Here is a 69,948-nt window from a genome sequence, read left to right as displayed (position 1 = left end):
CTATTGCTACAAATAAACCCCAGCGACTTAAGACTGGTTTTGTGATCCAGGGTCACATTTAATTAGTCATTAATTTCAAATATCTGCCAGTGCACATCTTATTGCACTGCTCTTTAGACTGTAATTGTCAGAAGCTGTGAGGCCAACTATAATATGTACATTTTAGAAAGTCAACTTCAGAAACTCAACTTACTGTGCATTCTTCCTGCAGTGTTATATTTACAACTGCAATGACAGAAAACAGCACAAAGGCAATATTAAAACAAAATAACAAATTATATATATGTAAAATATTTGTACAATATTATAAAAGCATAGATCAAAAATAAATGGGTAACACGTTAGAATACTGATTAATACTCATTAATGAATAACTACACAGGAAGAAATCTACATCATTAATGTGGCTGATGCAAAATGTATAATTAATTCTAAAGTGAAGGTCATGATAACCCACTAGTAACGACTCAAGAGTTACCAAATCCATCAGAAGTATGACCATACAGAACCTTACAAAAACCTCAAAATTATTCATTAATGACGAATAATGATGAATGTGACCATGAGAACAGAAGTCCTTTTTTGTCTTCTCCCATTTGTTTTCTCTCTCTCTTTCTCCAAAAAAAAAAAAAAAAAAAAAAACTTTGACTGTAACTATTAGGTGTAAAGGCACCCATTTCAACAAAAATAATAATAATGAATCAGTATATTAGAATGATTTCTGAAGCATCGTGTGCTACTAAAGACTGGAGTAATAGCTGATGAAAATTCAGCTTTTACAGAAATAAATTATATTTTAAAGTATATTAAAACAGAAAACCATTATTTTTAATTCTAATAATATTTCAAAATATTACTGTTTTTTTTCTGTATTGTTGGTCAAATAAATGCAGCCTTGATGAGCATAAGAGACTTCTTTAAAAACATTAAAAATCTTACTGATCCCAAACTTTCAAATGGCAGTGTACCTTGTAAATGACACTTTATATGAACTGTATTCAAATTGAAATATTATAGCTGGGCCTTTCAGTTAACAAAAGTAATAAAGAATAGAAAAGAAAAATGTTTTTGAAAACAGTTTTTGTTGTTTTTTGAAAAAGTTTTTTGTTGAGAAAAAAATCTAGAAAATTCTGGATCTGTGAATGTTTTTTTTTTTTCCAAATTGTGGTTCAAGACTTCCATGCATGAGCATGAATGAACAAAAATTAGTTTTGAAATTTTAAGTTAAATAAATAAATACATAAATAATGAACAAATGAATGAATGAATGAATGAATGAATGAATGAAAACCTTGAACATCAGACTACATTACCAGCTGTGCTTGTCTCTGGTGCGACTGTTGTAACAGTGCTGCTGATGTTAGTAACAGCTGAAAAACAAACAAACAAACAAACAAACAAACAAAAACATTGCCTGATGAACATTAATGAATCAGCAATAACACAAATAATACAAAGAGCTCATGTGAATATAATCACCTGCACAGTATGCTGAATTGCACAAATTTGGACTAACCAGCTCATAGACATAATAATTGTCTGTACAGGCTTTGACTTTAATGGGAAAAGACCCATAAAAGCAGCAGTAACTGTAAGCATTACTACAGACATCTCGAGTGACGACTCCATCCTGTACTGTTGGGTGTCCACCACGAATCCACAGTGAGAAATCAGTGCCACAGCTATACTGAGCAACACACGTGTCTGGGATCTGAGCGCTCACATTGTTAATGAAGAGACGATACCATCCACTCCAGGTGACTGACTGATCACACATTTTGACTGAAACGTGTGTATTATTGGTGGATCTCCATGGATTGTCCAGCACAGTGTAGTTGTAGCAGGGGTCAACAGAAGGATACACTTCAAAATAAATAAATAGTTCAATAAATAAAAGCATATTGAATTAAAAACATAGACAATCTCATTTTAAAAATGACCATGGAAACAGTAATTCAGCTGTAAATTGCCATAAAACACAAAGCAGAAAGTTAAACAACAACAACAACAAACATTTATGATGTGTTAATAATGTGATTACATTATCACTGCATGTGAACTTACTTCATTTAAGTCAAATAAACAAAGAATATTTCTTGACAAACTAAACACTGCTCTACTTTGTGTATCTGAAAATTCAAATAGTTAAACCTAAAAACACAAATTTAACTCAAACCTTTCTGAGTTCATCACAGCATCAGCAGTTACCGACTTATAAATAAAGCAACATGCAGCATTTTATTAATTATTTTCTCTCACAAGCAGAAAATGTGGCTTTTTAGGTCTGTCGTGTGAGAGGTTAAACTTAAGTGTTATAGGTTTGCATCCGAGGGTGATTGAGACGATTGTGAAAGTGGATTCAACACACTCTGCATATGATACAGTTGAGATCAAAAGTTTACATCCCCCTTTCAGAATCTGCAAAACGTCATTTTATCAAAATAAGAGGGATCACACAAAATGCATGTTATTGTTTACTTAGTACTGACCTGAATAAGATATTTAACATAAAATACATTTACATATAGCCCACAACAGAAAATAACAGTTGAATTTATAAAAATGACCCTGTTCAAAAGTTTACATTCCCTTGATTCTTAATACTGTGTTGTGACCTGAATGATCCACAGCTGTGTTTGTTTGTTTAGTGATAGTTGTTCATGAGTCCCTTGTTTGTACTGAACAGTTAAACTGTCTGCTGTTCTTCAGAAAAATCCTTCAGGTCCCACAAATTCTTTGATTTTTCAGCATTTTTGTGTATTTGAACCCTAACAATGACTGTATGATTTCCATCTGAGATCCATCTTTTCACACTGAGGACAACTGAGGGACTCATATGCAACTATTACAGAAGATTCAAACACTCACTGATGATCCAGAAGGAAAAATAATCCATTAAGAGTCAGGGGTGTAAATTTTGAACAGAATGAATGTGTACATTTCTCTTATTTTGCCTAAATATCTTTTTCTTTTTTTTTTCTTTTTTTTGCCCTTCAGAAGCTACAGAAGATACTTACATGTTTCCCAGAAGACAAAATAATTTAAATTTTCTCTGATCTTCACATTCAAAACGTTTTTAACCCTCCCTGGTGGAAAAAAACAGCATATGCTGATAGGTATGTTTTCATGCTGGGATGCTGGTTAGGTATGTTGGTCCTGGTTTATGCTGGTCATTCGTCCTTGACCAGCATAAACCAGCATCAAAATAATTTAGCATATGCTGTTTACCCTGATCTTCAAGGGCTGGCTCTTAATGCATCATCTTTCCTTCCAAAACATCAGTGAGTGTTTGAATCTTCTGTAATAGCTACATATGAGTCCCTCAGTTGTCCTCAGTGTGAAAAGATGGATCTCAAAATCATACAGTAATTGTTGGAAATGGTTCAAATACACAAAAATGCTGTAAAACCAAAGAATTTGTGGAACCTGAAGGATTTTTCTGAAGAACAGCAGGCAGTTTAACTATTTAGGACAAACAAGAGACTCATGAACAACTATCACATCATTCAGGTAACAACACAGTATTAAGAATCAAGGGGATGTAACTTTTATCTACATATATACAAAAAAAAAAAAAAAAAAGAATGAATCTGAACAGAGCTGAATTAATGTCACTATTGTCTAAGCTGCATCTCTATTGTATAAAGCGTGAGTTGACTACACAAGCACATTTCCTCACACATCTGTTCTATAGTACAGATCTGCACATAAATCAGACCAGAAAATAAGTCAATAGAGACACAGTGTGTTACATTACCAGTTGAGATGGTCGCTGGTGTGACGGCTGTAGAGCTGGTGTTAATGCTGCGAACAACTGAAAGTTTGGATGAACAGTGATTAATGAAAAGAGACACAAATATCATGAATGTGTAGAAAGAGCTCATGTGAATATCATCACCTGCACAGTATGCAAAATTGCACTGAATTGGTCTAACCAGCTCATAGACATAATAATTGTCTGGACAGGCTTTGACTTTAATGGGGTAGGACACAACACCACAGCAGTAACTATTATAGTTAGCACAGACATCTCGAGTGACGACTCCATCCTGTACTGTTGGGTGTCCACCACGAATCCACAGTGAGAAACTAGTGCCACAGTGACCATATGTAACTCACGTGTCTGGGATCAGAGCGCTCACATTGTTAATGAAGAGACGATACCAGCCGCTCCAGGTGACTGACTGATCACAATTAGTGTCTAAACCATAATTAGTGGATCTCCATGTATTGTCCAGCACATTGTAGTTGTAGCAGGGGTCAGCAGAGGCATACGCTGTAATTAAAATATTTATTTTTTATCATTAGACAAATAACTTGTGTTACAGAGTACAAAATGAACATTACTAGCAGCCATTCTCATACAGTCTCAAACAGAAAATAAATTCCCCAGATTTAAATTCTTATTCAGGTCCAAATGAACAGAAGCTCAACACAGCAATCTACAGATCTGATCATGTACAGTTAAAACACCACAGCACAATACATTACCAACTGACTCACTGATAGTTACACAGGCCAAGACATCTGATGAAAAAAAAAAATAATAATAATAATAATGAATACAACGTGTAATAGCAGACAACTGACCAAAATCAAAAAGCAGTAGCATGTTTTTACTTAAAGGGGAAGTTTAAAAAATATCTAAAAAGACTGAAATTTTTAAAACTGACAATACAAATGGCATTTCACCTGCATTTAAGACAAACAAACAAACAAACACACACACACACAGAAAAATTTTGGATAGCTTCAGTTTTCAACTACAGTCATTTCATAGAAAATAATGATCAAGATATTCTTCCATGAAAGAAAGACACTCTTACAAGTTTGGAACATCATGAGTATTGAAGCCCGTTTCCACCATTAATAATAATAAAAAAAAAGTTATTGCTATAAATTTAGCAAACACCCCAAGTACCCTAGCAACCACATAGCAACACAAGAGTACCCTAGCAACCATTCTGGGTACCCTAGCAACCACCCCAAGTACCCTAGCAACAGCCCTAGCAACCATCCTGGGTACCCTCACAACCACCCCGAGTACCCTAGCAACCGCATAACAACACCCTAGCAACCACCCCAGATACCCTAGAACCACCCTAGAAACCACCCTGAGTACCCTAGCAACAACCCTAATACCCTAATAACCACCATAGCAACCGCCCTAGCAACCACAGTGGGTGCCCTCGCAACCACCCCATGTACCCTAGCAACAACCCTAGGAACCACCACAAGTACCCTAGCAACCACACAGCTACACCCTATCAACTGCCTAATGGTGCCCTGGAAATCACCCATGCCAACCTAGCAACCGAGTGCCGAGTTTTGCCACAGCGAGCACCACTAACATATTTTTCAGCTATCTGATATAAACTCACAATAGCAAGTTATAAAGTCAGAATTGTGTGATATAAACTCGCAATTCTGTGAACATATCAGTCTTTTTGCTGCTTAGAACTGGACTTTATAAATCACAATTGTGCGTTTATATCTCAAAATTTCTTTATTTCTTTATTTTCTTTATTTATTTCTCGCAATTGTGAATTTATATCACACAGTTCTGACCTTTCTCAGAATTGTGTGATACAAACTTGCATTTGCGAGAAAAAAGTCAGAATTGCAAGTTTATATGACACAATTCTGAGATGTAAACTCGAAATTACGAGAAAAAAAAAAATCATAATTACTTAAAAAAAAAAAAAAATATTCAGTGGTGGAAACAGGCTTCCATACATGAGGGTGAGTAAATTAAAAATAATAATAATAATAATCATAATAATAATAATAAATAAATAAGGTGAACTCTCATCTACTCATCAACACATTATTGTCACACCCCAGGCATTTGAATGAAAGCAGTATTAAATGATTAAGACTGTCTGCGAGTTACAGTTAGCCTTTTTAAGGCATGAAAAAGAAGAGAAACCATTAATGAAAAAGAAACAATTAATCATTTGTTTTATCAAAGATGAGTTTAAGAGATTACATTACTCATTAATTTGAGTTATTCATTTTGTTTTAAGAGAATAAATAAATAAATTAATAAAAAAAAAATAATAATAAAAAAAAAAAAACTGAGAATTTAGACAAAACTGACCATAACTTACAAAAATGTTTTAGTAACTGCATGAATTTTGGGGTTTGGGTCCAGTCAAACAAATTAAATGATCAAACAGCTGAAAACAAACCCAATGACAAAGGAGAAAAAGAAAATCAGAAAGAATTTGAAAGGGTTGAGTCGACTGAAGATTCAAGAACAGTGAAGAACAGTTTTCTATGCTGAACAAATCGGAACAAATTTAACAGGAGTCATGAAACTCAAATAAAACAATTAAATAAGATCAACATTGTCACGAATCTGGTCTGTGTCCCATTGTCCACTAACCACCAGATGTCACTCTCGCATCACTTACACACTCTGACTGTCACTGACTGCATCTCCCATCCTCCACCGCTCTGATTGCGTCAGTCCCCGTGACCAATCAGGCGTCCTATAATAACCCCGCTCCTCCTCAGTGCACTTCACGGTTGGTTGAATTATCCTATTGTTGTAATTGTTAGCGTTTCCTAGTTTCCTCGTTCCTGGTTCCTGGTTTAGTTCTCTCGCCTGGTTATCTCGTTTGGACTGTCTAGCCGCCTGCCTTTTTGACTATCGCTCTCGTTTATTGGATTGCTCTCTCCGACTGCCTGTGATATTCCTGTCTGCTCCCGTCTCGACCCTGCCTGTACGACCATGTCTTTGTCTCGCAATTTCAATAAAAGCTCGCATATGGATCCGCTCGCCTCTCGTCAATCACTCCTCGTAACAGAACCAACCGTCACAACAGGATCCAGCAGCTTCACCCCCGGACAATCTTCCGATATGGACACCGACAGAACCCTATACAGAATCAAACAAGGACAGCGTACACTCGATCAACACATCCGTGAGTTTCTAGCCATAGCCAATTATTCCACCCTCCCGGACTGCAGTATTATGGAGATTTATTGCGACTGCATTAATGAGCCTCTAAAGGCCAAACTCAGACGCGAGGGTCCACGCTCATCTCTGGCCGCCTTTTTGAACTTTGCGTTATTGTGTGTGGGCTCGCCGTGTACTGTGGGGGTCGCGAAGGGGGAACGCGACAACGCGGACGCGGCAGCCCCGCACCCCGCTCGAAGATTGGTGGTTACGCCGGATCACGACGCCAAAACCACGTTTTCCGCCTGGATCGCTCGCGAGATGGCGGCCGTGTCGGAGCGCGCCCAAGCTACGATGGCGTCAGCTGAGCCCGTGCACAAGATGGCGGCCGCGCCGGTGTGCGCAGACAAAATGGCGGCGACTGCGGTGCCCGATCACAAGAAGGCGGCAGCGCCGGCGCACGCTCACAAAATGGCGGCGACTGCGGTGCCCGTTTGCAAGATGGCGGCGGCGCCGGTGTGCGCTCACAAGATGGCGGCGACGGCGGAGCCCGTTCACAAGATGGCGGTGAAAACAGAGCTTCGTCACGTCACAGCTGCCGTATCAGAGCCATATAAGGTTGCAGCTGCGTCTCTCGAGTCAAGCCAAGTTGCAGCTGTCTTTCCTGAGTCAAGTCAAGTTTTCAAGTCAGGTCAAGCTGCAGCTGTATTTCCTGAGTCAAGCAAGTTTACTGCTGCTGTTCCTGTGTCAAGTCAAGCTGGGGCTGTGTTTCCTGCATCAAGTCAGGTCAGAGCTGCTCTTCCTAAGGCAAGTCAAGCTAAAACAGTTTTTCCTGTTTCAAATCAAGCCAGAACTGTAGTTCTTGTGTCAGGTCAAATTACAGCTGTCGCTTCTGTCTCATGTCAAATTACAGCCACGCCAGAGCCACTGCACAAGATGGCTGCCACGCCAGAGCCACTGCACAAGATGGCTGCCACGCCAGAGCCACTGCACAAAATGGCCGCCGTCTCCAAGCCGCTCCACAATATGGCTGCCATTCCAGAACCTGTGGTCAGCGCCCGGACGCCACCTGTGGTCATGATGGCCCACGTGCTGGACACACCCCTAATGACAGTACGGGCAGCTAAAGTGGCGCTCCTTGTCGCGGCGGCTACCCCTGAGTCAAGTCAAGACACAGAGTCAAGTCAAGCCAAAGCAGTCGTTCTCCATGAGTCAAGCCAAGTCGCAGCTGTCCCCCACGAGTCAAGTCACGCTACAGCTGTTGTTCCCGAGTCAAGCCATGTTGTTCCTGAGTCAAGCCATGTTGTTCCTGAGTCAAGTCATGCTACAGCTGCTGTTCCTGAGTCAAGCCATGTTGTTCCTGAGTCAAGTCATGCTACAGCTGTTGTTCCTGAGTCAAGCCATGTTGTTCCTGAGTCAAATCCCGTTACAGCGGATCTCCATGAGCCAAGCCAGGTAATAGCAGATCCTCATGAGCCAAGTCAAGCCGCTGCTGTTATTCCTGAGCCAAGTCAAGCTTCAGCCACTGCTCCAGAGTCAGGTCAGGCTACAGCTGTAACTGCCAAGTCCAGTCAGGCTTCCAGGTCCAGTCAGGCTTCCAAGTCCAGTCAGGCTTCCAAGTCCAGTCAGGCTTCCAAGTCCAGTCAGGCTTCCAAGTCCAGCAATATCAAGGCGGTCATTCCTGAGTCAAGCAAGGTAACAGCCGTGGTTCCAGAGTCAAGTGAAGTCAATGATCTTCTCAAGCCAGTTCAAGTCACTGCTGGTCTTCACGTGTCAGGTCAAGTCACTGCTGATCTCCATGAGCCAAGTCAAGTCACTGCTGATCTCCATGAGCCAAGTCAAGTCACCGCTGGTCTCCATGAGTCAAAGCAGTTCACTACTGTTCTTCACGAATCGAGTCAAGTCACAGCCAATCTCCAAGAACCAAGTCAGACCACAGCTGATCTTCATGAGCCAAACAAAGTTGTTGCTGCTGCCCCAGGGTCCAGTCTCGTCCCGCCTGACGGCCCAGGGTCCAGTCTCGTCCCGCCTGACGGCCCAGAGTCAAGTCTCGTCCCGCCTGACGGCCCAGAGTCAAGTCTCGTCCCGCCTGACGGCCCAGAGTCAAGTCTCGTTCCGCCTAACGGCCCAGAGCCTCGCCTTGTTTCGTTTGACTGCGCAGAGCCGTGCCATGCCTCGTCTGATATCCCACGATCACGGCCTATCATGATGGCCGGTGTACTGGATCCACCACAACCTCCCGCTGCTGCTCTTCCTATAATGGCGGTTGCCATCTGGTGTGTGTGGGCTGCACACTGTACCCCTGAGGCCACGTCTGTTCACCAGTCTGCTCCAGAGCCCCTCTCTGATCTCAAGCCTGCTGCAGAGCTCTCGTCTGGTCTCCAGCCTGCTCCAGAGCTCCCCTCTGATCACAGGTCAATCCCTAAGGCCACGTCTGGTCACAAGTCGGCTCCAGAGCTCCCCTCACTTGGAGAAGCCATGCCAATGCCTCCTGAGGTGTCAGCCTTGGCTGTAGATCCTCCCATGGAGGCGGCATCCCCCTATAACCTCTCTGCTTCTCCCCTCGTTCTGTCAGCCTCCTCTGTCTCTGCTTTTCTCAGGTCCCAGGCCATAACGCGGTCTCCTGCTCCAGAGGTCCCACCTGGTCTCAAGGCAGCTCCAGAGGCCCCGTCTGGTCTCAAGTCTGCTCCATCCCAGCTCCCGCCTGGTCACAAGCCTGCTCCAGAGCTCCCGACTGATCTCAAGTCTGCTCCAGAGGTCCCGTCTGGTCTCGAGTCCGTCCCAGAGGCCTTCCCCGTCGGAGAAGCTGCGCCAATGCCTCCAGAGGTGTCAGCGTCGGCCGTAGAACCTCTTATGGAGGGGGCGTTAACTGCTAAACTCTCTGCTTCTCCCTTTTTCCTGTCTTCATCCTCTGTCACTGTTCTCCCCAGGTCCCCGTCTAAGACGCAGCCTCCTGTTCCGCCCCGGAGGGCTGCTCCGCCTCCTGTTCCGCCCCGGAGGGCTGCTCCGCCTCCTGTTCCGCCCCGGAGGGCTGCGGTACCTCCTGCTCCGCCTCCTGTTCCGCCCCGGAGGGCTGCTGCGCCTTCTCCCCCTACTCTGTCTGCCTCCTCTGTCCCTGCTTTCCCCAGGTCCCAGACCATGACGCAGACTCCTGTTCCGCCCTGGAGGACCGTCCCGCCTCCGGTTCCACCCTGGAGGGCTCCTGCGCCCCCTGCTCTGCCTCCGGCTCCGCCCTGGAGGGCTCCTGCGCCTCCTGCTCTGCCTCCGGCTCCGCCCTGGAGGGCTCCTGCGCCTCCTGCTCTGCCTCCTGCTCCGCCTCCAGTTTATCTTTATCTAAAAGGCATTTCAGGAGTGCGGGGTTAATTAGCTTTGCTGTTGCCTTCAGTTTGTTTAATTTTTTTTTGTCACACATTTACAATGGATTTATACATTTAAATGTTAAAAATTAGTTATAAATGAAGAGAGTATGAATCATTTATTGTCATAATTAAATAAAGAATGTAAGGAATCTTTAGTAGATATTACCAGTGTCAGGAGAAACACATTACAAGTAAAGCAGTTTACGTAATCAGATTACTTTTTCCAAATAAATTGTAAAGTAACACATGACAATATAAAATCTAATATACTCTTTTCAAGTAAGTTATGCAAGTTTTACAATTTTATTCACTTCATTCTGAGGCGTAAATGTGAAAAAGCCTTTATAGCTGCCAAGAGGATGTTTTTATTATTATTATTATTAAAAATAAATAAGCAAGCTCAGCCAATGTGATAAAAGTGATGCAAAAGTAATTACTTTCCTAAAAAAAAAAATCATTAAGTAACAGATTTTTAGTACTTTTAAAAGTAACTTTCCCCAACACTGAATAGTACTGGTGACAGAAGCGATCATTTGTGTATCATCAAATTTTTTTTGGAGTAATTCATAAACATTTATTATGTCAAAGGATATACAGTAAGTGCCCAAATTACTCAACTATAACTACAAACAAATTATAGTCTAGTATTGCAGTCATAGTCAAACACATTCTGCAGTCTAAGCAGAAAAGCTTACCTGATGTGAGCAGATGTACAGTGATCATCACTCGACACAACTGACTGCTTAACTATTAAAATATCTGTGCGTGTTGGGATAATTATACAAATATTATCAGTCCATCATTTCCGAAAAGGAAATATGAGCCACTGTTTCTATTTGTTTACGCACCCTCCAGGCATCCTAGATGTATATGACGTTCTTTCAGACGAATACAGTCAGAGTTATATTAAAAATTACCTTGGCACCTCCAGGCTTAAGAATGCCATTTGCAAGTGTTTCTATTCATCAGTCCAAAACAAGTCCATTAAAGTGCATCCATAAACCAACCTTTGTTTACAGGTGCAGAGGAAGCAAAGCTTCCTTACTTTAGCAAAGGAAAAACAGTTGAAATCCTCCAACATTCTTCTTTACAAATTCTTGTTTTGTGCTTTTAATTTGCAACCATTGTTTAGTTTCGGTCTCTCCCCTGCGTGTCCGCATTCATCACATCTGAGCGACACTTGCGCAATGCTGACATCCTACGAATGGTTTGCATTCTTCTCACAAATCAATCATTTTGCTTTGGAACCCTTAGAATATGAATACTTTCGGAATAAATTATGAATATAGTTGTCTCTGCCAGTTATATCTTGTGTTTTGTTGACAAACAGTTTAGGGGCAGGGGTTGGGTTAAATGTGTAAATAGTGTAAAATAAATGAAACTGTTGTGACTGTTTGCATTGAAAAAAAAAAAAAAAAAATCACACCCCAACATATATGCAATAATAGCAATATTATTACCCAACATATAATTTCATGATCATGACGATAAAATCATGACGATAAAATTCCCAGTGCCTTTCGCATCAGCACATTGACTCCAAGGGTTTCTTATGTAAAGTACTGGAGGACCCTACATGTCGAAAAATGACGCTAAAGGGGTACCCTGAGTGCCAAGAAGTGATGCCAAAAGGGGTCCTAACAATGCGTCAATATGTGACGAGTTAGGAGTGAACACCCCCCGGAGCAGTGTGAGGTGCTTTTTACTATGGATGGATGTGCTTTATTGGACTTGTTTTGGACTGATGAAGAGAAACAGCTCCGAACTTTGATTGTATTCATCTGATAGAAGGACGTCATATACACCTAGGATGCCTGAAGGGTGAATAAACAATGGCCTAATTTTCATTTTCTGGATGAACTGTCTAATTAAATTCAAATTCAAATACAATGGATGCCAGGAAAACGTACATATGCAGTTCCATTTGCATAAAAACATGACCTTTGCTTTCTAGCAGGAATATTATAGTTTAATATCTAATATCATCACCTTTATTTAATCATATGTAATTCCCTATCAGGTTTTATCAGTTGCTGCTGAATATTGATCATTAGGTTTTTTCTCAGCTCTCCATGACCTGTCATTACAATCCCAACACTGACTTCTTAAAATTTATGCAGTTATGTAACTAGGTTTCTAACTAGGTTTAGATTGTTATATTGTGTTGTTTATTTGCTTATGTAAGCCTCATAACAAAGAGCATTCATGTGCCACCAAATACAAACCACTGGACTATACAGACTAGACATTACTTGGCCACAGTCACCCCATTATTAAAGAAACCTTCACTGAATGCCTCTATTTTAGCAAATTTCTGGCCTGTATCTGTTTTATCTTTCACCTCTAAGGTGATGGGAAAAAAATATGTTTTTACAATTTTAGTCATTTCTATGAGACATTTCAGTCGGGTCCAATTCACTGCATAGTACTGAAACTGCCCTTATGTGAGTTCTTAATGGTGTTCATTTTAGTTATATTGAACCTTCAAGACTGTTGATCATGAAATTTCATGTCATTTCATCTCTCGTTTGGAGTCTTGTGTGGGTCTGGGAGGGACGGTTTTAAATTGGTTTAAATCTTTCCTAACCAACTGAACATTTTCAGTTAAAACAGGAAATTTCACTTCTTCTTCAGGCAATCTGTTTTAGCACCTACTCTCTTCTATCTACTTCCTTTGGGATCCATTTGTAGGAATCATGGTGTATGTTTCCATTGCTACTCTGACAATATGCAAATCTATCTGCCTGTGACCACAAAAAATAAGAGTGCTCTTTATAGTTTATAAGCATGTTTGGATGATGTCAAATCGTGACTCCCTCAAAATGTCTTTTTCTGAACGCAGATAAATCTGAAGTTATTGTTTTTGGCCCCTCTGAAGCTAGAACACAAAATAAACTTGATCTCGAGTACTTAAAATTTCGTGGTTGTGGAATCTGGGTGTGGAAACTGACATCATCTTGAAATTTGACAAACAAATCAGTTCTGTTGTAGAACTACTAGGTTGTAGTTCTGTTGTTTTTTTGTTTGTTTGTTTGTTTGTTTTTTTCTCTATTTTCACTCGCTCTATAAAATTAAATCCTTTCTTTCTTTCTAAAGCTTTCTATTATTTGATTATTTAAATCTCCTGTTTAAAAGTAGGAATAGACATGCTATAGTTTATATTTATACGCGATATAGTAATGTATGCATCTATATATAATACACATTTTGTGTATGCAACTGTTGTGAATTTTTTCTTAGAGACCAGGAGACATTTTGGATATCTTGAAGCGGAAGTTTCTCTTTATTCAGATACTCGCTGCGTAGCGCTGCAGTCATCAAAAGTCGTCTGACAAAATCTCAGAGCACAGCAGAGTATATAGGTTTGAAGGGGGAGGAGTACATAGAAGTGGAATCAATTTAAAGAAAGCATGCAGATGTGGTCCAGGAAAACAGCTCAGTTAAAGATTTTTCCCAGCCTTGACCTATTTAGCATACAAGTGACATTCAAATGCATAGGTGCTAAACAAAAGGCACAGTTGTACCTTGAGCTTAGAATTAACACTTAACTTGGGAAACCTGCCAGATGTTCAGGAACTGCATAAAGACACAATATACATAACTTTTTCAGTTCATGTTGTTATATTGGAACCTAGCATAGGATCAGAATACTTTAAACAGATTCTTAAATTTGTAATCCCACACAACATACATACATAACATCTGCTGCTGTCATAATAAAGACCCATTTTGAAAGTTTACATGCTTTTCTTCTCTTTCTGCTCTCACGTACTGTGGTGGAACACTTATGACTTAGGCCTATTGTTTTTTTTAGATATTTTCCAGCATTAAGTATGTATGCGAATTACAGCAACCGTACAGTTTCCAGTAATTCGGCCAGGTTTTACATGGGTGGTGAGAGATAAACAGACATTGTGTATTCGGACTACAATAAATTCACTGACTACCTCCTGTAAATGCTTTAAATAGCTTGTGTCCCCCTGAGAGACAATATTCTATAAGCCATCCGAATATGGCTTATAGAATAAGTGACACCTGACCAAACATTTGTTGGTGGCCATTGACTTCCACAGTATAGAAATTATATATATATATATATATATATATATATATATATATGTATATACATACATACATACATACATACATACATATATACATACATATATATATATACATACATACATGCATACATACATACACTTTAATATTTAAACTAGGTATTTTGGACATTTTATTTACAGTTACTTCAAACTAATGTCAGCTTTCACAAAACTTTGCAACCATTCAAACAGGCTCTTTATTTAGCAAAACAGCTCTATTTTGCATCATAATTGTTACGGAGTAAGAGATGAAGCGTGAAGCGGGGGGATCCAATTGCAAACCTTTATTCAGGGACATCGACAAAGACATGGTCATAGCAGGCAGGGTCAGACAATGGCTAACAGGTATATAGACAGCAAGACAAAAGAGTATTCCGTAACACAGGCAAGGGTCAATCAGCGGCAAACGTTATCCGAAGGGCGAGGCAATAAAGGGGTAATCCGAAAAGACAGGCGAGAGTTCCAAAAGGCTGGCAGCGAAACAGAAAAGACGTAATAACAATGCGTAGGTTCAAGACTTGGATGACAAGGGACAAGAACAAGACTAGACTAGAAAACACGACTAAACTGACTAACTGGCTCCATACAGTTGCTAACACACGAACTTGTGCTAAATGCAAACCAATACTCGGCCACTAGTGAAAGGAAGTCCAGGGTATAAATAGTGTCTCTGATTGGACACAGGTGATAGCCACAATGGCTGATGGGGAATGTAGTCCAGGGTGTGGTGTAACAGTAAGGGTGATGTGAATGTCAAAGCGACCTCTGGTGGCAAGCAGACTGACGTTCAGGAATGCATTCGTGACAGAGCCAGGGCTGAGGATCACCACAACAGGACAGACGGACCAGGAGCCCTCAGGGCAGAGCAGACGGACCAGGAGCCCACCGGGGCAGAGCAGGCAGGACAGGCAGAGCTGAGGACCACCACAACAGGACAGACAGACCAGGAGCCCTCCAGGGCGGAGCAGACGGACTAGGAGACCACCTAGGCAGAGCCAGGGTGGTACAGACACTCGAGTCATGGACTGGGACCTGGGAAGAACAGGGACAGAAGAGGCAGACAGAATGACAAGGAGAGAAGCAGAGAGTTCGTTGGCAGCCTTCGTGGCCGTGACAGGACAGGCAGAGAGTGTACTCGCTAGGTGAGGGTGATTGGGCGCTACCACCGTGCAGGGAGCTAGGACAGACGTCCCCGTTTTATGAGGTTCCGCAGCCTCAGCCGCCACCTCCTGGGAAACTGCGACTGGCATCACCGCCGTTGAGGAAGCCGCAGTTGATGCTGCCACCTCCAGAGGCTCTGCAGCAAAAGCCGCCACCTCTGGAGTCTCGATGGTGGCATCTGCGACCCCTTTAGAAGGTTCTGCAACCAGCACTGCCACCTCCGGGGGCACTGGTGCAGACTCTCAGTCAGATGAGGCCTCAGAAGCAGACTTGTGGACAGATGAGGTCTCTGGAGCAGACTTGTGAACAGATGAGACCTCTGGTGCAGACTTGTGAACAGATGAGACCTCTGGAGCAGACTTGGTGATGGTCGAGACCTCTGGAGCAGACTTGTGAATGGACGAGATCTCTGAAGCGTAGTGTGCAGCCCACACACTGAGAATGGTGATCGCCATCACACTGGCAGACATGACGTGTGCAGCTCTGGGAGGAATCAGGTGATCGCCATCACACTGGCAGACGTGACGTGACGTGGCTCTGGGAGGTGAGTGACGTGGCGTGACGTGACGTGACGTGACGTGACGTGACGTGACGTGACGTGACGAGACTTTGGACAGACAGAGGAGATGTGACAGGGCTTTGGGAGGTCAGACGAGATGTGAGGAGGCTCAGGAAAGACAGACGAGACGTGACTTGGCTCTGGGCGGTCAGACGAGACGTGACTTGACTCTGGGCGGTCAGACGAGACGTGACTTGGCTCTGGGCGGTCAGACGAGACGTGACTTGGCTCTGGACGGTCAGACGAGACATGACTTGACTCAGAAACAACAGCAATAACTTGACTTGGCTCATTAAGAACTGCTGTGACTTGACTTGGCTCATGAAGGTCAGCTGTGACTTGGCTTGGCTCGCGACGACCAGCTGTGACTTGACTTGCCTCACGGCAACCAGCTGTGACTTGACTTGGTTTGCGGCGACCAACTGTGACTTGTCTTGGCTCGCGGCGACAAGCTGTGACTTGACTTGGCTTGCAGAAACCAGCTGTGACTTGACAATCCGTTTTGACTTTGCTTGACTCAGGAACCACAGTTTTGACTTTGCTTGACACAGGAACCACAGTTTTGACTTTACTTGGCTCAGGAACGGCAGCTTTGATGTTTCTTGAATCAGGGACGGCAGCTTTGACTTTGCTTGACTCAGGAACAATAGCTTTGACTTTGCTTGACTCAGGAACGACAGCGTTGACTTTGCTTGACTCAGGAACGACAGCTTTGACTTTGCTTGACTCAGGAACAACTGCTATGACTTTGCTTGACTCAGGAACAGCAGCTGTAACTTGACTTGACACTGGAACAACAGCCGTATCTTGACTTGACTCTGGAAAAACAGCTGTAGCTTGACTTGACTCTGAAGCTTGACTGGACTTGGGAACAACAGCTATAACTTGACTTAGGAAGAGCAGCTCTGACCTGACTTGACACTGGAAACACAGCTTTAACTTGACGTGACACTGGAACAACAGCTGTGAAGTTGTATGAAACCGGGGTGGCAGCAGTGACATGACGGAGCGTCGTTGTCGCCGCCATCTTGTAAACGCTGCCATTACGTAAGCGCTTGTAACAATCGGCAAACGTGAATGTCCCGGTGCTTGTGGTGGACTAAACTTAGCGGCTGCCATTACCGCGTTGTCGTGTTCTTCCTCCACGACGCCCACAGTAAATGGCGAGCCCACACACAACAGAGCAAAGTCCAGAAACTCACAAAGTGATGATCGCGGACCCTTGCGTCTGAGCCGTGACTTTAGCGGCAGATTAATTCACTTAAGGAAAAAGTCTATCAAAACACAGTCCAGCAGATCAGAATATTCTGCAATGTCTAAATACTCTTGTATGTAGCCCTCGAGCGATCGTGTGCCCTGCTTGAGGGCTAACAACAGTCTTGCAGTGTCCATGCCTGGATGATGTCCTTGTGAAAAGCTGCTGGGTCCTTGTGCGGCCAAGTATTCTGTTACGGAGTGAGAGATGAAGCGTGAAGCGGGCGGATCCAATTGCAAACTTTTATTCAGGGACATCGACAAAGACATGGTCATAGCAGGCAGGGTCAGACAATGGCTAACAGGTATATAGACAGCAAGACAAAAGAGTATTCCGTAACACAGGCGAGGGTCGATCAGCAGTGAACGTTATCCGAAGGGCGAAGCAATAAAGGGGTAATTCGAATAGACAGACGAGAGTTCCAAAAGGCTGGCAGCGAAACAGACAAGACGTAATAACAATGCGTAGGTTCAAGACTAGGATGACAAGGGACAAGAACAAGACTAGACTAGACTAGAAAACATGATTGAACTGACTAACTGGCTCCTTACAGTTGCTAACACACGAACTTGTGCTAAATGCAAACCAATACTCGGCCACTAGTGAAAGGAAGTCCAGGGTATAAATAGTGTCTCTGATTGGACACAGGTGATAGCCACAATGGCTGATGGGGAATGTAGTCCACGGTGTGGTGTAACAGTCAGTGTGATGTGAATGTCAAAGCGACCTCTGGTGACAAGCAGACCAACGTTCAGGAATGCGTTCATGACAATAATTAAGTGCTGCATTCATTTCAGCATGGGCGTTTATGACAGTCACTGGTCACTTTCTACTCTTGTCTGTCATTGGTCAGTCAGACACTTAGTCCCGCCCTAAACTCACATCACTGAGTCAGAAGCTGACATGCTGACAAATAAACAGATCAATGTTATGAAAGTATCTCAGTGTTTCACTCTTCAGAAAGTCAAACTGCCAGTGACTGATGTATGAACTGGTCATGAAAAAGTATTAGCATAAAAATTACATCAAATAGGCATATGAATTTAAAGCTGTACAATATTAGCAATAAATACAAAGATGAATATAAGGAACCAATAAAGCTTTGCAGATTCCCCTGATTTTAGAGGGAAAAGACTTAAAACAAGCAGAGGACTTTTTATTATGTTTTCTGTGGACAGTTATGGGTTTTGGTGCCCTGTCCCTGGAAATTCAAAATTACCTGAAAATACATCACAAAAAAAGCCTGACCGAAATACAGTAATCTGCTGGATTTTGAAGAGAGAAAAATCTAGGAAATTCTGGATTTGTGAATGTTTTTTCCACGTTGTGGTTCAAGGCTTCCATACATGAGCATGGATGAAAATGTAAAGTTTAGAAATGTAAAAAAAATAAATAAATAACTTGAACATCAGACTACATTACCTACAGACTACATTGTCTCTGGTGTGACTTTTGTAACAGTGCTGCTGATGTTAGTAACAGCTGAAAAAACAATGACTGATGAATATTAATGGATCAGCAATAACACAAATAATACAAAGAGCTTATGTAAATATAATCACCTGCACATTATGTTAAATCACAGAAAGTTTGGTCTAACCAACTCATACATAATTGCCTGGACAAGTTTTGACTTAAATGGGAAAAGACCCGTAATAGCAGCAGCAACTGCCAGCATCACCACAGGCATCTCGAGTGATGACTCCATCCTGTACTGTTGGGTGTCCACCACAAATCCACAATTTTTATTCTCAAAGATGGGTTTAAGAGATTAAATAACCGACTACTTTGAGTTATTCATTTTGTTTTAAGTTGTTAAATTTCAAGAGAAACAAATGCTGAGAATTTAGCCAAAAATCTGATGCTAACTTACAAAAATGTATTTGTCACACAAAAGATCCACTTGCAGTTTTATTCTGCAAACAACAGTCCAAAACAACATAATCCACATGAGCAAAACAGAAAACAAAGCCAGTAACACAAGCGCAGAATGTAATACTGACACAACTAAAGACAAAATGAACAAGGTATATATAGGATGAGGCTAATGAGTCAATGATAAACAGCTGGCAGTAATGAACAAATAATGAGTGCAAAGGGTTATGGGAAACACAGTCCAGAACACACAAACAATGACACAAAGAGAGTGCCCTCTGGTGGCTAAGATGGGCACTCCAATAACTGGCTGTGACAGTGTTAGTGACTACATAAATTTTGAGGTTTGGGTCCAGCCAAACAAATTCAATGATCAAACAGCTAAAAAAAAAACAAACCCACTAACAAGTAGGAGAAAATCAGAAATAATCTGATAAGGTTCAGTCGCCTGAAGATTCAAGAACAGTGAAGAACAGATTTCTATGCTAAACAAATCAGAACAAATATAACAGGAGTCCAGCAGCTGTCACTGAATGAATTAACTGCTGTCTGTTCACTAATGGAGGAAGAGGAGAAAGAGATGACTAGAACAAAATGTCAATAAAATTGCTATAAGTTCAATATGCAACTCAAAAAGCACAATGGGGTTAATTAGCTTTGCTGTTGCCTTTAGTTTGTGTCATTTTTTGTCAAACGTTTGCCAAAATCTAATTTTAATTACATAAATTCAAAAGTTTAAAAAGAATACGTTCCTTTGTTTTTTCACACAAACATCAAGAATCAGTGTATGAATCTCAACAATGGTGACACACTTCATGCTGCAATGTATTCTAGGTGCATCATACAAAACTCATCCAGGGCTGCCAGAATGCATTGTGGCTTGAAGCATGTCACCATTGTTGACATTCATACACTGATTCTTGGTGTTTTCGCCGTAATAAACATAGTTACGGGAGCTAAAAAAGACGCTTATCGCCGTAATAGTGACATCAAAACTTGTGTACATGTAAAATGTAAGACAGAATAATCTGGTTTATAATAAGTGAAGCTGGTAATGCTGTTTTTGGAGTTATTTAATACACTGGAGCTTGACATCAAACAAAAGTTGGGTTTTCACTTTCAACCAAAATGTGACATCTGAGCAATGCAAGTCCACATCTAATGTGATGAGAAGCTTTATTAGAATGTTAGAGGATAATGTTCTACCAATATTATTGTAAGAGGGGCTGCGACTCATCAGTGTAATCTATTTCTTGTACTTTGAGTATTTCTACCTGACGGTGAATGTCTGCCTTGAGAGCAAGAGAAGTCCTGTATGCTCGCTGGGAAAAGTGAGTGTCATCTATGGTCCTGGTTTCGAGGGTAACCAGGCTGGTTCTACCATAGTCCTGAGCATGCTGACTGAAAACATCAGAGAAAGAGGGTAGTAAATCTCAGACTCTTTTGCAGATAACTTGTTGTTAGACAGATCTGGTACTACAGGGGACTTGGACATTGACACTTGACTGGAACCAGTAACAACACTCTCAGGAATTGAATGAAAAGTACCAATTGGAGTGCCACAATGCAGGGAAATGTCATCTACAGAAGGATTGACCACTTTCAGATAAATTGAACCCTTATCTGCTTTCTTCACAGTCCATGCAAATCCTACTAATCCTAGTGAGGCTCAAACACACCAGTGTAGCCATTTGGCTGTAAACCTGCATGGACAAGAAGTCCCAACCAAGTACAACTGGTTCTGAGCAATTTCTGATCACTTGAAAGGAATGTGACGTTGAGTGACATTGGCTGACAAAGTACCCACTGAATCTAAAGTGTCCCCAGAAATAGATGTCAGAGGTATGAACTGTTTTAACAAGGGTCTCTGACATATAGTGGGAGTAGACATTCTGAAATCTTCACTTATAAGAGAAACATCAGCACCAGTATCCACAAATGCATGAACTACTGTGTCCTCAATTACAAGTGATACATTTTGTGTCATGACTAGAACAGTGTCTAAAGTCACATGATGTTCGGCCATGTTACCATTGGGTCTGGTGTCAGCAGCAGCTGGCAATTGGCCCTCATTGTCAACTACTGGTAGTTTCTCTGCCACTGAGGAACATCTGAAGGTGACTGGAAACGGACATGTCCAGGACTTGTGGACCGATGAGTCTGACGCTTCAGTGAGTAGTTGTCCGACGACATGTTGCCCACTGTCAGGACAAGAAGAACGATCCAGAGAGTCTTGAACTGTGATGTGTTGTCCACGACCCTGTAACCTCCTAGGATTTTGATCATTATAGCCCTCCTGTCTGTGTGGTTCATAGCAGTCCCTCTCACCACTTGTGTCTCTGTATGAAGGTCTATGTTTGTAGAAAGAGTCACAGTCAGTATTTGAATGTCTGTCATACCTGCGACGTTCAGATATATGCCCTCGTGAATCCTCCGGGGTAAGACTGTGCCGTTGACGATCCACTGAATTGTGTCTGTTGGCAAACCTCTGTCTGTTGACCTCGAGCTGAAGTTGATCCCCACTCTCTGTCAAATGTTCCAGGGTCCTCTGAAGTTTAGCGAAGTCCCCTGAAGTAGCAGAGTGAACCGAAGGAAGTACAGTAGACATCATGGAACAGGGAGAGGTAGGTACATGCTGTGGAAGAATGTTAATTGCAGATTCAGTAAAGGCTCCCCCTGTTGAAGATGTCCACTGTTGTGGGTGGGAAGGCAGTAGTACCTTGCTGCCCTCGTGTGCCTGCTTAATCTGCAGAGCCAGTGTAAGAGCAGCATCCAATGTGTCCACACCTTGTTCATGAATGCAAAGCTGTAGATAAGGTTCAATGCAGCTTTTACAGCTTTTAGAACACCTGAATTTTTCTCCGTTTTTTGCATTAGCCTCATAAGTGGGAAAAGCTTCATCCACCAAATGGCTAATTTCTGCATCAAAAACTCAAGGAGCCTCACCAGGCAGGTAGGCAGGTGTGTGCATATTTTAACATAACTTTGAAATGTGGAAAGGTAAACTCGCTTGCCAAAAACCTCTTTCATTTTGTCTTTCACTTGTTTATAATCCTTCTTGATGTCATTCTGCAAACTGTCCCATTAGCTAAAAGCAGTACCACCTGGGCAAGTTGGCAAAAACTTCAAAATCCGTGGTAGCCTCCACGATTACTTCAAATCGTCTGCACCAGTGAAGAAAATCTTCTTTCCCATCCTCCAGAAAGACAAGCGGAAAATGTCCATTAATATATTGCACCACATGTGAACTACTCGTGACAGGCAAATTGCATGCTGAATCCACTTCACTCATGTTACAAAAAAGTTCACAGTAACAAAAAAAACCTGAAACTTCAGGAAACTATGATTACCCCTCTACTGGTCTGTTTTAAATTTGCATTCCATACCAGTACGTATTTTCTTATGTTCTTTTAGATTTTGCAGTTGTTTCTCTCCAGTGTGGATGTTTATGTGATTCTTAAGGTTTGATGATCGTGTGAAACTACTGTTCTTGTATATTGTCTTTCCTATTGTATACTGTTTCATGCATGTGTTATGATAGATCACTAGTTAGTATAACCCCACCTATACCAGGTCTCTTGGTGTATAGGTGGGAATTTGGGAATTCATATTTTGATTATCTAAAACATGGTGTATATTATATGTTGATACCTATGCAACATATTCGAGTTTTAAGAATCTTTAGTAGTTTTTGCATGAACACCCAATCCACCCAAGGACACATGCAAAATATCAAGCTCACAGACAAAGAGTCATCAACTTTCCCTCCAAAAGTGAAAGTCACCATTGGCTCTCTGACCAAGCTACATCTCTAATGCTTTAGTACTGTAGGAAAGATCTTTTCTGTGGCCAAGAAAATGTAATATCTTAGAGTTGATATGAAATTATAATGAATTATACTGAATTATTTTCTCAGAAAAACAACTAAATTAACGCAAGATACTTATACACATGATAAAGGATGTCCTGAATCTCCCAAAATATCAATAACTAATTTTTGACCAAAATTTAAGTTACAGTCTTTTGCCTTTGCACAGCAGAATAGTTTGTCGGTCGCGGTGATCTTGGGTTGGCCTCCGCACAGTGGGGAGATGGTGGGCTGAGCTCTGGATCTGGCTGTGCTCCAGATCGGGGATAGATGTTCTCTTTAGACATTGGATGATAGCTTCCCTCCAGCTCAGTCCAGTGGTGTCTGGGAGGTCGACGGGGAGGTGGTAATTAGCCCTGATCCAGAAGTCAGTTCTGGAGTTTTAACGGCGTTCGACGACTCTGTACTGAGCTCACTGTTCTGGATCAGGGCTAATTCCTACCTCCTCTTTGACCCCCCATCCACATACTCCAAGAGGGGCAGGTCCTTACAGGCTAGGGAGGTGAACAAAGTGGCAAGGGGATCCATGGGAACAATGGGAAAATAAAAACACTGAACAAAACGCAGAATTAAAAACGGAGGAGTAAAGGTGCAAATTAACTTTTTGTCTTGGTATTCTGTCATGATACAAGGTCTACTATGCACACAGCGAAGAAGATAAAGTTCAACAGTCTTTAATTAATCCACACAGAGGGTAAAACACAGCAGGCAGGCAGGAGACACACAAGTAACATTCACATACAATACCGGACAAGGGAGCAATTTAAATACCAACATAAACGAGGGTAATTAACAAGACACACCTGAACTAAATGACACGATTAACAAGAGACAGAGACTGGGTCACACAGAGCACATGGGTAGAAAAACAAACACAAACAATCCAGGTGTGAGAGTAACATAACAAAATGTGGAAAAAGTGAAGTGCTGTGAATACTTTCCGGATGCACTATAGCTATTACACATGAATTAAAAATTCACAAGGAGCAGAAGAAAAATACAGAAAAACGTACATAAAGTGTTACAATTAGACTTAATTTAATGCCAAAATAACTACTGTTAACTCTTTACTAAATAGTAAATCCAAATATTTGTCTCATAATCTGATTAAATTAACTGAATCATTAATTGCAAATATTGCAACCATGAATGTGATACGTCAGCTATAAAAAATGGAAAAAATGCATTGCATAAAATGTGCTATTTGTTAAAATAATGTTAAAAATGTTACTTACCTTCATCTTGCGGCCAGGTGAGTGTTTCATAATTTAGACAGGATTTGACAGTATCACCTTCATTTGATCATAGGTAATTCTCCACCAAATTTTTGTCAGTTTTAACCCAAAGAAGTGGACTGTGATGCTTGCTGTAACATTGGCAGTGACTGAGTAATGCTTATTAGTCAGTCTATTATAGTCTGTTTATTAACATATTTTGTAACCGAAATACATTAAAATCATATAGGAAAACCTAAATGTAATCTGAACAAAAGCAAAAAAAAAGTTTAATACAAAATTTACACCAAGTGACAATACAGATTCATTTAAGACATTAGCTGTTCATTTACTTGCTTTTCAAGTTTAGTTATATATGTAAATTCACTATACCACTTGCTGTTTGTATATTTTGTATGATGAGGCATATGAATATTTAAAGTACAGTACAATATTTAAAGTAATCAACTGTAACATGGATGTTTACAGAATAATTTATATTAAATTGGAGCTTTCCCTTTACCATGAACTTTTACTTTTTTTTTTTGCCATCATTTACTTGAAAATATTAAAGTGTGACTATTTTGAAGAAAAGTGTAAATATATACTTTTCACCCTTCACCAATTAAAACTTATAAACAATCAAAATAATTTAAAAGGGATCATCGGATGCCTATTTTCCACAAGTTGATACAAGTTGGTTCTTTAGGATCTCAATGAAAAGTCTTAAACATACTTTGGTTAAAATTGCTCAACACCCTTTTACCTTGTCAACATCAGCTCTGTTCACAGCGAGCCATTTTGGTGCTTTTCCCTTTAAATGCTAATGAGCTCTGCTCACCCCGGCCCCCTCTCTACTGTGGGGTGACGAGCCGTTCTCTGAGAAACTGTAAAGTTTAGCCGCGGAACTTGCCAACTAGCACTTCTGTAGATGAAGCTGGATCACGTTAACATAGACGCATTCCCTTTAAAAACAAAAGTAATGTTAATCCTCTGCGTCTTCAGTGGCTCAGATGTCGGGAGTAAATGACGACTGCTATATTTATTATTACATCCAACAACAGAACACCTCAGTCACTTATGAGACACTCTTGTGTGCCCCTGCTCCAGCGTCAAAACAATGGTGGACTGTTCACAGCTCACTCAGGACGGGTCTAAGGTAAGACAGCTGTGTCAATCAACAATCGTGGGAGGGGCCTGTGCAGAACTACATCATTCTGCCACGATTACAGAACAGTAATCTAGGAAAGTGTTTATTACTTTTGACGATAAAAAAAAAATATATATATATTGATGATTTTTTTTTTTTTTTTGCATTATAGGGTGGTTGTGTACACACACTGACAACACACATGTATGTTCAAACAACGTATGTAAAAGTGAATTTTGCATCCGATGACCCCTTTAAAGATGACTACATAAAACTGAGGTGAAACAGCTTTAGTAGTGTTAACAGCAATAACATAAGATAGTTGAATATGTTTTTCTATCATTTTTATAAAGGAGCGATATTTAACATCCAAACTCATCGATTCTGTTTTACAAAATAACCTGTATATGAATGGCACTTGAGCAGTATTTATTATTTTCTGAAAGTGATGTTGTGGTCATCAGTGTTGTTTGATGCAGCAAAGACATTTGAAGAACTTCTTGTACTGCTGCCAAACCTGGACAAGAATGACGAGAGATCAATTTAACCTCTGACACTCATAAACCAGAATGGAGTTTGTTTATAATAAACAGGTAAGAAGAAGAGGCTTTTAGAGACTAGATTTGCATTTTTAGAAATAAATATTCATGCTTTTCTTTTTTCCATAAAAAATTACAAATTAAAAGGGAGTTTGCTGTCAGGTTAAATTTGATTTTTTTTAACAGTTGGAGTTTGAATAGTTTTGGTTCATTTGAACATTCAGTCACAGGAAGGAAATGGAAGAGTAACAGTTTAAACAAACTGCCTCTGACATTCCACTCTTCAGGTCACAGGTCACCAAAATAACAACACGGACCTCAGTGAAAACATCCAGATTATACATGTGAACTCAGTGATGTCTGACCTCATTATTGAGGACACAATAGATCAGGAAGATGAAGGTTTCCTGCTGGGAGTTCAAGATCAGGAAGAGGATCTCCAGCTCCTTACTGCCATTAGTGAAGAAACCCAGAATCCAGGGGCAACCAAGAACCACAAACTGAGCCAGTGTTTTAAACACCATAATCCTGCAGATAAACAGACAAAGAAACAGTTAATGTGTCTTTATTGACTATATGTGGTTTTATATAGAGTGATTAAATTATAACGTTACTTGGATTGTTTCATCTGTGAAACTTCAGCATTGAGACTTTTGAGAGTTGAGTTCAGACTGATGAAGATCTTGATGAAGAGAAGTGTGTTTGACTGGAAAGTACAAGAGTAATTAATCAACTTGTTTTCCTTTTAATATAAAAAAGTTATGAGAAATGAGAAATGTGTTTACTGCTAGTATGACGCAAACAGGACCCAGAAAACTCCAGATGAAGCCTTTATCGATTTTAATCCAGCAGCTGTTTAGAGAAAAGTCAATATAATAACTGAAATAATTTGTCAGAAAGGCATTTCAGGTTTTGGAAATGGCACAAAAGTCCAGAGCTGCTTTATTTCCTACTAACCAAAGTAATTTAAAAACAACAACTACTACTACTACTACAACTACAACAACTCACCGTTCGCTCCCGTAGCCTTCAGGAACCAGACCGACAGAGACACCCACCACAACCAGAGCAATCAGATATCCAATTACACACAGGAATCCACTGCTAAGCACCTCCCTCTTTTTGGAGCTGATCTGTGATAGGTTCTTCACACAAATGAAGAGCATCACAGCTTCAATGAACATCCACACAAAGCCGGAGAGAAAGAGGAAGTGCAGAAGGCCTGAGATCACGGCACACAACATCTGGAGACCATGAGAGACGGTTATGATGATTCTCAGTGAGGCTGTGCTGAGCTGTAGGGCTCATTCATCATTCTCACCTGCTGAGGCCGTATGATGTTCAGGAAATGCTATGTGAGCAGAAACAGAAGATGAGCCAACAGAAGACTGATGCAGATGTTGATTCGAGCCACATTATTCACTCTAGGACTCCACTGACAAAGGGCAAAGGTCAAGAGGGCCAAACTAAAGAACACCAGCCCCACAATCACACACACCAGATTCAACAGTTCCAGCAGTTGAGAGTCGCTCTGAGAAAACATGTCAGAGTACATGAGTGCCAAATCTGTGTTGTTCTTCAGTGTTCACTAGAAATGTTCTTGTACCTCTGGTGGACGGCTGGTTTGCATGATGAGAGCGAATGTCGACAAGTGAACACAGGAACACACAGTGTAGCTGCTGTTGGTTTTTAAAACAGAACAACCATCTACAATCCACTCGCTGATATTCCAGTACACACAGGACAGAGAACCGGTGGGATCAAACTCCTGCAAAAACAAGAATGAAAAGGCATACAATATCAGAACACTGAATATTTGATGTTTTCAGATGTCGACAAAAACACATTTCAGTCTCTCACTCTGATGTGTCTGAAGGTGAAGTTGACTGGTTTGTTGAGTTTAGTGTTGTTGGTTTTGGGAAGAGTAGCTGAGATCACAGTGGACATCATGGTTTTAACAGTGTCATTTGATGTGTTGAAGAAGTCTGGCTTCAGTAGATTCTCCATTGTGCTGTAGCTCATGAAAGCCACAGCAGCTGATCCTATGTAACTGAAACAAAAAGAAACTTACATTAAGCTATATGTTACAATAATAAAAAAAAATAATAATAAATAATAATTAAATAAAAAAGTGAGTAAGTAAAGGTGATTTAGTGGTAATGGTATGAAGTATTTTCCCCACATTTTTTTAATTAAACTAAAACATATGACATACTTTCATTGTTGTTCTTGGCGATCTCAATGAGATCGATGTCCACAGAAGAATTTGTCGTGTCAAGTTGTGGGATTTTATTTAAGGTGACATTTGGTCCAACCATGAAGACTTGACCCTCTGATTAAAGACAAACTAGCAGTTATATGCTATTCAGGCTATTTAATTGTATGTTTCCTCTTGGCTTTTATTTACATAACAACTACAGTATGCTTCATAAATACACAGTTATAGCATCCAGAGAAATTTAATGCTTAAAAGTAAAGATTCCAATTAAAGGTGACACTAATCACTAATATAATAACTTTAAATGTCAGGGTGTCTAGACCATACAAGTGTATTGATCCAGCTCATCAGGGAGGCAAAAGAGGGCAGAGGGGACCTGACAGTAATTTGGTTAGATCTGAACAATGAATACTGCTCAATACCTCATAAGCTGGGAGAGGTGGCACTTGAGAAATACCATGTACCCCAGAAGGTGAAAGAACTAATCCTGGAGTATTACAACAAGTTCAGAGTCTCTGCTGGCCCGCTGCCTTTGGAGTGGCAACAGTTTAGAAGTAGAAATCATCATCAGCAAGTCTGGAGCGAGTGTAACATGGGTGTAACACATCACCCCAACATAGGAAAGAATGGGTGAAACCTTGGGAGGAGGCTCGGGAGGAGGACGGACACCCAGGAGGGGGCCGGCAGACAGAATCCAGGGTGGTGGGGAGGGAGGAGCCAGGGAAGAGACAAGAGGAGCCAGGGCGGACCAGATGGAGACAGGGGCTTGGAGGGGCTTGGAGCAGGCAATGCCAGGTGTGACCCAGGCCACAACCATAATGTCGACCCACAGTGGAGCCCACGGAGGGAGAAGCCATGAAGGAGGAAGGGCTGACAACACCAGGGGGACAGACGGTGGCAGCGTAAGTGGCAGAAGAGCTCAAGGCAGAGACGGAGAACCAATGAGTCAGGGTGACAAGGAGGATCTGGAGGGTCGAGGTGGAATAGATGGCTCCAGCAACCAATGTGGAGGCATGGATCCGGAAGGCCATGGTGGAGTGACAGAGGACCAAGATGGAGCCGAAGGGAATGCAGCTGGAGGGATGGAGAGATGAGGCAAAGCTGGAGGAGTGGAGTCCTGAGACAAAGGATTGTCGATGACAGACCAAGGTGGAGCCGAAGGGACAAGAGAGCCCGGTGGAGCCAGTGGACTCCCGGGCCACAGTGGAGCAGAGGGAGCTGGGAGCCATGGTGGAGCCCTCTCTGGGCTAGACTCAGGAACATAAGCCCTCTCTGAGCTGGACGGGGAAACAGGAGCTCTCTCTGGGCTGGACTTGGGATCTGTGACCCTCCTCTGGGCCAGACACTGGAACAGCAACAGCAGCTTCTTTGAGTTTGACTTGGAAACAGGTGTGACAGTGCTTGTGTTTCTCTTTTCTTTCAATGATTCTGCATTTCCTGCTTCCTTATAAAAGCTTATACACAATTGTACACAGTTACACAGTTATTGCTGCATTTGTTGCTGTCTGACTCACCCCTTCTCTCTTGTTAAAGTCACTGACATCATATGTAATCTGAGTTTCATCATCAATAATAATGGTCTCCACTTACCAACAGTAGCAAGAGTAAAACTGACATTGTCACTTGTGACTGTCGGCTTCACCAATGTAGAGATGAGTTTTTCACCGATTTTTAACATGCGGTTTCCATAGGAGGCTAGTTCAGTTGGTGTTGTTGATGATAATGACTCTGAAGTCTTCTCTGAAGCGTTGAAGGCCACAGTCAAAATGTTTGTCACAGTCTAATTCATTGATCAGATAAATGCAGTTCAACAGAGTTACTGTACATGTACATGTCAAGAAAGCCAGACAGCACCGCTATATCAGTTATTATCCAAATTAGATTTGAGGATTTGAGGATTTTTCTTGATCAGGCACTTACATTCAAAGGAAGCACTTGAGCTGTAATGTTCTCGATCTGCTCAAGAAGATTTTGAAAACATCCTCCAGAGGTCTGACTCTGAAATCACAATCAAGCTTTATACGGTAAATAAAACACACTCTGTGATTTTAATCATGCTTTGCAATATTAATAGCAAACAAATGTAATTTTGTGCATGTAATCATCAGCAATAAATAGAAAAGCACATTCATTCAGTCATTAATTTCAAATATCTGCCAGTGCACATCTTATTGCACTGATCTATGGACTGTAATTGTCAGAAGCTGTGAGGCCAACTATAATATGTACATTTTAGAACTTACTGTGCATTCTTCCTGCAGTGTTAAGTTTATAACTGCAATGACAGAAAACAGCACAAAGACGATATTAAAACAAAACAGGAAATGATATAGATGTCATTTGTGCAATATTATAAAAGCATAGATCAAAAATAAATTATGAATGTGACCATGAGTATGGAATCCCTGAGATTTTTTTTTTTGTATGTCTTTGATTTTTATTAAAAAAAAAAAAAAACTTTACTATAATTATTGTTTTTAGGGGCCAAGCACTGGAGGTGTAAAATCATAATATTATAATGATTTCTGTAGGATAATGTGGCACTAAAGACTGAAGTAATAGGTGATGAAAATTCAGCTTTTACATACACTACCGTTCAAAAGTTTGGGGTCAGTACATTTTTATTGTTTTTTTTTTTTCTTTTTTTAAAGAAATTAATATTTTTTTTTCACCAAGAATGTATTAAGTTAATAATTAAAAGTTTATTAAAAGTTAATAATAAATAATTTACATTGTTATAAAATATTTATATTTTGAATAAACACTGTACTTTTTAAACTTGTTATTCATGAAAGAATCCTGGAAAAAAAAATTACAGGTTCCAAAAAATATTTGGCAGCACAACTGTTGATATTATCCAACATTGATCATTCTAATAATAAATCCGCATATTAGAATGATTTCTGAAGGATCATGTGACACTTAAGACTGGAGTAACAGCTGATACAAATTCAGCTTTTCATCACAGGAATAAATTCTATTTTAAAGTATGTTAAAATAAAAAACATTATTTTATATTGTAAAAACATTTTGCAATATTACTGTTTTTTTGTTTTTTTGTATATTTTTAATCAAATAAATGCAGCCTTGATGAGCATAAGAGACTACTTTAAAGACTATTACAAGTCTTACTGACCCCAAACTTTTGAACGGTAGTGTATATAAACTATATTTTAAAGTAACAGAAAACCATTATTTTAAATTGCAATAACATTTCTTAATATTACAAATATTACCATCTGTATTTTTGATTGATGAAAAAACATTACAAATTATACTGATCCCAAACATTTGAACAGCAGTGTATCTTGTAAATAACAATGAATTGTAAAGAAACTGAAATATTATAGGTGGGCCTTAAAGTTAGCAAAAGTGATAAAGAAAAAATAGGTATCTAAATTTATTCACCATACTGTTTGTTGCACATTGTTGTTTTTTTCTTTGTAATTGTCTATGGACTGAATTAAACTACTATTACAAGCTACTATTTATTGATTGATTGACTGATTGATTTAGCACTGGCTTTTTTGGAAATTAACCAATGCATGTAATTTAAAAAAGAACTATAGTTGTTACACGACAAAAAAAAAGTCATATGTTACATGAGTAACCTGATTTTGTCTTGATTGCCATGCTATGTATAGTTTAAGGATAAATAAACAGAGAAAGCAGTGTAAACCTTAGATATAACGCTAGTGGTGGCACCTGGTGGCCGAGGTTGATACTGCATGCTAATGCTGGTTTATCTTTTTTCTTTTTTGTGTTGCTTCTTGTGGAGAAAAATAAAAGGTTTTTGAAGAGAGAAAAAGTTTTTGAAAACAGTTTTGAAAAAGTTTTTGTAGAGAGAAAAATCTAGAAAATTCTGGATTTGAGAATTTTTTTTTTTTTTTTCCACGTTGTGATTCAAGGCTTCCATACATGAGCATGGAAGAAAAAAATAAGTTTAGAAATTTAAAGTAACAAAAACAAAAACAAAAAAAAATTGAACATCAGACTACATTACCAGCTGTGCTTGTCTCTGGTGTGACAGTGCTGCTGATGTTAGTAACAGCTGAAAAAACAATGATGAATTTCAATGAATCAGCAATAACACAAATAATACAAAGAGCTCATGTGAATATAATCACCTGCACAGTATGCTGAATTGCACTAAATTGGAGTAACCAGCTCATAGACATAATAATTGTCTGGACAGGCTTTGACTTTAATGGGGTAAGATCCGTAAAAGCAGCAGTAACTGCCACTATCACCACAGACATCTCGAGTGACGACTCCATCCTGCAGTGAAATAAATAATTTAATTTTCTTCAGTGTGATTTATTCTATATTTATTCTATATTTTATTTGTATATTATTCTTAATAATTTAAAGGGAGTCTCGCCCAGGGAGCAATTCAGTGTAGAACCGCCACTGCTGATCTACATAAATGTGTCTATGTTCGCGCAAATCATTTGTGATCCAGCTTCACCTATAGCACAAGTGAGTATAAGGGTTTTTTTTATGAATCTCTGCAATCACCTTTCCTGATAATGTGCTAGTTAGCAAGTTTCGCGGTTAAAGTAAACAATCTCTCAGAGCACAGCTGGTCACTCCACAGAGAGAAGAGAGGGGCAGGGTGAGCAGAGCTCATTTGCATTTAAAGGAACAACCACTTAGAATGAGATGATTTTTGCAGAGCTGATTTTGACAAGGTAAAAAGGGTGTTGTTTTACAAAACCATTGAGAATTTTTAACCAAAGTATATTACAGACTTTTCATTAAGACCCTAAAGAATCAACTTGTCAACTTGTGAAAAATGGGTATCTGATGACCCCTTAAAGGCATGATGAAGAAGAAAAACATCATTTAAATATGTAATTTTTAAAAGATTAAATTAACTACTTCATGGGAATTTTGAACTACTGTTTTGTTTTAAGTCGTTAAAAAAAAAAAAAAAAAAAAAACTGAGAATTTAGCCAAAACTGATGCTAACTTACAAAAATGTATCAGTGACTGCATGAATTTTGGGGTTTGGGTCCAGCCAAACTAATTCAATGATCAAACAGCTGAAAAAGAATCCACTGACAAGGAGAAGATGAAAATTTGAAAGTGTTCAGTTGACTGAAGATTCAAGAACAGTGAAGAACAGTTTTCTATGTTAGAATGAAATTATTTATAGTTTCTGAGGTGGGTCTTAAACCTGGGTCTCTCAGTCAGAAGATACAACTTATCTACCTCTGGTCTACCTGGGAGGGCTATTTGTAGAAAACCCATGTGCAGAAGAAAAAGTTAACCAGGAGGTTCAGATAAAAACAGCAGTCTTTACTTGGTCTCAGTCTTCAAACATAAACAAAAAGACAGTCATTGCTTAAAGAGTACAGCACTTGTGGAAATAATGGGTAATGCAAACAAATTAGGCTCAAGACTGAACACAGCTAAATGAAACTGCCAGACTGGTGTCAGGGAGAGTCCTCACAGTACAGATCAGACAGTGCCCACCAATGGCTGGAAAAGTCATTGCAGAAGTCTTACGTAAACAAAACAGAATAAATATAACAAGAGTCCAGCAGCTGTCACTGAATGAATTAACTGCTGTCTGTTCACTAATGGAGGAAGATGAGAAAGAGATGACTAGAACAAAAAATCCAACATGCAACTCAAATATCCCATTTAAATAGGATCAATATACAGTACATATGTTTGTGAGACTGAGCAAGACACATGGAGTAGTATATTCATGCTTAAAAAAAAAAAAAAAAAAAAAACAAGCAAAACTCACAGTTTATACTTACACATCATAACAGAGATCAGCACTCTCATAAAACCTGTCATTAAATATGAAGAAAGAAAATCCTACAATCATCATATGACCACAGTTTTTGTTATAAATGTTTGATTCAGTACAAAGCAACTGTTAAATGCTAATCTATTAATACATACATACTCACCTGTCTGAAAGGAAGCCATTGTTTTGACAGTCTGCTGTTATTTATCTTCATCTAAAAGGCATTTCAGGAGGGTGGGGTTAATTAGCTTTGCTGTTGCCTTCAGTTTGTTTTATTTTTGTGACACTTTTACTGCATTTATAAGTTTAAATGTTTTTTTTTTTTTTATAAATGAAGAGAGTATGAATCATTTATTGTCATAATTAAATAAAGAATGTAAGGAATCTTTAGTAGATATTACCAGTGTCAGGGGTAACGCATTACAAGTAAAGCCGTTTACGTAATCAGATTACTTTTCCAAGGAAATTGTAAAGTAACATGACAACATAAAATCTAATATACTTTTTTCAAATAAGTTATACAAGTTTTCCCATTTTATTTACTTCATTCTGAGGCTTAAATGTGAAAAAGCCCTTATAGCTGCCAAAAGTATGATTTTATATAATTGTTATTAAAAAAAATACATAAGCAAGCTCAGCTATGATGCCCTGCAAAGGCAAAAGACCTTAACTTCGATTTTGGTCAAAAATTAGTTATTGATATTTTTGGGACATTCAAGACATCCTTTATCATGTGTATAAGTATCTTGAGTCAATTTAGTTGTTTTTTCGAGAAAATAATGAATTGTCTTAACAGTAACTTCAAAAACCCCTGGAGAAACCAAGGCAGAGCACCTTATATCACCAGTTACCCCTCTTTGACTTTGTTTGGAACGCTCAAATTGAGTTAGGGCGTTCTGCCTTTGTTTAGCTGTGTGTCAGTATAAAGTTACAATGCTGACTGGGAGTTATATGGTGTTTTGCCTTTGTTTTACTGTCCATTAAAGTCTGCCGTGTTTTAATTACAGTGTAACTTGTATACTTTTATACATCTGATCTGTCACTGAAGCATTAGAAAAACGAATTGGATAGATAGCGATCGACCAGACAGCTCCATATAATAACGCACTGTACAGAGATATTTTGGCAACAATATGTAAATGTGAATAATCTTTAAAGAAGTTTTTTTTTTTTTTTTTTTACTTTTTATAATGCAGATTAATCAGCAGGCTGTTACTTCTAGTTGGACGCGTGTGGAATCGAATTCTGTAGCATGTAGCATGATCAATTATAAAATCAGTAGGCTACGAAAAGTTTGCAATTAAATTCATATCCTACCTTTTCTTGTAACCCAATAAAATAAATCCACAAGCATTCTGGTCATTCCTGTCTGCTGGCATTCACATCAATCCACAAGTGTTCTTTTAGGTTAGGCTGTTTCATTCAAGTCAATATAAAAACTACTATGCTATGTCTAGCGTTCTCTTACATTACGGAGCATAGCAAACTGTGGTACAAGTACCAGTAGTGGTACTCAGGCTCCCTCTAGTGGTACACAGAGGAAGTTACCGCATTTTGCTTTGGTATGACTTCTCACTTTTTGCAGACACATGCAAAGGCAGAGTACGCTAATTTCGAAATAGGGGTAAAAATCAAGTTTGGGCTCACAATTTTTTAATGTAGATAATTTTCATTGCTAAAACATCTAATTGCCAAATTTACAGTGTCCTACCTATAATTAATTTGGCTGGACAAATAAAAAACGTCAAAAAAGTCATTTTTCTCAAGCGAGTTAAGGTCTTTTGCCTTTGTAGGGCAGCATGGTGATAAAGGTAATGCAAAAGTAACACATTACTTTCCATAAAAGCAATTAAGTAACAGAATCAGTTACTTTTTTTATGGACTAATGCACTATTTTGAAAAGTAACTTTCCCTGTCAGTGCTGACTTGTGGGCAGTGCACCGACACATGGTGCAGATGCCCCTTGGGTGTCCCGAAATTGAATCCCGCTTCATGGAACTTTCCCAATCCCGCCCCCTCTCTTTCCCAATTACTTCCTGTCATATCTCTACTGTCCTTTCAAAGAAAAAATGGAAAAACGCCCTGAAAAAAGTAACTTTCCCCAACACTGAATAGTACAAGTGACAGAAGCAATCTTACATGTATCATCTTATAACCACAAACAGATTCCCAAAAACATCACACATGAAAATTGGTGTACATTGGCAAATTCTCTGGAGTAATTCATAAAGATTTAAACATCCTTAAATGTGTCAAAGGACTTACAGTAAGAGCCCAAATTACTATAACTACACACAAATCATAGTCTATGATCGCATCACAGTCCAGCACATGCTGCAGTCTAAGCAGAAAAATCTTACCTGATGTGAGCTGATAAACAGTGATCCTCACTCGACACAACTGACTGCTTAACTATTAAAATATCTGTGCGTGTTGAGATGTTTATAGAGATATTATCAGTCCATCATTCTGACAAGGAAATATGAGCCACTGTTTCCTCCTTAATGGTATAGTTCATTAAAAAATGAAAATCAGCCCATTGTGTACTCACCCTTCAGGCATCCTAGGTTTATGTGACTTTGTATATGAAGGAATATACATCTAGGTCATATACACATAGGACGCCTGGAGGGTGAGTAAACAATGGGCTAATTTTTATTTTTGGGTGAACTGCCCATTCAAATTCAAATACAATGGATGCATGGAAAACTCACATATGCAGTTCTTTGTCAGTTACTTTTTCAAAAAAAAAAAGTAAGTAACTTTTGCCTCCTAGCAGGAATATTATACTTGAGTATCTAATAATGTCACCTTCATGTAATCATATGTAATTCCCTATCAGGTTTTATCAGTTTTAACCCAAGGAATCCAGCTGCTGAATATTGATCATTAGGTTTTTTCTCAGCTTTCCATGACCTGTCATTACAATCCCAGCACTGACTTCTTAAAATGTATCCAGTTATGTAACTAGGTTTCAAAATGTAGCTATTATATGGTGTTGTTTATTGTTTATGTAAACTTCATACCAAAGAGCATTAAATAGTACGGAAAACCTGAACTAGACCTGAATTAAAGCAAAATGCAGTCCAGTCATTCATGTGCCACCACATACAAGCTACTGGACAATACAGACTTATTTTGAAGTAGAGACATTAAATGTTCATATAGTGATATTTATAGATAAATTTACTACACCTGTAAAACCCTTACACTTAAAAGTATACTTTGCCATACTGTATGAGGCATACAAATATTTACAATAATAAATTGTTTAAATTACTTTTGTTCCATGCTTGACTTTTATATTAAATAATATATTTTATATTCGATTTCTTTTATTTTTTGGAAGAGTGTGAACATATTTTCACCCTACACCAAGACAACTTTACATAGGCGACAGTAAATATTTAGAAGAGTTAATGAGCTTTACCTCAATAGTATCAACATCTGCAATATTAAGAAACTTGTGTGACGTGGTTTTCTATTATTTGCAGTAAGGATCTAAGACTATGACATATAACATCCAAAAACATTGATTTTCTTATATAAAATCAGCTTAATGGCAGTTCATCAGTACTTTCTGTTTTTTGAACCTGATGCTGTAGTCTCAGTGTCCTCAGGTAATGGTAGTGTCAGAGGATAAATGTGTGAAAGTTGTCTGTGGTGGTGAGGTGGAAATGGGTTTCTGATAGAATAAGAAAACCATGTGTTTTTAAGTGTGAACACTAGATGGCACTACACCACACTAGATGACGATCTTTTAGGATCTTTTAAAAAGGATTCCTAAAGTGTCCTGGCTCACACTACAGGATTTTTGTTGCGGGTTGTGAAAGTACTAATGTAATCATAGCCCTCATCATCCCGATTTAAAATCCTAAATATCAAACACATTTGATATGATTGGGGTGGCCCCGATTTGTGTGAGAGCAGATCGGGAGGTGCAAGATTTGATCTGTGAACGTCTCACATTACCAGATAATCCATGCCGAACATTGGGACTGATGGAGGTGCTCGACAAGATTTTTGCTCCGATTCTCGGGAGGGGAAAATCGGGGCAAAATCGGGCTAAAAATCCTGTAGCCTGGCTTTAAGGAGGAATCATTTAAGGTTTTAAGGACAGTCTTTTAAGGAGGATTCCTTCCCCTGTGGTCATTCAACTACTGAAAGTGCCAGAGCAAATTTTCTGAGAATATTTCAGTGACATTGTTGCAAATGTCATTCTGCAAGTGCAGCTTATGTAAGGACCCCTTATACAAAGCAGACGAACACAGTGAGTGCATTGCCTGTCTGGGTTCCACCCACTCAGAGGCTGCACTCACTGAGGCTTCATGTTCTCATTGTAAGGGCAAGAGTCTCACCTACCATCTCTTGCAGATTGCCTTTTGTTATGAAGGCAATCCTCCCCACTCTGCTTTCCCATTTTCTTTCTCTCCTAAGAGAAAGAAACAGTGGAGAAGTGGCACTCATCTATCAGGCTTGAGTGATGTCAAGTCGGTTTAGTGCCCGCACACTTCACTCTCCCCGCAGCGTCTCATCCCACCGGTGTTTCAAACATGAGGATCAGCTCCCTTGTCGGCTGAGAGCGACTTGAGGTGCTTCGGTGCTTCTGAGCAGAAGGTGGCCATCGAAAACTCTGGACTTTTTGGACTCTGAGCTGATCCGAATTCTTATGAGAGCTGTGGAGAAACTCTGTCTTGAGTGGATGGCCCCGGAAAAGCTCGTCTCCAGTCTCCTTAACGAGTGTTTTTTTAAGCCAAACTTCTCTGCGACATGGAGGAGTCTGGCTGAGATCAGTGGTCTGGCACTTAGACTCCTAAAAACACCTTTGCTCATAAGCAAATAAGTGCTCGCACAAACATGATTTATTTTCCACTCAAGTCAAGGCTGGGGTAATATACAGCATATCTTCTGGGACAATATGGTAGGTGTTGTTGTGATGATGTGCGATTTGACATTATCAAGTAGGCTATATCATCAAATTACACACAGAGTGCACACACATTGATTTATTAGTCTATTAAAACTCAAAATTCAAGGCATTCGAAATGGTAGATGGCAGAAATGTTTCTGTATGCTTTTTATATTTATATAATTTAATATAGTTAATTGAATCTGTATCACAGAAAGACTACTATTTTTCTGTAGATTTCAGCATGATAACACATTTAATTAATTATTTTATACAAGTTCAGTAAAGCAATAAGTGATTTATATTTTAGAAATAATATTGCTTGTTTTTGCTCAATTTTGCCAGTGAAAATAGTTCCAAACAAAGATCACAGCACTGTTTTGAGTCTCTAAGCAATGGACGGTGTTTACTTACTGAATGAATCAGCTTATTGATGTTCTGTTCTTGAATGAATCAGCCATTTGAATAAAACAGTTGAATCTCAATGACTCGTTAACAGTCACTTGCTGCCACCTACTGGAGATTTTAATGTCACATCTGAGATTTTTTTTTTTTTTTTTTTAATTGTTTCAAATATTAGTATTCAACGTTTTATGTTAAAAACAAAAGATTAGGCCTGTTTATGTATCTGCAACTGCAGTTTAAATGCATTCTTGTCCACTCTAAGATACATTAAACTGTAACTACATCTAAATGCTATTTCAGATGCTGATTCCAGAAATGTTTTCTTATGTTGGAATGCAGAGATGGCAAAAGTGCACACATCCTTCACTCACTTTTTTACTTAAATTAAAGTAAAAAAGTATGGTTTCAGACACATACTTAAGTAAAAAGTACTCATTACTTCTACCTGTTTTAGTGTCACGCTGGTATCTGGACCTCACATCATATTGACACATTTTAATACAAAATAACTTACATTTGTTAGCTAATGAATGTATCAAGCAACAGAGCCAGACTGGGACAAAATTTCAGGCCGGGAAATCTCATACTCATCCAGGGTATCCCATACACCCACAACAAATTCTGAAACCATGGACAACCCTATTTTTTATTTATTTATTTAGTATGGCCATTACATTTACATAAATGTTTAAAACCTTAGGCTGGGGCTGTGCAAAATAAGAAAAAGGCTCTCTCTTCAACTTCCATTTTCCAGTCTCTTCATTTTCTCTGCATCTCACCTTGTGTGTTTTCTTTTTTCAGTCATTTTCTAGTACCTGTCACTTTTCCCATCAGCCATTTACTGTTATGAGCAGAACTGTCTCCACCTTGTTGCAAATTCATAGTTTCACATTTTTCTCTTATCAAAATTAACCGCGGTTTATTACAGTAAAAGTATAGTAACCATGTTTTTTGTTTTGTTTTGTTGGCGGATTGATTACAATTTAACTACAACCATAGTTTTACTACACATAAACAAAGTATTTGTACTTTGTTACTTCCCATCTCTGTTGGAATGGAAGAAAACTAAGTAAAAAAAAAAAAAAAAGCAAGAAATGAAGAATAGATTGATAATCAATCCAACCATAAGTTTTCTGACTCCCAGAAAGCAGGCCTCCTTTCTGGGAACAGTTATAGACTTAGTTCAAATGCAAGCTTGGATTTTGCCAGAACACTCCCAGAATATACAGCATGTGGCGTGTCATTCAAACTAGGGACTACATGTCCCCTCAGAAGTTTCAGAAGATGCTCAGTCTCATGGTGGCTGCCTCCTCAGTTATTCCTCTAGGCCTGCTTCACAAGTGGCCCCTCCAGTGTTAAAACTACCTTCCCACGCCAGGACCGACATCATCAACCATCAAGGTAACCCATCGCTGCATCAAAGCTGTGGCCCCTTGGACAACTCCTTGCCTGTTTTACCAAGCGTGCAGTTAGGAATGATTTCCAGGAGGAAGATGGTCATGACGGATGCCTCCAGCTCAGGTTGGGGCGCTTTGTACAAGGGCAATCCGGCATTCAGCTCCTGGTCAATCCCCAAACAACGTCTGCACATCAACTGCCTAAACCTTCCTGCCAGCCTTAAAAGGGCACCATGTCTTTGTCCATTCAGACAAAATGACTGTAGTAGCCTATATCAATCGCCAAGGCAGACTCAGCGTCTTCTGCTTTGGGCACAGAGCAAACTCCTCTCACAACGAGTGGTTCAAGTGCCGGACGAACTGAACCAGGGAGCAGACATGCTGTCCAGAGACAATGTCGCTCCAGGAGAATGGAGGCTACATCCCCAGTCGGTTTCATATAATTTGGTCAGTCTTTGGCAAGGCAGAGGTGGACCTCTTCGCCTCCAAAGACAACTGTCACTGCCCAACCTATTTCTCAATGCAGCGATATGCTCTGACCCAAGATTAGCCCAACACCCGTCTTAATGCCTTCCCTCCAATCGCTCTGCTTCCTCGGGGTGAGGGGAAAAAATGTTCTGTCCTCCTTGTGGCCCCACTCTGGAGGAACCAAGTTTAGTTTCCAGAGATGATCTAGCTGCTGTTGGCAGCCCCATGGTCAATAGGAGACCTTCTATCACAAGCGCAGATCAAAATTTGGCCCCCCCAGTCAGTTGTGGAGCCTCCATGTCTGGCCCCAAGAGTCACTTCCACCATTTCAGAGGCTAGAGCTTCGTCTGCAAGATGTCTTTATGCATTTAAGTGGCCAGTGACCGGTGTTCAGCAAAAAAACCATTACCTAAATTCTTGTGATGTGTCCTATGTACTAACCTTTCTTCAGGAGTTGGATAAGGGGCGCACCCCCTCCACGCTCAAAGTCTATGTAGCAGCCATCTTGGCAAATCATTCTCTCCTTGGTCAATTCAAATTCAATTCAATTCAGATTTATTTGTATAGCGCTTTTCACGATACATATGGTTGCAAAGCAACTTTACACCAAATTAAAGTTTTTACAATATATTTAGTAGTAGCTTACTAGTGGTGACTATGTCAAGTTGATGTACATATGACAGAGGTGTATGGTAAAGATCAATTAATGACGTAATCAGACAGACAAAAAACACCATAAATTAATAGCAAAATTCGGTAGTGCTGTATTGTTGTTTCAGGGTTGGCATCATCTGCGGTCCTCTGAGGGGTTGGCATCATCTCTTTTTAAGTGTTCTGGATCCACACTGGAGCTTGTGAGTTCCTAGTTACCACAGGATGTCAGTTCCATGACAGAGAGCAAATAGGAACATAATTAGCGTAGCTGCTGTTTAAAGCAAGCAAAGAAAGATTTGTTTAACCAGAGCTAAAAGATTAATAATCAGCATTTGATCAGATATAACTGCAGGAAAAGTTTATGAAATGCATTATTTGAATGCTTGGCTAAAAAGATGTGTCTTTAACCATCAAAGACCGAGACAGCTGCCTGCTGTTGAGCCACTAATCCAATCCGTATGATTCAAGCGATATAGGCGATTTCAGCGATATAACGTGTATATTTTGGACATTCACAGGCTCTGTAGTGAATGTAATTACATTACATACATATTTTGACAGCGTTGATTTGTCAAAAAGAAGCAATTGTTGTTGAAACTTAGTTCCTCCCCCATGCCCAGATTGGTGCAAAGTGTCATCTAGTCAGCCAATAAACATATACATTTCTATGTGAATTACTAATCAGCATGTTTATTTAGAAATTTAACCAGAGACCGGGTGAAAGTCAGAGCTATTTGCATGCAGGGATATCACAGATAAACACGTTAAGGTTTTGCATGAATAAATTCTCCACAACATGACTCGACAACACAAACACAAATGGCAAAACAGTGGTACACATCGGATGAGGCATTAGAGTTGATTTTTTTCAAACGAGTTGCTTGGCGATGTTCTGGTGGAATCAACAGTCCATTGGTGTAACAGTCAGTTTTTTAATGATACAGCTGTCAGAATAATCTGCAATAACACCAATATAAATTCAGGAGGAGGAGCAGTCTAAAGGAAAGAAGTTTGTGTGGGAATAGCTGAAGCCTGACACATTCCTGAAATATGTAGGCCTTATGATTTATATGGCACTTCTGAAACTGCCAAAAGTTAGAGACTACTGGAGGAAGGGATCACACCTTAGCATACACTTTCCTGCTTCTGTGATTACCAGAGACAGATTCATGGAAATAAGCAGAACTGTTTACATGAGTAACCCTGAACATGACATCGAAAATGACTGGGAAAAGGGAACCCCAGATTATGACCCCCTCCAGAGTCTCCAGCCTCTTTAAACCACAATAAAAAATGCATGCAAGGCACTGTGGCAGCCAAGGAAGCAAATTGCCATAGATGAAAGAATGGTGGCTACGAAAGCCAAAATTGGACAAGTGGGGCGTGAAGTTGTTTGTGCTTGCAGACTCCAGCAATGGGTACACCAGTGATTTTGCCATCTACACTGGAAAGAAAACACATTTTTGAGGGCATTTTTCTTAAAATTCTGGAAAATGTATTTATTCTCAGACAAAACAAATGTAAAATTGGAATTTTACGTGACATAGATTGAAACTCCAGGTTCTCCTGTTTAAAATGATATATGACACTTGATGAGAGATGCTTGACCAATACCCTTGTATAATGAGTTACAGTAATCAAGTCTTGATGATATAAGAGCATGGACCACAATTTCAAGACTCTTAAATGTCAGACATGATTTCACCTTGACGAAATTCCTTGAATGAAAAAAACTTGACTTTACTACATGACTGATCTGAGTATTCAACTTCAGAGAGCTATCAATATAAAAACTCTTTAACACACAATGACAATGGTCCAAAATTTAACCCTGATACACCCCTGGCTCCTCTGGGGCCAAACACTACAATCTCTGACTTGTTTTCATTGAGGTATAAAAAATTGGAGGCAGAGGCAAGACTTAAGATGTTCTACACTATTTCCATTTACTAATGGTAAATAAACTTGCAAATTATCTGCATAGCAGTGGAACGCAATATCATACTTCCTAAAAATGTCTCCTAACTGGAGCATATGCAATGAAAAACGCGTGGGAGCCAAAATAGAGCCTTGTGGCATGCCACATGTAAGCGATATCGAGGTCGATGTATAAGTGCCGTATCTCACTAGGGCTGTTCGATTCCGAAAATTTTGGAATCGAGTCCGATTCCGATTCCTGGTTCTGGAATCGATGGGATTCGATTCCAAGAATCGATTCCTCACTGTTGTTTTCGATTCTTCTTCGATTCTTGTTTTTTTAGATTGGAGGAACCTAATTTCGCCATCACTGTAGGATATAAAAGTCTTAGAAAGTAACCTTTTCATAATATAAAGCTTTGTTGTTATAAATTATGATACATTTCTGTATTTAAATTATTTTTTTATCTGCGTTGCCCATGAAATTAGTCATAGCCCACAGCAGCGTACATGCGTTTATTGCATGAATGAAACAAGACGTGTACGGTTCAGCTGAATGATGTTACTTCAACCGTATGCGTTGCACAAAATTAACAAACTGTACCCTGAAACAAAATAACCAGAACATTAACAACAACATTGCTATAAGAGCTTGTGGTTTATCTGTCAGTCAGACGCTCACTCTCCGCCACTTATCTGTGCTCTCTGTGCTTTCAAAATGATCACAGGCTGATAGAAAGGTTAAAAATAGCATTTTTTAAGATGGAAATAGGATCAAGACCCTCAATCACGTCATGAACTATTCTTTTGTGCAGCGCTCATGTGGACAACATAAGCCAGTTCCACCGTAAAATAACTTCTGAATCATTTTTGAACTGGTTCATTAAAATGATCTATCCAAAAGAACCTTTTTTTTGGAAACGAATCAGACTTCTAATCACTATTAGCGAGCAAAGCTGCATCTTCAAACTCAGATATGTTCAGTACCGACTCCTTTCATTCAGTTTATTTTCGTGAATCGACGTTCAGCAACGTTTGATGACAGCAGCCAAGATATGCAGCCTTCGTATGATGCAGCCGTTCGTTTGAGAGGCGCCCATATAAGCTTTGTTTGAACTGAAAACGGCTCTGAATGGGGAGTCGATTCCCCCGACGGAATCGATTCCAACCTTTGGAATTCCAACCTTTTGAATTCTTTTTGGAATCAATTCCCAGGCCTATATCTCACTGCCATGCTGCTAGCAGTTAAGTATGACCTAAACCAATTTGAAACCTGCCCTTGAATCCCTACGTACTCTTTCAGCCACGAAAGCAGCACCATATGATCTACTGTGTCAAAGGCTGCTGTTAGATCTAATAACACTAATACGGCTGAATCTCCAGCATCCACAGTCATCAGTAAATCATTAAAACTTTTACAAGGGCTGTCTCCATAGAATGATGCTTCTTGAAACTTCTTGAAAGGCCTGTTTCAACATGCTGGGAAAAACACCTGTATCTAGACTTGTGTTTGCATTCTGAAGAATACTAGGTCCAATAACCTCAAAGTTTTCTTTTAAAAACCATGGAGGAACCATATCAATGGCTGATCCAGTAGGTTTTAGCCTGCTTACAAATTCACAAAGCTGCTGAAACGTAATAAGTTCAAATTTATTAAAAGTTACATCTGTGTGACACAGCCTAAAAAGTCACAACTCATTTGTGGGGTAATCTCTCTGAGTTTTAAACGAATTAAGAAATTCTCACACATAGTAGGGGAAGGGTCTAAATTGAATATAATTTTTTTCTGTTAGCTCAACAAAATACTTAGATTTGGCTGATCATCTGAGTCCTTCGAATGTTTTTAATGCCTCCTTAAAAATATCATAATAAATTTGTAACTTATTTTTTCCCGCTTTCTTTCTGCCTGCCTACAAACTTGTCTAAGATTTCTTATCTCATCATTTAACCATGGATCAGATCTAACTTTATGCTGCTTAGTTTTTAAAGGAGCCACTGTATCTAACATCTTTACAAGCTGAATGCAACCAATGTAAATGCTCATCGACACCCATATTCTGAAGGGCAAAGTCAGACACTTTACACACCTCATTAAACCTAGTGACAAATTGTGAACAGGTCGTAGGTGAAAAACTACGAAAGCATTGCAAAGATTTCACAGGGTTAACAGAACAGCATGCAACAGGAATATTAAACAATGTATGTTTATGATCAAAAATTACATGTTCATTTAATTCTAAATCTTCAATAGATAGACCATATGTTAACACCAGATCTAAAGTATGGCCGTACATATGAGTCGGGCCATTAACTAATTGGGTTAGTTCAGAAGAATCGATCAAGTACACAGACTTTCACATATCATCCATTGCACTGATTACACACAAAGCTGCAACCAATCAAACACACTTTATAAGCCATGAACTTCCTCTTTAAAATCGCTGAGTATTGTTTAGCATTTATCACTTACATAGTGATAACTACATTACAGAGCCACTCCGAGTTTTCCTAGTTTCCTGAGTCTAGTTAAATCTTGTTCATAGTCTGTTTACCCGTGTCTTGATCACCTGTCTGTCTTGGATCTCTCTCTCATCTTGTTGTTTGGACTCTGTTTGCTCCTGGTCTGGATTTACCGCCTGTCTGTTGGATTACCCGTTTGCCTCATCCATCGGATTATGTTCGCTGTCTATTGACCCACACCTGTTTATCGGATTACTCGCTTGTCTCGCCTGTGCCATACCTGTTTGCTGATGTTTGACCCTGCCTGTTGTTTGACCATTTTTTTAAATAAAGCCCTGCATATGGATGTGCATCTGCATATAGAGCGGGACATAGCGACCATGCCTGTAATGGCAGGAAATTCTAGTATTCTGATTGCTTCTCCGGGGTCTCAACCCGCTTGTGAAATGGTGGCCACTCTCTGGAGAGCACTCACATAATGGCATAACCTCCAGAAATGGCAGCACCTGATTTTGAACTACCTGTCTGTCCAGCTCCAACCAGTGAGCCTGAGTGTGAGCAGTTTGTTAATCCAGTTTCAGTCAGTCTCCCAAAAGTTTCTGATTGTGTCTCAACTAATGTGTCTGATTTTGAACTCTCTGTCTTGCCTGTTTCTGTCAAGGAATCTAAGCCTGAGCTATCTGTTGGTCCTGTTGTAGTCACTGAGTCTGCTGTTGATCTCTTTATTCAGTTGCCACTAATGGATCCGAGTGTGAATTGTCTGCCTGTCCATTTTCAATGTGTCTAGCTGTCAAACCAACCAGTCTTTACCAATGATTCCAGTGTTGATGCTGAACTGACGCCTGTCTGTAATTTCAAGTAACGTATCTGATATTGAACTGTCTGTCCAGCTACTCTGTCTGAATCTCTTGTCACAGTGTGAACACATGTGAGGTTACTCTCCAGTGTGAATCCTCTTCTGTGTTTTCAGCCCTCCTGGCGAAATGAATCTCTTGTCGCAGTGTGAACACATGTAAGTACAGTGCAGTGGTTCCCAACCACATTCTTGGAGACTCCCCAACACTGCATGTTTTCCAAAAGACACCTGATTCAGATGCTCAGCTCATTAGTAGAGACTCCAAGACCTGAAATGGATGTGCAAAACAAAAGAACATGGTTGGGAACCACTGGCCTAGTGTTTGTGTCATGTTGTGATTGGTTATTGTCTTGTCATGTGATTATCAGTTCTGCTGGCTGATTGGTTGTTCTTGTCATGACCTTCATTGTTTGATATAAGTAGCCCTCTTTTTGCCATTTTTCCTTGTCTAGCTTTGTTGTCCCTGTATAACTGTAGGTGAGTTTATGTCTGGCTGTCAAGTCGTCAAGTCTTTGTGTCATTGGTTATGTTTTGGATCTTGCTTATATTTCTGTTCAATAAATACTGCACTCGGGTTCTCTACAACTTGCCTTCAGTAGATTCATTATATTTATAGAATGGCTCGTAATCATAGTACATGCTTATTTATTGAAATGTTAACCTAATGTTGCGTTCCAGACAGCCTGGATATAATATATATATATATATATATATATATATATGTAATATAGAGAGGTGGTTGAAATCCAAGCACGTGTTGGAAGGGTGTGAGTCCAGTGGATGGTTTGCGCAGGGAATTCTGTGCATATTCTGCCCAAAACAGATATCTACTCCAATCTACCCGATTGCGATGATAGTTGGATCTTAGGAAGTAAGTGATTTCTTAATTGAAGCGTTCAGTTTGTCCAGTGGATTCAAGATGGTAGCCTGAAGTAAGGCTTATGTTGATGTCGAGGCATTTGAAGAAAGCTGCCCATACTCAGGAGGTGAACTGTGCGCCTGTGTCCGAGACAATATCTTCAGGGAGTCCAGAGAAACGGAAGACACAAAGCCTTTGCACAAAACCTCTGCTATACCTATGGCAGTGGGAAGTTTAGGTAATGGGATCAGATGACAGGACTTAGAAAAACATTCAGTGACAGTAAGAATGGTGGTATTGCCCCTGGAGTTGGCATGGTCGGTGATAAAAATCAATTGCAATGTGTGACCAGGGTCTCTGAGGACGGGCAGTGGCTGAAGCAAACCTGCAGGCAGCTGTTTGGAAGACTTAGTGGTGTTGCAGGTGACACAGTTCTTGATGAATGCAATGGTGTCAGTGCCAAGTGAGGGCCACCAGAATTTGTTGGTGCGAAGTTGGATGGATGCAGTTATTCCTGGATGTTTGGAGCAGGGAAGGTCATGAAGCTGTTGAATGACTTGGTTCCTCAAGAAAAGAGGGACAAAGGTCCTGCTGGGTGGGTATTCAGCAGGTATGGGATCTTTGCCCTGTGTCTCTGCAATTTCAGTCATGATGTCGCATTGCACTGGTGCCACAATGACAGTGGGCGGTAAGATAGGATTAGGTGAGAGGGGTTGGTATGTGGACTCAAACTGACGAGAAAGTGCATTTGCTTTGGTGTTTTTGGAACCTGGATGATAACTTACTGTGAATTGAAACTGTGTGAAGAAAAGAGCCCACCTGGCCTGCCTGTGATTGAGTCTTTTTGCAGAGCAGAGATACTCCAGATTGCGAAGAACAGTGAGAACTGAGAAGGGAAATTTGGCTCCCTCAAGCCAATGTTGCCACTCTTCAAAGGCCGCCTTCCTTGCCAATAGCTCACGGTTCCATCATAATTCTGTTCTGCTTGGTAAAGCTTTCGAGAGAAGTAGGCACAGGGGAAGAGTTTGGGTGGGTGTTGCAAAAGGACTGCCCTAAAGCCTGTGCTGGAGGCATCGATCTCCACTACAAACCCACGTTCAGCATCAGAGTAATGCAGTATGGGTGCAGTGGAGAAACGTTCTTTGAGGTGGTTAAAGGCTTTGTTAGCTGCTGGTGACCAAGATAAGCAACTTCCCTTCCTCTTAATCATAGAAGTTACAGAGGCTACGATGGAGCTAAAGTCTCTGCTGAATCGTCTGTAAAAGTTTGCAAATCTAAGGAACCTCTGCATCTCCTTGACAGTCGTAGGTCGGGGCCAGTTCAAGACAGCTTGCACTTTACGATCATCAATCGCCACTCCCTCTGGACTAACCACATATCCAAAGAACGAGGTCTGGTGAAACTCACTTCTCTGCTTAAGCATATAACTGGTGGAAGATCAGACATTGTAGAATGGCTCGGACATGGCTAATGTGTGTCTCAAGAGAGTCCGAGTAAATGAGAATATCATCCATGTAGATGATGACCCACATACATTTTCTATGAATGCTTGGAAAACTGAGGGACTGTTGACAAGCCCGAACGGCCTAACCAGATGCTCATAGTGCCCAGACGTGGTGGAGAAGGCCATCTTTCACTCATCCCCCTCTCTGATTTGAATCAAACTGTAAGCATTGCGAAGATCGAGCTTAGTGAAGTTTTTGGCAGAACGGAGCTGTTCAAGAGCTGGCGGAACAGGTAGAGGGTACTAAAACTTGACAGTTATTTCATTTAGACCCTTATAGTCACTACAAGGCCAAGACTGCTATCTTTTTTCTTGACAAAGAAGAATCCAGCAGACGCAGGAGATGTGGATGGAAAACACCTATATTAACTTTTAAGTTAATAGAGGTGCAACAGCAGGTTCATATATGTTTTCAATGCAGAGTGCAAATGGCTGTGCATTTACAGTATTTGTGTTGTTAACTCAATGGGAGTGAAATTAAACTGTCTGAACCATTTGAACCCGAAGTTGACTCTCTCCCCTCCCCCCCCTCCACACCGTAGCGCACCACGCCCACTTTTGCAGCATTTTTCAAAAGTGTGGTGAGAACTAATCAGTGCTGAAACAGGGGGGTTTCATGACCCTTTAAGAGATCATCTGAGCATCCAGTCTGTGCACCTAGTGTGCAAAAATTCAAAGCAAACTCCGCTGCTGTACTTTCTGCCAAGAGACATCGGTAAAAAGTCTGTAGACTGCTGCTGGATCGAGGGCTGGCGAAGTCTTCTGTAATGATGAGTTAACGAAGTGAGGATCCATTTGCAGCTTTTTAATAAGTGTAAACACAGAAGTACAGGCGTGGTCAATCAACAGCAAACAGGGTTATCAGAGACAAGAGAAACAGTCCAGGGTCAAACACAGTAATCCAACAGAGAAGTCAGTAATGCTCAGAGAAGTCAGTAATGCTCAGAGATGTCAGCCGGGCAAGACAACAGTTCGCAAAGAGTGAGGGAGAGACAGAGGCTTAAATAGTCCCGGTAACAAGCAGCAGATGGGCTCGTAATCAGTGCCACGTACGGGGTGATGGGAAATGGAGTTTAAGGAGAAAGTCAATACTTTGGTGATGGCGACCTCTGGTGACGATCAGGGGGAACCACAGAGGTTGGATTTGTTACATATATAATATCTGTAAAGACATTATTTTTGGGTCCAATACATGGCTGGTTTTCGTGCATGTCAGCAAGTCATTGACAGATTTTTTTTGTGCATTTGTATTTGTTTTTTATTTTCTGCCATTTTTATATATTTTATCTATACATTCATTAAAAAAAGAGTGATAAAGTGTACAATAAAGTACAATCAAAAATTGATTGTACTTTAATTATAATCACATTGTACTTGAATAAAGTTAAAGGCGTAATCTGCCGATTGTCCTGCAGGTGACATCATCATTCTGTTTCCTTAGGCCTCAATCAGACAGAACACATTTTTTCAGTAAGAGGCACCTTTTTTGAATTGTATCTATTGGCAGTAAGTATTGTGTGCGCTGTTTATGCGCCCTGGGCGCCTCGCATTTTAGCCGCCTTCTGCACCTCGCGTTTTTGCAGGAACACTCTGAGCACCTGAAGTTGAAAAAAAAGCCAAAAAAAAAAGTTAGTTAATTAATTAATTAATTAATTTTGGCAGCCATTTTTTTAGCCTCAAATGTACATTTCAGTTATCATATTTAGTCAACCTTTAGTCCTGTTTTTTAGTCAAGTTTAAGTCAACAAAATGTATGAGCATTTTATTCAGGTATAACAATTATTTCAAAATTATAATCGTAATGATTGTTGTCAGTTGAGAAATTTACTTTTGCATTTTAGATATTGTACTTTCATCAGTAAGCACAAATCAATAGAATGTGGACTCATACACATGGTTTATTTGACTTCATCTAGTGTACTGATTTAAATTAATACCAAAGGCTTATGCACTCTCTCTGTCTACATTATGAAAACCGGTAAAACAAACACAAAAATATTATAACCTAATAGTAATTTGATTAATTCCAAATTGCAATAGCCTATGTTTCTCTGTTAAAACCACCAAGGCTGAGTAAGTTTATTCAGCAACCACAACTGAGAACAATATATTCGAGATCTCATAACAGAACACAGACTTAATTACGGTTTAATTTAGATCGCTAAACTCCAGCTTATTTGTTAGTGTTTTCAGGGGCCGGTTGCATAAAACTGTTTTAGACTGGTCTTACAAGTTAGTCATCTATTTTTTTTCTTTAAGACGGGTCTTTACTTTGTAAGCCAGTTGCATAAAATCTTAGACTGGTCTAATTTAAGACCAAAAAGTTAGACTGATTACCCCATGGCTAACTTTTCCTTACAATCTATGTTGCCATGGAAACCAACTGTCAGCTGTGACAGATTTTTAAACAGCGTAGACTTTTGTTTGTCTTGTGCTATGGCAAATTTTAATCTTTGGGTTTATGAACATGCAATAAGAAGAGAAAGGTTTTTCAAAGACCGATCAAATCCACTGGAAGTTCTCTCTGAAAAGGAACTGTTTGAAAAACTGAGATTTCCAAGACATGCGATTCAACAATTAGCATTTGACTTGGAGGAGCAGCTGAGGCCTGAAACTTCAAGAAATTGTAGCATCCCTCCACTGCTACAAATATGTCTAGCGCTACGCTTCTTTGCCACGGGATGTTTCATTAACGCAGCTGCAGACATAATCGGTGTACACAAGTCTACAGCATCAAGAATCATTCATAGAGTTTCCTGTGTGCTGTCAGGCAGACTCCCACTGTTTCCGACTGATGTCTCTACCTTGAATAAGGTAAAGGTGGATTTTTTCAACATTGCCGGATTTCCTAATGTAATAGGGGCCATTGATGGAACACACATTAGGATTCAAGCACCTTCAACCCATGAGCCACTGTTTGTCAATAGGAAAGGCTACCACAGTATTAATGTGCAGGCAATCTGTGATGCCAAACTCAGGGTGCTCAACTGTGTCGCTCGCTGGCCAGGATCAACCCATGACTCAAGAATCTTGTTGAATTCCCAAATTCATGATGCATTTGAGAGAGGAGAATTGCAAGGGGTGCTTTTAGGTGACTCTGGTTATCCACTAAAACCCTGGCTTCTCACACCCTTCTTGAATCCAGTCACTGCAGCTCAAACTCGGTATAACACAGCCCATGCCAAAACAAGGAATGTCATTGAAAGGTGTTTCGGAGTCCTGAAACGAAGGTTTCATTGTTTGCATGGAGAGCTCAAAATGAAACCAGAGAGGGTTTGCAACATAATCTGTGCATGTGTTGTTTTACACAACTTAGCAAGGTAATAAATAGAAATTTAGGCATAGTTTAAACTCCTAGCTACATTTATCCAATAATTTTAAATAATAGGATTAATAAATCACTTTATTTTAATAGAGATCTTGCACTCCCAGACCTGGAAGAAGACCAAATGCTTGAGGAACCTGCTATGGAGATCAATGAGGCAAGAGATGAAGATGGATGTGGGCGTTACATTCGCCAAATGATTGTAGAAAACATTTTCTCTGTTTGATTGAGAAAAGTGAAAGAATGAATTTTGAAATGCACTTGACAAATTTTAATTTAATCAAACCAATATTTACAAAAAAAAAAAAAAATACACAGAATCAGTAGTAACTTCTGAAATACAATATAATCTTCAAATCACTTAAATAGAACTACACTAATATTTACTTAAATACATGTCAAATCTATTAAATACACCTAAAGTTATTTGTATAGAAACATTGCTTTCATTTACCTGTATAAGTCAGCTAGAAAATCTCAGGAATTAAGTAGTTAACTGATTAATACTTCAGTCAATGAGATCTAAAGTTCATGTCCAAGCTTCTGTATCTCCAGTGTTAGCTTAGTTTTCTCTAATTCCAGTTTTTGTATTTCTAATTTTAGTTTTGCTTCCTCCAGTGTTAATACTTCATATTGTTTTTCCAGTATATGGTTCATGGTTATTTTGCTTGCAGTGCCTTTCTGTGACTCTGTGTCTGAGCCACTTCCTGCAGGTGCCACTTGGGTGCTGTCCAAATCTTCTCCTTAAAAAAAAACAAAAAAAAAACAAAACAATATTAGCAATGTTAATGAGTGACATTTTAGAGCAAAAAATACATTCTGTTTTTTATTTATTTTATTTTATTTTATATGGGAATGGTGGGTGACGATGCATTTTGTGGCATCGACTATATGTACACAGACAAACACTGTAAACATGATTCGAAAAGGCTAGGTTACAGGTAACAAAATGTTTTGTTTTGCTTGGTTTAAGATAAACTGTAACAGAAATACAAAGGCTGAAACATCAAATTAAAAAAAAAAAAAAAGGTTATAACTCGTAAAATTGTCAAGTTTTTCAAAGTTTTTACATACACCTCAAAGAATATGAAAAATTATTAATTATTTTACCAAGATACGAGGGATCATACAAAATGCATGTTATTGTTTATTTAATACTGACCTGAATAAAGGTATTTCAAATAAAATACATTTACATATAGACCACAAGAAAAAATAATAGCTGAATGTTAAAAAATTCAAAACGGTCAACAAAACTGCTGAAAAATCAAAGAATTTGAGCTGAAGGATTTTTTCTGAAGAACAGTGGGCTGTTTAACTGTTTAGGACAAACAAGGGACTCATGAACAACTATCAACAAACTAAAACACAGCTGTGGATTACTCTGGTAAGAATCAAGTGAATGTAAACTTTTGAATATGATCATTCTTATAAATTCTAGTGGACTATATGTAAATGTATTTAATGTGAAATATTATGTTTAGGTCAGTACTAAATAAAAAACAACATGCATTTTCAAGATCCCTCTTATTTTAGTCAAATAATTAACATTTTGCAGAAACTGCAAGGTGTATGTAAAAATGTTACTTTAACTGTAAAGGCCCGTTCACACCAAGCACGAAAACTATAACTATAAAGATAACGTTCTAAAAATCGATTTTTTTTTTTTTTTTTTTAGCTGATGAACGATAAAACACTGACAGCTAATTAGACTTCATTCACATTTAAAGGGATTGCGCATTTGAAATAGCAATGTAACAGAAGCAAACAGACAGCAAACAGAGTAACATAAAACATAAAATTACCTCAGACATTCGGCACAGGGTTGGACAACATTGTCTTGCCTCATTTGAAGGTGCAGTAGAAAAATAATCTGTATTATTTATATATTTATAAATTATATATTATAATTTATATATTTATAAATTATATATTATATTATTATGTTATAGATCAGATAGTTTATGCTAGATTCACTGTTTAGATGCACTTGAAATGTGCTGAGGACTTGAAGTGGTGTAAGTGCAACAAAAACATACAGTTATCCTTCTCTGGTGTGGACGCAAATAGTTATCGTTGTATTTATAGTTATCGTGCTTGGTGTGAACGGGCCTTAACTGTTATGTTTTACCTTGTGTTGTTTGGTCCTGACTTGTCACTGGCGCTTCTTCAGTGACCAACGTTAACGTTACCTCGCAATCAGCTAAAAAAAAAAAAAAAAAAAAAACACAACACATGGTACTCAATCCAAGACAGCAGAATAGTATACAGAATAGCAGACTTAAAAAATCAATCACTTTCAAAAACACTACTACTTACGAGACTGTCCAAGCGACGCTGATGCAACAGCTGTGTGAGGCGATGTATTTTCCCCAGCAGCAGGTGAAGTCACGCAGGAAACTCCGCTCTCCCTCCCTCCAGGGATTCCCCAAAACATTGGTGATTCATCGCCATATATTTCAATGATAATTTCTGTTGTTTTTTTTAATTTTGCACTTGGTCCTCCTCCCGTTGCTGGTTTTTTTCGTTTGAATATTTCCTTCTTTGCTTCCTGCACCATGTTTTTAAACCGTTTCTGTACATCTTTGACGGTCCGCGGGACAGAAGGATTTATACTATTAACTTTATCCGTTATTGTGGACCAAGCCTTGTGTTTTTTATTGTTGGCATTGTAATCGCTAAATTTGTTCATTAAAATCGATTTTGCAGCATTGTATTCCTCCAATATGCAAATGTTTTCAGCAAAGGAAAACTGCGACGAGCGCCCACTGTCGGCCATTTTGTTTAAGCTGTTTAGCGTCTTACTTTTCCCACAATGCAGTGCAAATTAGACTGTCTTACTAAAGACAACCATGAACTTATTTTATGCAACAGTCTTTGCCCACTGACTTTAGTTGGTCAGGCTTATTCTTAGACACAGTCTTAAGATAATGGCTATGTTTATGCAACCGGCCCCAGATCATCGTTGTCGGGTAGTGAATGCTTAAGCATGGTTGCCAGATTGCTTAAAATAAGCAAAACACCGGGCAGAAAATGTATACTTGTAACAGCAAAGCTCTGATTCGGGGTCGACTCATTATCTGGCAACCACACACATGAAAGGTTGCGTAGTAGAGGCGTTTATCTGACGACAGATAAGATAAATAGAGGTTTTTGGTAAAGTTTTAATTTTTTTTAATACATTTTAGTCTTATTTCGCCAATGAAAATGTATGTTGATATAGTCGTAGTTTTCGTTAATTGACCTTATTGTCATCAACAAACATTTTTCGTCGTAGTTTTCATTGATGAAATTAACACTAGTGCGGTGCGCCTCGTGTTTTCAGACCAAAAAAATGTGTTCGGTCTGAACGATGCATGTAGGGCTTTACGATTACTCCTGAGCACTTGTAGATCTATGATGATTTTCAAGTGCTACTTTAGTTACATTGCTTTTGGGAAACAGACCGTAATATTAAGATCAGTCGTACAAACGTTTTTACAAACTTCTTAGGCTTCAGTCAAGACGACAACTCACTGCACGATGGAGCCTATAAAATACAGTTGGACTGTATGCCCCTAAAATTAAAAAGATTTATATCATGTAAGCAATATAATTTATTTTTAATATTTCTTTTTATATATAGAATTTAATATACAATTTAATATTGTTTTATATTAGACATGATATTGTCTGTTTTTGCTCAGTTTTGCCAATACAAATATTACCTATTAAAGCCACAGCTGAACTGTTTTGCATCTCTGAGCAACACATAATTTCTGAATGAATTCAGAGATTCGTAAACCATTTGAACAAATCGAATAAATGACACAATGGCTGTGAACGAATGACTCAGTGGCTGTGTTCAGAATGGCTTCAATGTGCTAACCGTTTCTTTTACAAAGGCTTCTTCCTGATAGTTTGGTGCTCATCTTCACTTGTAGGCTGATGGGAATATTCCAGCATTTATTGGTAAATTGCAGAGGAAGGAGCTTCACTCAAAAAGCAGATCTGCTAAGTCAAGAATAAATCATTTACTTTTATGTTTTTATACTAATTCACACATTTTACCTATTTATGCTCAGCCATGTATATCCATCTAGTAAAGTGTAGCTACTGGGAGAAAATTAATTGCACATTCACAAATTCAAATTTAATTAATTAAATTAATATATAGACAAAAATGAATGAGTAAAATAATTAAAACATACCAAATATAAACATTGTAGAAAAAAAAAAAAAAAAAAAAAAAAATTTGTAAGGAAAAAAACAACCCACGGAGTTCACAATTTGCTTTTGTTTTACTTACATTTCACATGGCTAATGTAAATAATTACAAATATGATTTCTGTAATAACATTACAGTCACTATCCATAAAAGAATGTTACTTTTATTGCCTCAACTCCTCTTGGTTTGAAATCCATCAGCCCAATCACCCCTAAATCCGTTAAGTCATTCATGACTCGCGCGTACATGTGAAATATCATAAAATATAATCAAATCTTGGTAAAAGCCCTAATGAAAATTTACCATGGTTTTATTATAGTAAAATTGTAGTCATGGTTTTTGGCGGATTAATTAGCATTTGTATAACCACAGTTTTACTACAAATACCATAGTTAAACTATGATTAGTGTAGCAAAATCACTTTAGATGCTTAACATTTCTCATATAATCATGCTCTTAGAAAAACACCACAAACCACGTGTGTAGAAACGTTTCGCGTTTTATTACTAAGTGAATGAAGTACGAAGTGTAACGGAAGTTAGTCAACGGGTGTGTTATGAATGAAACTCGATGAAAACGATGCAGAGGTTAGCTTAAACTGTGTAAAGAGCATAAAAAGTATATAAAAAGGTACAACTGTGTAAATACACTGACTCACCTCAGAAACACCGAAAACTCAGTAAAACGGCTCACCTCAGAAAACCCAAAGCTGACTGAAGGAGCGCGCGCGGCGGCGTGAGGGGTGACGTCACCGCAAGATCAACGGCGAATTATCAAAAAAAGTGCCGAAACTTATTTTTATCTATAGACCATTTCGCTAGATGTAAACAACACTGGTGCAGAAGCACTTCCTGTTTTTTTTTTTTTTTTTTTTTATTTCACATATGCAAATACATCTTAAAGGTGCTAATGTAACATTTTGTGATGTTTGTGTAAAGTTAAAAAAAAAAAGAAACAGGAAGTGTATCGAGACCAGTATGTTTACATCTGACGAAATGGTCTATAAAACACATCAAACAAAAATAAAGGTGAAAATGGTGTGGACAGACGTTCAGTTATGTGTGGGGTGAAATACAGTTTAGTAGTCACTGTAAAACATGAAGCTCCATCATAGTGACTTTTAGATATTAAAATTATGTTTCCAGATGCAAATAAAATAATCAGAAAATATAAGTTGTTGGTAAAAGTAATGATACCAATGACATTCAACATTTCATAAATGCAAATTATGTAAAAATGGATGAGTAGAAGTGAAAACTAAGGAGATACTGACTTGAAATTATAAGATGCAACATTATAATTTAATTAAATACATAATAAATACATAATAAATGGAATATAAGGTGTTTTAGAAACAACAATGAAGAACAAGTTAAAAATCAATTCAATCTCTGTCTCTGTTACAACAGAATACAGCTTGGGCCGTAACAGTGTCTTTTAAAAGTGCTTTGCAAGAATGTTTTGCAAAAATCAAACAAACAACAACAAAAAAACTTTCCTTCAGGAAAAAAAAGATGTTTCTTTGTTCTGAAGCATGTTTCGGTTGCTTATAACAGAATAATACACAAGATATTTTATTGGTCAATGCATTATTGTTTCACGTTTGTTGAGGACCTGGCGTCAGTCCTGAAAGTGTTGGAGCTGAAGATGATCTAGGCACAGCAATAACTACTAGACTAACTAACAGAAAGTTCAAACATTTCATAAATAGAAAACACTTAAGCTAGTAATAAAATAAAAACAGATCAACAAATTACAAGCAATAACACAAATAAAGGTTCAAGATGAGTTTGTTTCTTCATCAGATATGGAATTTAGCATCACTTGCGTATCAATGAATCCTCTGCAGTGAATGAGTGTCGTCAGAATGAGACACCAAACCAACAGCTGATAAAAACATCACAATAATCCACAAATAATCCACACCACTCCAGTCCATGCATATTTCTCTTCTTATTCAGAAGAGATGGGCTGGATTTTGCCCATGATAATTCACTGAACAATGATAAATATGACTACATCCTTCCAGCTAACAAAAATATGTTCTGATAACGTGTTGCTAAGGTTCCCATTAGTTTAGAAAACATTGTTCTTTGAAAGTTCAAAAAATCCAGTTTTTAAAAATGTTCTTGTTGATATGAAGGCTCTCTGAACCATCTGAAACTAATTAGTAACATTTAAAGTCCTTAGACAAACGTCCAACTAAAATGTTTCAGAAAAACGTTTCATAAACTTCTTGTACTAAAGTTTTGAGAATGTTTTTTAAGGCCAGATACATTTGAATCGAACGTTCTGTTAACGTCACTAGAGAGCGAAAATGGCCAGAATTTTGCCAAAATTCTAAGAACGTTCCGTGGGTTTGAAACTATGAGGAAACCGCTGCCATGATTTCAGATAAAACTGCTTTCTACACATGGACGCTAAACGGCGCTGTGCGCCGTTTTGTTCCCCAGAGAACTATAATAAGAAATATTTACCATTTAGCTTAGCAGCCGAGGTAGTACGTTTAATAATAATTCTCAATTTTAACGCTACGGTGTTTAATTTAAGGCTGTTCTCAGTGTGATAAATATAGTAAACAATCACCTAGACAGTAGCTGCTGTGTAAACATCACAGCAGTTTCAGTTACACAGTAAATTCTTTAAAATTAAACGACACATAAGCGGTATTCAAAGGCCTTCAGTAAGACGAAATATGTCCCTTTCTTCTCACAGTCAACAGTTATCAATTTGTGTCCAGTGTTAGTCAGTATGAGTTTGTTTTTCCTCTGTGCGCTAGAGGGCGTTGTGTGTCGTTTCAGAGGACTCTGTGTGTCTATCGTGTGTGTTTGGATCACTGTTGACATTCTGGCCTGCCAGATGATATGAGGTCGTACAAAGCAGTTTGAAGCCTGTAATTTCACTCTACTGTAATGTCATCGGGGTTTATTATATTCCTGGACTAAAGAACACCATCTAATGTAATGGTGAGTCGCTGATGCATCCTGCAGGCTTCATTTTTCGTCTTTCTCTTTGCTAATTGAGGTACAGTCACGTCGTTTGGATGATAGTTTACTGCTCTCTTTGATCGTGGTCGTTTTCTCATCTAGCTGTCAGCGTGAATATCCATAGATTTTAATTTTTTTGATATGTAGACTTGGTGATCTGCAGATTCAAAACAGATCGTTGGAGTTAAAGCTAAAGTTCCTCCGGTTTGTGTTTACTGTTAGCCGGCGTGCTAATACAACCAAAACCAAATGTGAATCGAGACATTACAAGTCAGTTCGAGCCAGTTTGAGTAACAATACAGATTCCAGTTGGACGGAACTGTATTTTATGTGTTTGTAAAAGTGCACCATTTTATTTCCTGTAGCCAGTTGTTTGCATATGATATATAATATGATGTTGAGAGAATAAAAAAAAAGACGTTTTCACGGCAAACGAGTGATTTATAGAATTAGACAACATTAAAAACTCTAAAAAGAAGTAGAACATTTCCATGAACTATAAAAGGGTTTATTTAGGGTTGAATTATAATTGCTGTTGTTAAAAAGTGAAAAAGCATGTTGTTTTTGTATGCATTTAATACTAAACGTAAATGCTATTAAATGAAAAAACAACTATTTATTATGGTAATATAAGCTGCATTTGCCCCGCCCCCTCTAAACTCAATATGTATGTCCGAGTTATTTTTTTTTGTACCCCTATTTACAGTATTTTTGTACTAATTTGTTATATGAATAACTTAATAACAATATTTGTATTTGTAACACAGCTTAGTAAATGGAAAATCGCTGCTATTACAACTTTTATTCAGCGGTAAATGTCAAAATAATGTGCGTGGGTTACAGACATATGGGCGTGGTTTACTGAAACATGGGCGTGGCTTATCCTTGTTTGCAATAAACGACAACAAACAGTGTTGCTAAAATAATTATTTTTTGATCCCCTGGTGAAAAAAACAGCATATGCTGGTAGGTATGTTTTGATGTTGGTTTAAGCTGGTCCTTAGCTGGTTTATGCTGGTCCTTTGCTGGTTTAAGGTGGTCCTTTGCTTAAACCAGCATCAAAACATACCTACCAGCAACTAAGAAGGGAAAACGTTTTATGCATTTTTGTCTGTTCAGTTACACGACAACAGCGTTTTGGGATCCTGAAAACAAAAGCTGTTGAAAACACTTCTGTTGTGAATTGCGAAAACGTAAATTAGTGAAAACAGCATATTACATGTTCATTCTAGCTATGTTCGCAAGTGCATAGTGTTTATTCACAAAGTAATAAACACTATTACACTACCCTGTGTGAACGGGGTCGTTTTGACACAAAACTTTTCAGTTGTTGTGTAAATGTACCCTTAAACTCACACCATTGTTGAGCAAGAAAATTGACGAGGGTGAAGGTTTGGCTGGTTATCATTGTCTTGTCATTTTCAGGACCAGAAGAATCTCAATTGATGACTGTTACACCTCAGTTTTGACTAAATATATTTTTGAAACATTAGTGATTTGCATGCTGTTTGCATTAGAAGTCACATGTCACCAGTGCTCAGTTTTAGCGTCTGCTTCCTTTGAATGGACAAACAGGGTTGCACTGGCCCTCAGAAACAGGAAATGTTTTTTTTCGGGGACTTCCTGCTGATGTCTAATGTATCATTTCCTTGCATTTGCAGGTGTAATTGAAGCAGATCTTAAGATGCTGCTCTCTTTGGGGATGCTGATGCTCTCGGCCACACAGATTTACACCATTTTCACGGTTCAGATATTTGCCTTCCTCAATCTTCTGCCCGTAGAAGCCGACATATCAGCTGTAAGTTTCTGACAAGCGCACAGCAACGGTAAATTGATATGCAGCATTTAAACACATGGTTGTCGGACAGTAATTCATGGTTGCGGTTGTTTTTCAGTATTCGTTTGACAATAAAACTGAGAACTTTGATGACTTGCCAGCTCGATTTGGCTACAGGCTGCCCAGCGAAGGACTAAAGGTGAGTTAGCTATGTGATATTTTATGACAGACACAATATGTTCAAAAAATTGTCTTTCTGACTACTGTACAGTAGTTCTGTTCCAAACCCTATTGATCTGCCATTATTTAGCTTTTTTAATCGGAGTAAAGCAAGATTTAACATTGAAGTTTGTGAAGTTTATGGTTTATTAAAAATGCAAAGGTAAAACATGACTTCGGTGCTTGATAGGTGCGTTTAGATCATGACATAATTGCATTTTATGTATATTACAGGCAGAGCTGGGTAGTAACTGATTACATGTAATCTAGATTATGTAATCGGATTATAAAAAAAATTAAGTACTTTGAATTAGATTAAATTACATTGAAAATACTCAGAATCAGACTACAGTTTTTTATTGATTACATGATTACATATTACTCACACAATTGCAATAAACTACCAGTAAATAAATAAAATTAGTGCAGTCAAATCAATTTAATCGCATCCAAAATAAAAGCTTTTGTGTACATAATAAAAGTGTGTGTGCTGTGTATATTTATATGTATACAAACACATACATGTATATATTTAACACACACACACACACACACACACATATATATATATTCATATATTAATATAAACATATTATTATATATTTCTTATACATTTACAAGGGGGGGCAAGGTTTCCACAGAAATATGAAGCAGCACAACTGTTTTATTACTAAGAAATGTTACTGGATCAGCATATCATGTGACACTGAAGACTGGAGTAATGCTGCTGGAAAAAAAATAAAAATAAAATTTTTCTCAGTATTTTTGATCACATAAATGCAATAATAGTATTGTGATTTTAAGTTCAATTTAGTTTAAATTTGTAAAATATACAGTTAGTCTAAAGAGTGTTTCATGTGAATAAATGTCTTCTTAGGGTGTTTATGAATTAAGTAATCATGACAGCTCCAGCCAGATGTGCATGTGAGTAGAGTTTATGTCAACGTCAGCTGATCCAGATTGTTTACCAGCACCCTGACGGTGTAAAAGGGGCTCAGAGTTAAAAATAGATCTCCTGACCTGACCCCTAGACATCGAACGTGGTGAATGAGTCTAGTTTAGTGAGTCTGGCAGCATCACTGACCCTGTTACATGTGACGAGTGGAGATGATTGACCCAAAACTGCTGCAGTCACGCTCAACGACTCTGCTAATGTGAAACCTGACTCTCATCTGACTTCAAACCAGAAGTCATTAGAGAAGATGTGCAAAACTACAGATTTACACAGTCAGCTGGCCAAATGACAGCTCGATCTTGAGGAGTAATAACATTGTGTAATAAGATGTTGTAGGGTCCATCGGAAACCAGCGAGATGTGTTTTTAACAGAGTTTGGATGATAAACAATGGCCCTTAATAGCGTAACTGGCCGATGTTCAACAAATAAATGGACTAAATGACTAAAATCTTGTAATGAAGCAATCTATCTTGGTCCTCACCAGAAACATTTGTTACAGCATGTGCCACAGTAAATGTCCTGGAATTTATTGTTGAAGATGGTGAGTTTGTTACGGCTTTAATGACGCTGATTTAAAGCAGACGTGTTTGCAGTGCAACTTCTTTGGGGGTTTTTAGTTGCGGACAGTCTAAAGTCACTGAGATGCCAGAGAAAGCTCTGATGGAGCATTTTACCAAGAGTAATGCATAAGATACGTTCTGAGGGTGTGGATACAGTGTGAATTGAATTTCCAAAGGCACAACTGGCTGGTCAACACATGGCTGCAATGTAAGTTAACAAAGAGAAAGTTAAAATAGTCTCTTCTGGTCACTTGGGAACGCATTAAATTCACAAACCCTTGTATTTTCTGTCTTTATTCTTACAACGCACCCTGGCCATTGAAATCAGTTGATTCGCAGCACTCTCAAGATGACGCAAAATTCGATTTTCGAATTTTTTTTGTCACCAGAAGTTCTTAATTGTGCCGATTGCCGCTAAAAATGACTGGTTTGTCGACAATCATTTTTGCTTTGTTGGCTTGCTGTTGGTCAGCTCTATGAATCTGAGTGGTAGAATTCACCATATTTGAACCCAACACAAAATTCGATTTTGGAAATTTTTTTTGTCATCAGAAATCCATTGGCCGGAATTCTTCGTTGTGCCAACTGCTGCTAAAATGACCGGTTTGTGGATATTGGTTTTTGCTTTGTTGGCTTGCTACTAGTCGGCTCTGCAAATCTGAGTGCTAGAATTCACCAAATTCGAACCGAATGTGAAATTTGATTTGTGAAATTTCTTCGTCGCCAGAATCCATTGGGCGCAATTCTTTATTGCGCTGATTGCTGCTAAAATGACTGGTTTATGTATATTCGTTTTTGCTTTGTTGGCTTGCTGTTGGTCGGCTCTATGACTCTGAGTGTCAGAATTCACCAAATTTGAACCCAAAGCAAAATTCACTTTTGGAAATTTTTTCATTGTGCCGACTGCTGCTAAAATGACTGGTTTGTATTTGACTTGCAAATCTGAGTGTCAGAATTTACCAAATTTGTACCCAACGTGAAATTTGATTTTGGAAATTTTTTCATCCCAAGAAATCCATTGGGCAAAATTCTTCATTGCACCGATTGCCACTATAATGTCTGGTTCGTGGATCTTTATTTTTGCTTTGTTGGCTTGCTATTGCTCGGCTCTGGGAATATGAGTGTCAGAATTTACCAACTTGTAACCCAACGTGAAATACGATTTAGGAAATTTTTCATTGTACCAGTTGCCACTAAGATGACTGGCTTGTGGATATTCATTTTTGCTTTGTTGGCTTGCTGTTGGTCGGCTTTGTGAATCTGAGTGTCAGAATTCACAAAATTTGAACCTAACGCAAAATTGGCAGAAATCCATTAGGCGAAGTTCTTCATTGCACCAATTGGCGCTACAATAACTGCATTGTGGATATTCATTTTTGCTTTGTTGGCTTGCTATTGGTCGGTTCTGTGAATCTGAGTGTCAGAATTCACCAAATTTGAAACCAAAGCAAAATTCGATTTTGGAATTTTTTTTCACCCCCAAAAATCCATTGGGCAAAATTCTTCATTGCGCAGATTGTCGTTAAAATGACTGGTTCGTGGATCTTTATTTTTGCTTTGTTGGCTTGCTATTGGTCGGCTCTGCCAATATGAGTGTCAGAATTTACAAACACGAAATTCGGTTTTGGAAATTTTTTCATCACCAGGAATCCTTTTTGTGAAATTCTTCATTGCCCCAAATGCTGCTAAAATTACTGCATTGTGGATATTGATTTTTGCTTTGTTGGCTTGCTGTTGATCGGCTTTGTGAATCTGAGTGTCAGAATTCACCAAATTTGAACCCAACGCAAAATTCGCTCTTGGAAATTTCTTCATCACCAGAAATCCATTGGGTGAAGTTCTTCATTGTGCAGATTGCTGCTAAAATTGCTGCATTGTGGATATTAATTTTGCTTTGTTTGCTTGCTGTTGGTTGGCTCTGCACATTTGAGTGTCAAAATTCCCCAAGTTTGAACCCAGCACAAAATTTGCATTGGGAAATTTCTTGACCGCTAAAAATTCACACCAGTTCACTCTCATTCCCTTCCATTGAAATGAGCAGTTTCCACTTGCAACGTTTTGCAGAGCTACAATAATTGTGATTTATGCTACTTTGATTTGAATATTTTCTTTTATATTGTCATGGTGTTAAAGCAGTTCTACTTTGTGCTTCTTTTTACGCTCAAATTGTGCTCATTTTTTGTTCCTGATTCACTGACCTGATCACACAAACCTCTTGATCTGCTGGTAAAAACTGTGAAAATGACTTCACATCTGTGTCACTTCTTCATTTCGCTCAGCCTTTCACTCTGATTTCCCCATCTTTGTCAGCTTAAACCAAACTGATATTTTTAGAGGTCGTCCACCAACTTTTTCATATTTTGTCTAAGCAGCAGTGTTCACCTTTGTCCTGCTCAGCTGGACACAACGTAATATACTTATCGCCATCTATTTGTGCTAAATATTGTGTTGGAGTTAATCCCTGCCAGGAAATCCATCTTAATCTGATGGCTGTTTTGGAGCGTGGTAGCCAATCTAATCTAGTCATGAGCTGGTAAATCATCTTGAACCTGCTGCATTAGCCACCAAAGTGTAAACTTGAAGAACCGCAGGGGCGGAGGCAGTCGGAACTGTAAGACCACTTCCTGAAACACGTGGTCTGTGGTTCAATGTGCTCTCTTGTTATTTTGAAAAATTTTATTTCTTTGAGGGCCTAAACATGCTCGAACTCATGAAACTTTGCGCATGTGCCAAAAGTGGTGAAAATTTACATCTGATATGGGTTTTGGAAATGGGTGTGGAAAAATGGCTCGATAGCGCCACCTATAAAATGTCAGCGAAGTGCCCCTCGAGCTACATTTCACATACATGTACGAAATTCGGTAGACACGTAACACACCAATACCCTCGGTACAAAGTCCGAAACCTAACAAGAAGTCTGTTATTTTGAATTTTCCCAGTTGAATTTTCTCATCTTGAGTTTTCGTTTAACGACGTGTCCGTGGCGGCATGACGTAGTTTGATGTTTCACCACGGGAACAGAAGTTGTTGTAACTCGGTCGTAAAATGTCCAATCTGTACCAAACTTCACATGTTCGATAAGAGTCCTGGCCTGAACACATTTAAAGGCCAAAATTCAGTTATAATCATAGCGCCACCTGTTGGCAACAGGATATGCCATGTCTTACACTAACTCAAGCATACCATGTTCATTTGCACCAAACTTCATATGTTTGATAAAAGCGCTGACCTGAAGACGTCTACATGCCAAAATTCAGTTATAGTTATAGCGCCACCTGTTGGCAGCAGGAAGTGTGGCACATATAAATTACTTTGACATGCTTGCAGCTTTATTTTTTTTACTGAACTTAAAACGTTTAATAAAATAAGTTTTATTGGAAGTACTTAGACTAAAACAATAACTGAAATAAACAAATTAAATATAATTAGAAATATTAAGAACAAAAACTACTAAATATATATATATATAAGTTAACATGCCATGGCTGATAGTAAATGGCTTAAAGTTATGTAATATTTTGTCTGAATAAATGAAAAGTACAAATCTGAAGTCAAAATCTAAAACTGAAATTAAAAACTAAATTAAAATCAAAAGTTTTTACTTAAGACTCACAATATTGTAATGTAATATTAAAATAGATATTGATAGATATTGCTTAATGTAATTTATTTAATTAGTCAGTATTTAATGTAATTATTTAATAATAACAATATAATGGCTAATTATTAAAATACTATACTTTATTGTCTTAATAATAAGAAGTAGAAGAAGAAGAAGAAGAAGAAGAAAGTGAATCACTAAAATTACTTAACTGAGTTCAGGCATTATAACATGAAAAAGTCATTTTTAGTCATTTTTCATTATTTAATATCATTTCTATATATGTAGTCATTTTATATTTACAATTAAAATCAATGCAATGTTTTGCTAATAAATTTACACATAAAATTATGTTAAAAACAAGTAAAAAAAACAAGTGTTTAGTATGAAAACAAATCTATATTTATTTCAGCATTAAATATAATTTATATATTTATTTTTTAAATATAAGTACTTGATAATAATTATACAATGGCAAATTAAACTATACTGGCCTTTTAAATGTTAGCATTTTTATTATTATATTTTGAAAATATGCATTATCAAACATAAATAAATAAAAAAAAAACAATTACAATTAATAAAAAAATTAAATAATTCACAGTACATTTAATTTTTTTAATTATTATTTTTATATATTAATTTATTATTTATATAGAAATGATTACTTGTGTGTGTGTGTGTATATATATATATATATATATATATATATATATATATGTATAGTCATTTTTTATTATTTAATATAATTCATTATTTTAAATTTAAACAATTTTAAGACTAGTTAATAATGTATTGTTTGCTACACCATACTTTATTGTTTAAATGATAAAAAAAAAAAAATAAATTGCTAACATCAAACATTTTAAACAAGTGAATTATAATTAATGCTTACAATTAAAATCAATAAAAAATCAATATTTTGCTAATAAATTTAGACACAACAAAAAATCTATATTTCAGCGTTAAATATAATTTATGTAATTAAGCATTTAATATAATTACTTAATAATAACAATTATGCAATGGCAAATAATTAAATTCTAAACTATACTGTCCTCACGGAATTATATAAAGTAAATATTTTTTATTTAATATTTTTAATATTTGTTTAATATGATTATTTAATAACAGCTGTTAGTTTATGTCTGCTTATATTAAATGTAATTAAATTTAATTTTTTTTTTTTTTTTCTAAATAAACTATAAATAAAACTAAAAACTACAATTAGTTCTAAATGCTACAAATGAATCAAGGCATCACAACATAATAAAAATAACTAAGAACTATTTTGAGACTGTACATTTAAGAGTTTAAATATACAGTTGCTTTTAACACATATTTTAACGTCAGCGTTAGATTACGGGTAATCCAGAGGAGGTTAAATGTAGAAAGTGATGTAATGTCAACAGATAAACCATATATCATTCATCTTAAGCACTCAGTAATGCAGTCCTTCTGTGGTTTAAGGCGTCTTGTGTTTGGATTGTTTTTGTGACCTACTTTGACTCATCCTCAGTCATGTGCCGGCCTCATGCCTGCCTGCTTTCGTGGCCCAGTAACTTATTCTTCAGAAACAGGAAGTGTCCCTCTTGCCTTCAAGCGTTTCTTCATTTTTCAAGTGCCATCTTGAAGACTGTGACTAAAATGACACCTTATAACACGTCTTAAAGCGAAAGTGTCCGGAGGTGGACATTTATAAACACTTGACATTGTAGTTGTCCGTTTTTCTCTGGACTTTTCACCCAGATTGCTGCTTTTGTTGTTGTTGTAGTTGTGTGTTTGGTCCAGCAGAGGGAGTCGTGACTCGTTTGCAGACTGAAGGAATTCGCTGCTGATTGTTTGTTCCTTCCTGTCCGTAGGGTTTCCTGATTGGTGCCCGTCCAGAGAACGCCTGCGTGCCCATCGATCCCCCGCCCCTGCGGGACAACCTCAGCAGCGCCTTCATCGTGCTGATCAAGCGTTTCGACTGTAACTTTGACATCAAGGTAGGTTTCACCGCAGTTTTTAAAACACCACTAATTGCCCCCTCACGATTCTCACAGAAAACGTGGGAAATGATGTTCACCAGGCATTTCGTTTGTACACGCACGTAACGTGTCAGAACGGCCTCCACAATAGTTGACGCTGTGCCAGGACTTGAAATCATCATTGCATGTTTTTCTTTAGCATGGGAAAGATCTCTATCAGAGTGAAACTACAAATATAACGAACACGAAGCCAACTGTATGCTGGCTGTATAAATACCGGTGTTTCCATGCAGTTATTTTAGTATCATTACAGTAAAAATCTTTATTTCAATTAATACATTTTTTTTTAATAGTTGTAGTTTTAGTCAGGGTTATTATAGTTAACTAAAAACATTTGCATAACAATGTGTATATATTAATGTATATATAAGTTGTTATTTTATATTTTAAATGCTATTTATATATACGTTTATTATTTATGCGTTTATTTTATATACATTATTTATATTTAAAATATTTTCATATATATATATATATATATATATATTTTTTTTTTTTTTTTTTTTTTTTTTTTTTAAATGTTGCTTTATTTCCATTAATACTTTTTTCATAGTTTTCATTTTAGTAAGGGTTATTATAGTTAATTAAAACAGAACATTCACATAAAAATAATAATTATGTATATATTAAATATATATGTATAAATTATTATTTTTGTTTTAAATGACTATATACAAATTAATCTTATTTATACTTTTATTATTTATATATAAAAAATGTATGTATTAATTTTGTATTTCAGTTATTTTTATATATTGAAATATTTATTTTTCAATTATTTTTTATATATTGTTTAGATATTAAAATATGTTATTTTTAATGTTAGAAATTTTGTAAATTATTTAGTAAATAAACTTTTTTCAATCATAAATACATTTTATAATTTAG

General features: G+C 38.3%; 2 protein-coding genes and 1 pseudogene across 2 annotated transcripts in view; 1 reads left to right on the top strand and 2 right to left on the bottom strand.

Moving 5' to 3' along the window:
* Window positions 1-15,384: 15,384 nt before the first annotated feature.
* LOC127154191 (adhesion G protein-coupled receptor L3-like) lies at window positions 15,385-48,544 on the bottom strand (annotated as a pseudogene).
* Window positions 48,545-53,023: 4,479 nt separating this feature from the next.
* Window positions 53,024-55,654, bottom strand: LOC127153799 (uncharacterized). Its single transcript, XM_051095049.1, has 3 exons — window positions 55,043-55,654; window positions 54,855-54,926; window positions 53,024-53,466 (listed from the first exon to the last, which is right to left on the bottom strand). Exons 1-3 carry the CDS (start codon window positions 55,500-55,502, stop codon window positions 53,246-53,248), a joined length of 753 nt encoding a protein of 250 aa, XP_050951006.1. The 5' UTR covers window positions 55,503-55,654; the 3' UTR covers window positions 53,024-53,245.
* Window positions 55,655-59,718: 4,064 nt separating this feature from the next.
* Window positions 59,719-69,948, top strand: part of rnf13 (ring finger protein 13) — a 28,220-nt gene continuing 17,990 nt past the window's right edge. Inside the window, exons 1-4 of the mRNA XM_051095158.1 lie at window positions 59,719-59,896; window positions 61,579-61,715; window positions 61,813-61,893; window positions 68,893-69,018. Of these exons, the coding sequence (XP_050951115.1) occupies window positions 61,602-61,715; window positions 61,813-61,893; window positions 68,893-69,018 (321 nt within the window). The 5' untranslated portion in view covers window positions 59,719-59,896; window positions 61,579-61,601. The remainder of the gene's footprint in view (window positions 59,897-61,578; window positions 61,716-61,812; window positions 61,894-68,892; window positions 69,019-69,948) is intronic.

The sequence above is a fragment of the Labeo rohita genome, chromosome 22 (assembly GCF_022985175.1).
Source record: "Labeo rohita strain BAU-BD-2019 chromosome 22, IGBB_LRoh.1.0, whole genome shotgun sequence".
Lineage (NCBI taxonomy): Eukaryota > Metazoa > Chordata > Actinopteri > Cypriniformes > Cyprinidae > Labeo > Labeo rohita.
The sequence above is the reverse complement of the archived record's forward strand: the minus strand, read 5'-3'. Positions and strand labels throughout refer to the sequence as shown.

Excerpts from the sequence above, each read along its gene's own strand:
- LOC127153799 (XM_051095049.1), bottom strand. The coding sequence starts at position 55,502 with ATGGCCGACAGTGGGCGCTCGTCGCAGTTTTCCTTTGCTGAAAACATT. Across the intron at positions 54,927-55,042 it reads AGCGTCGCTTGGACAGTCTC|CTGATTGCGAGGTAACGTTA; the intron begins GTAAGTAGTAGT and ends TTTTTTTTTTAG. Across the intron at positions 53,467-54,854 it reads TCAGGACCAAACAACACAAG|GAGAAGATTTGGACAGCACC; the intron begins GTAAAACATAAC and ends TTTTTTTTTAAG.